This window comes from Polypterus senegalus, chromosome 14, assembly GCF_016835505.1.
Source record: "Polypterus senegalus isolate Bchr_013 chromosome 14, ASM1683550v1, whole genome shotgun sequence".
NCBI classification, from domain to species: domain Eukaryota; kingdom Metazoa; phylum Chordata; class Cladistia; order Polypteriformes; family Polypteridae; genus Polypterus; species Polypterus senegalus.
The window spans coordinates 121,510,722-121,582,810 of record NC_053167.1 but is presented as its reverse complement, the minus strand read 5'-3'; positions in this window follow the sequence as shown (position 1 = coordinate 121,582,810).

Genomic DNA, 72,089 nt, shown 5'->3' with positions numbered 1-72,089 from the left:
ATCTAACCCCTTAGCAGGAATGGCTGGATGGTATTGAAGGTGATGGAGAAATCAGAAAATAAAATCCTCACAGTGCTGCCAGCTTTGTCCAGGTGAGAATAAGCCTTGTGGAGCAGACAGATAATTGCATCCTTCACTCCAGTCTGTGCGTCCTATAGGCCAACTGCAGAGGGTTCAGGTGGTCTACCACAAGAGGACCCATATAGTCCAGGACCAGCCCCTCAACAACAAAATTTATTTATATAGCACATTTTCATACAAATAATGTAGCTCAAAGTGCTTTACATGATGAAGAAAAGAGAAATAAAAAGACAAAGTCAGAATAAGAATAAGACAACACTAATTAACATAGAATAAGAGTAAGGTCTGATGGCCAGGGAGGGCAGAAAAAACAAAAAAAAAACTCCAGACCGCTGGAGAGAAAAAATAAAATCTGCAGGGGTTCCAGGTCACGGGACCACCCAGCCCCCTCTGGGCATTCTACCTAACATAAATGAAACAGTCCTCTTTGTATTTAGGGTTTTAATGGAAGGACTTGATGATTATAGTCTTGTAGACTTCTGGCTTTTAATCCATCAATGTAGGAATATCACAGTGCTTTGATCAGGTGGTGATGGTGCAGGTCGCCACCACAGAAAACCGGGAAAAGAAACAGAAGAGAGAGTAGGGGTCAGTACGGATTTTAGAGCCACCATGAATAGTTATGATAATTATGACAATAGTTATAATAATCAAAGTCTTCATGATGTGAGAAGTATGTGCCACTAGTCTGTCTGCCTCCTTTGGAACAAGAACAATGCAGGATTTTTTCCATGAAAATGCACTGGGATGTTTGAGATGTGAAGTTTTTTTTTTTCTTTTTTTACTCTGTATAAAATATGACTTTTCAACTTTGCAACTGATGCTGCATTCATTTGCTATCAGAAAGATTGTAAATACAAGTTTCCAAGTCAGAAATTCTACAGAGCCCAGAGCTCAAAATCTAACAATTTGGAAAGAATAAAACCGGCTGAATTCTTCACATTGTGACCTTTCAACCTAATCAATTGTATATAATAAAATTCAATTTTTGCTTTTGAATTGCATTCGGAGTGAAGTAATACAAATTATTTTCTCTTTAAGTTTACAAAAAAGAAATACTGCGGGTTATCTTTATTGAAAAGGGAAAGTGAACCATCACAAGTAGGAGCTCCTAAAACTCCTAAAATAGCACGTGAAAGCAGCACTAGTTTGCAAGAACTAACGATTCCCTTCCTGTCTTCTGGTTTCTACTGATAACACAGAAAACAATACCCATTGATTAAAAGCACTGCAAAACCGAGTATAAAGATTCAACATTTTGCCATCTTGTTTTTTTCCTCAGACATATTTTTTAGTCACATGCAGTCACTAGATGTGCCATTCTTCTGTACAAAAAACCTTGTAAATGTTCATTAGTTGTTCACATTGTCTTAACACTTGCAAGATAAAGATATCAATTTGTTCAATAAATATTGTGGCTTACTTTTCTTCCATAAATGCCAAACAACACAGCAAGGATTTGAATTATTTTACCTTTTACCTAGAGCGGGAATGCTAGACATCCTCCAAGCCCCACACATCATAGATAGAAGCTTATAATTTATAATTAGACAAGATGGGAAACAGGTTGTTTCTCTATATGGGAAAGAGAAAATGAACCTGATGGACTGAATGGCAGCTCCTTGTTTGTCAAATTTCTTAAGTTCAAGAAGTCAGGAGACCTCAAGGCTACTAGATGGTGGCATGCAGACCTGATATTGGAAGAGATGACTGTTCTGCTGCTTTTAAAAGGTATGTTGACCACACTCTGTTATGATTAGTCAGGGCTCAGAAGTAATAGTGCACTGGGAGCCACGAGAGGGTACTAGTCTAGTACTGTATATCAATGGCTGTTGATGACTACGGGCCTGGTTTAAACACAATTCTGGTTACAGTGATAAAGTGACTCCAAAGTAAGGTGCGTCAGAAATGAACTGAGCTCCTCTGACCGTTTTTTTTGACTTAACGTTGCCCCAGAATTCTTATGTTTTGACTGGTGGTCAAAATTTGTTCAGCCTCACATGAGATTTCTTGTTTTTTTTAAATATTTATTTTCTATATGTATGTGACATCATTGCACAGCCATTCCTGTTGTTGGATATGACCATATTGTTTGTGGCCATAACATCCTTGCTTGTCATGAGAGTAACCTCCTTCACTCTACATTACGTCATAATATTACTGTTAATCAGATGGTGGCATACTATTGATGGTATCCAAGCTTTAAGTAAAAACTCTTGAAAAATCTAAATTGTGCTTAGCCATATAGATTGAATGGATATTAGAATGGCTTTGGGACTCCATGCTGTACTTTTTGTGTTTGACTTTTCTGGTTATGATGATTGTGTTTTCTAGTTACCTCTTGTTAAATTATTTAATCTTCTTTTCTCTGTTAGAAATTTTACGTTCATAGTCGCAGTTCCATTGCATTCACTACAACTATTGTTCTGCTACCAATGTGGATGTCATGGCCAAGCCAGGGTTCCTCCCCGGCTTATGTTTTTTTTCTGTTGTCTTTATTCATTTTTCAATATTTAAGAATTTTGCAAACCTTTTTGAAACATTATACGTTATTGAGTGTAGATTATTGGGCAAAAATGGAAATTGTATCCATTTAAAATTAAATTTGCAAAACAATAAAGTGTGTAGAATGTGAAGGAGTCTGAATACTTTCTGAATCAAGTGTAGCTCTTAATTATTGCGGTTATCCCTTCCGGAAAGCTTTGTGTCAAGGAATGTAACACATACTAACAGAACCAGATGAAAGAGCTAAAGGCAGGCAAGAAGGAAGGCTGGGGGGGCAGAGCCTAACATGAAGGGAAGAAGCGATGGATGAATGCAAGAGGATGGGTGAAAGCTCAGTGGAGACCACCAGCTTCAAAGAGAAATGGAGAGGAAACAGGAAAGATGAATGCTTTGGAGCAGTGGTGGGCAATGTCGGTCCTGAAGAGCCGCAGTGGCTGCAGGTTTTCATTCCAACCCAATTGCTTAATTAGAAATCAATCCTTTCCAATCTCAGACCTTATTTAATTTTGTGGTTTGTTAGTCTGCAATGTAAGGTTCTTATATCGTAGATTTGTTCCTTTCCAAGGATATCATCAAAATGACTTGAAGCCTAAAACGCATAATTTTCAGTCTGTCACATTTTCAATTAAGTGTTTTAATAAACTAAACAGTAAATGATGAACACACACAGATGTAAATCAAAACAAGCTAGATGGTGAACTGCTGACTGCTTTGTCATTTGCATCTTATTGCTAATAAGGAGCCATTCAAATAGTGAATGCAGCTGTTTAAGATTGAAATAAGCAATTAAGGGTGGGGAACCTTAACAAGCGAGATCACTAAAATGTCACTTGAGTAATAAGTGCTTCATCAGCAGTAATTAACTTCTCATTAAGAAACTTGGTTGGAACAAAAACCTGCAGCCACTGCGACTCTCCAGGATTGACATTGCCCACCCCTGCTTTGGAGGACTGCAGAGGTGGGCTAGCAGAGTAACCTCCACAATTACTAGACATGGACTTAGCCAGTGTAGGAAACCTCATCATGTTTTCATTTATCTTTGCCATTTTTCCATTGATGCTTTGGGTTTTCTTCTGTTTATCACTCCAATTCTTGTTTTGCTGTTTAATTAACGTTCCTTCCTCAAGATGTGTGTGTCCTTGGCATTATTCAATGTGGGGAAAAACTATAGGTGGTGGCAGCCCTTGTTAAAATATAATGTATTTTTAGTCCGCAGTCCGCAGCATCGCAGGGGGATATGCTGTTGTCAATTAGCCCGCTGCCTCGGCTGGTTCCTAATGAACTGGGCAAGCAATATGCTGAAGGAAGCAGCAATTATTTAGTTACAGAATCCAATTATCCGTCCATACGATGTTCTTTTCATATTTAAAAATTACTTCTTATTGGCTGCCATTGAAGGCCTCCATTTATCCCTTATGCTATTTATTTTTTTAAGAAACAGCAGCCTAGTCACAACAATAAGCATTTCTTGAGGTGTATTACAATATAAGCGCACAAAGCAATAAAGTGATTTTGGAGCAAAGGACTAAAGTGAATGCAGATAACAATTCAGTTAAGCAATATGATCCTGAAAATGTGATGATGTTTGTTACCAAAAGGTATTACACATATACAGTTAAGTGACTCTCTTACACCTCAGCTACTGCCCTGCTAAATTCATTTATAGCATAAACATGAAAAACAAAAAAATCATCTTTTTAAGAAATATTCTTTGGAAGTGTTCCCAGAATAACATTAACATACTCATTAACTTCTCCTAGTAGTGTGTGTCAAATATTGAAAAGACAATCTGTATTGGGAGTCTTACTGGACAATTAGACATATTAAAGTGTAAAATATTGCCATTGTAATTGTGACACCTCATAATTACGATGAAGTGAGGCAGAAAACGGGGGGCTGAAAATGTTTACACTTAATCAGTTCTGAACAATCACCAAAAGCCACGGTCATCATTTTGGATAATTTTTAAATCTCTTCTGAGATGTGAGTGCATAGTTTTAAAAAAAACAAACGTGGATGTCTAGTAAACGTGACTCTAAAATTTCAGTTGTGCTGTTTGGAGAATATGTTGATTAAGATTAGATAAGTAGTAACTAACACTGCAGCTTCACAGCTCTATCACCTGTACTAGTTGGATAGGCCTATTCTCATTTGGATTGAGATCTGCTGCCATATTTATCAAGGGGCTCAGAATTGCTGCTAGGGATTGCACTAAAAGTATGACTAGGATAACAATTTGTCCTACCCCAGAGTAGGACATGAGAAGTAGTTATGAAGGGTCCTGCAAGTGTCCTGTGGTGTACGACGCTTTGTACAGGATGAGTCAAAATTATATTAACATTTGAATGGTAGCAACAATTTATTTATTTCATATGAGCAAGATGATTTACAAGAATGTTTCAACCTGTTCACCATCATGTTTAACACATGTACCATATGTGGCACATTAATTGTCCACAAAAATTGTATATAAATACTAGGTGGGCCAAGCCCACCTTTCGCTTTCAATGACAAACCAACCAACTTGCGGCCAGAATCACGAAATTCTATAAATACAGTATGTAAAAGAAAAATTAAGTAAAAATCCAAGTAAAAATCATAAAATCGGAATCAATCAATCAATCAACATTTATTTATATAGCACATATTCATACAAAAAAATGTAGCTCAAAGTGCTTTACAAAATGAATAGAAAAATAGAAGACACAATAAAAAATAAAGTCAACATTAATTAACATAGATTAAGTAAGGTCCGATGGCCAGGGTGGACAGAAAAAACAAAAAAACTCCAAAAGCTGGAGAAAAAAAATAAAATCTGTAGGGGTTCCAGACCACGAGACCGCCCAGTCCCCTCTGGGCAATCTACCTAACATAAGTCAAACAGTCCTCTTTGTATTTAGGATTTTCATGGAAGGACCTGATGATGATGATGGTCACGTAGACTTCTGGCTTTTAGTCCATCAATGTTGGTGCATCATGATGCTTTGAGTAGGTGGAGGTGGCGCAGGCCGCCACCACAAAGAAACCGGAAAAAGAAACAGAAGAGAGAGTAGGGGTCAGTATGGATTTTAGAGCCACTATGAATAGTTATTGTGATGAACTGAACATACAGAGTATCAGTATTAAGTTAAAGTGAAGTTATAAAAAGGCCATGTTAAAGTAGAAGTAGTTAAAGAATAAAATATTTACTCTCTTACCGATTGGAGTATTCTTGTTAAACTGAGGTCCACTATTCTTGATGAGTATTTATAAGAAGCTAAATAAACAATCCATTCATTTTAACTGACATTTTTATAGATAAAAGAACTTTTTAAACAAAATGACTCATTTAAATAACAGGAAAAATCACGTGAGAACTAAAGTGGTATGTGATGGGTTTTTGTAACTCGAGCTTTAGCTAACTAAATCTCCTAAATACAAACATTGGCGTTATGAATAGATAATTTTTTTAAATAGTTTGTTCCTGTGAAAGAAAGTTTACTCGATCAAAAATAATGTAATTTATTGAATTAAATTATTAATAAAATTATTGAAATAATTTATTGAAATTAAAAACCACGACTTTCTTGATTTTAAATACCACGACTTTCTTGATATTTTAGTTTATAATTTAAAAACAGAATAGGAATCTGAAAATCTAACAACATCACATTAAAGTTCTGAAAAGATTGATACCAAACATATATATGTAGGTTTTAAAATAAGGCTGATTTAAAGCATGACAAAAATGTGACATAAAAATGTGATATAAAATTATTGCACAAAATCGTTGCACTTTTAGGCTTAGGATTTTATATATAGAGAATAGATATACATAGCAGTACCATTAGTGTTAACGTAATTTTGAGTCACCCTTTATTTTTGGTAATGAACAACATCACGATTTTATGGTACCCTGAGACTCAAAATATCACTCTTGATGATGTTTTCTACTTTCTGATATTAATGCTAAGGCTTCACTACAAAGATATTAATCAAAGTAGTAGAAAAAGAAGAACAACTACAACAAGACCAAGAAGAACAAGAAGGAGGGGGGAGAGGAGGAGGAGGAGGAAAACGTAATAAAGTAGGATATTGCCCTAAGCTGTCCATAATTATTATCACTTTTCAACAACATCAAGAATAAGTAGGTCTGTAAGCAATGCCTTGTAAAGTAACAGTTCCTGAAACTAGCCATAGCTATTTTTGCTCTGCTTCTAAATTGTCATTCACTCTTTAGGTCTTCCAGAGTCATATCCTATGTCTCTCTTCGTGATCCCCCTTATCTTCTTCATGCTCCTATTTATTCAGTTTCCTGGGAGTCTCTACATGCCTTATTGAATAAGCCAAAGGCTTGTAATGGGAATATTCAAAGGGTTTGTGAAATGAATAGCATGTCTGTGTGACAGTTTGCTGTCAATCGCCCATCCAGCCCCACCTATCTTCAGGGTAATATGCTGTATATACAATGCTGTTTGCATTCATGACCACCTGTGTGTTGATACTGTGATATCTCTTGTATGCATGCCCGTCCACCCTTGGGGCAATGATCTTAATGTGCGTGCAGTCAATCACACCAACAACTCCAAATGATTGCAGCTTGCTTTAACTTTACCCCATGTGGTGTGGTGGGGAAATGTCTGAGTATCACTTCAACATGTGTTAAGGGCATTCGGTGTTTGGTGCAAAATTCAAGAAATGGTTGGTTGAGACATTCCAAAATCACTATTGCAAAGCTGCATTTTTTATGTAACATCACTAACACATTCATTTCCGATGACAGCACATGGCTTCTCCACATAGATAGAGCAGTCAAGTATTATATAAGATTTGTTACAAATGTTTTTCCATCTCTATCAAATTAATATATTTTTTACAGTCGTGGACAAACGTTTTGAGAATGACACAGATATTAATTTTCACAAATTTTGCTGCCTCAGTTTTTATGATGGCAATTTGCATCTACTCCAGAATGTTATGAAGAGTGATCAGATGAATTACAATTAATTGCAAAGTCCGTCTTTGCCATGAAAATGAACTTAATCCCAAAAACCCATTTCCACTGCTGTTGTAAAGAAGGCTTCTGGGCGCCCAAGAAATTCCAGCAAGTGCCAGGACCGTCTCAAAAGGCAAAGGGATTGGACTGCTGAGGACTGCTGGGGTAAAGTCATTTTCTCTGATAAATCCCCTTACGATTGTTTGGGGCATCTGGAAAAAAAGAAAAGGTGAGCACTATCATCAGTCCTGTGTCATGCCAACAGTAAAGCATCCTAAGACCATTCATGTGTGAGGTTGCTTCTCAGTCAAGGGAGTGGACTCACTAACAATTTAGCCTAAGAACACAGCTTTGAATAAAGAATGGGAGCAAAACATCGTCCGAGAGCAACTTCTCCCAACCATCCAAGAACAGTTTGGTGACCAACAATGCCTTTTCCAGCATGATGGAGCACCATTCCATAAGGAAAAAGTGATAACCAAGAGGCTCGGTGAACAAAACATCAAAAGTTTGGATCCATGGCCAGGAAACTCCCCAGACCTTAATCCTCAAGAATTGGGTGGACAAACAAAAACCCACAAATTCTGACAAACTTTAAGCAATGATTATGTAAGAATGGGCTGCCATCAGTCGGGATTTGGCCCAGAAGTTGACTAACAGCCTGCCAGAGTGAATTGCAGAGGTCTTGAAAAAGAAGGGCCAACACACTTTCAGCTTTCTCATTGGTCTCTTGATGGCCTCCCTCACTTGTCTTCTTGTATGGTTACTCAGATTTTGTGGACAACCTACTCTAGGCAGATTAACTCTTTCCATTTGTTAATGACTGATTTTTCTGCACTCCAAGGCATATTCAGTGACTTGGGTATTACCTTGAATTCATTTCCTGACTGGTGCTTTTCAATCCACTTTTCAAGGAGTTGCCTGGATTATTCTTTTGTGTTCATTTTGCAGCTTAGGCCACCATACTGACTCAACACAAGCTGGACCTTCCTCATTTAGGTACATTTATTAGACAATCAATTAAAACCCCAAACAGGTGATATCCATTGAACTACTTCTGGAACTTCTAAATCCCCATTGGCTGCACCAGTGATGATTTAGGAGTGTCTTATTAAAAGGGGTGAATACTTATGTGATCAATTATTTTGTGTTTTATATCTCTCTGTTATATGAAAACATCCTGGGACGAGATGAGACTTTTTCAGAGAGATACTTTCAAGTCCTGCGAGACAAGACTTTGTGCCAAGAGATTTAACTATGCCTGGGGCCGGAAATAAAAGACAAAGAGTAGATGACAATGTAGAACGTCGTAAAGAGGTTCAAAAACATTGCTGTGAAACACATGCAGAGCAGGTTAGAGATAATGAAAGTACTAAAATTCGAAAGTCTCCAAAAACTGATAGTAAAGATCGCATTAGCGCAAAAAAACAGAAATTATTGAAATTAGAAACAGAAATTATTGAAAAGAGATCAAACATATTGTTTGGATTTAAACTTTAAGTCGGAGATTTGTAGATCATCTAATTCATGTTACCATCAGGGAAAAGTAGTGCTTCTTCCCAATGAAGAGGCGTATCCAAGAGAATTAAAAGATTTGTTATTTGGTGAAACTGAAATCCACATACGCGAGCGGCAAAGACGTAAAATATAAAGTACATTGCAGAAATTTGTTTTCACTATGGTACTCAGGAGTCTTCTTCTGTTGCTCAAAAAATCCAAATAAAATCCACTGTGATTCAACATTGTACAACAATAAAATGTGAAAACAACCAAGGGGGTGAATACCTTTTCAGGGAGCTGCATTTCCAGAGATTTGCATAGATAGATAGATACTTTAGGTGATACTTGCAGATTCTCTCCATGTTCAGCTGGGGTTTCTCTCTGTTCCTTATTTTCTCCTTCCTCTCAAACACATGTCTGTTGCATGAATTGGGTGATTGGCCCTCTGATGCTGAGTATATGAATGGGCCATCTGATGCACTGCTGTTCTTTCCAGGATAGATTCCTGCTTTGTGCCTGATGCGTCCAGGATAGGTATTAGCTCTCCATGACCCATGAAATCAGTTGGTTGTGATAATGTCTCGAAAATGTATACATGTTATTATAGTATTCTTCTTTTTTAATCACATTTATTAACCACAGAATATATGTATAAGCTTATCGCAACCCCTTCAAGATAATGACATAACAACTGACTGTGAAGTATTCATGACCCTGCTCTCCCTCTATTTTATTTTTTAATTAAATCCAGCCAAAAGAATATAGCAACTGAAAATCTTGGAGGGATCACTTTTGCTAAAAACATGCTGAGGCAAAGAACTCATTAAAACTATCTCGTGGTGATCAGATACAATAGATGAAGCAACCCCATGCAGTAGGTTTAGTGTGAATTGTAAGAAGGTGTGAGGACTCTGTGCTCCATTTTCATGAAAAAAAATTCAATTGTCATGAAAGTAATGCTTTGTAAAAGCTTATTATGTATTGTGGAAGCATTTCTCATGCTGTTAACACTGATGTGACTAAGGAACTCATTTTGTTTCAGAAAGATTCAGCATCATGGCCAATAGATCTAAGAATATTCAACTCAAGCAACCTTAACTATGTTTCTGGCCAAGAAATAAGCAATGTATTCTTTTTCCCTTATTTACCAAAAATAAAAAATGCTCAGTAGTGTCAAAGAACACTACTCTATCAGAAAGTCGCTTCAAATCAAATCAAACCAAATTGATCAATCAAATGTTATTTCTCACATGCAATTTTACACAGTGCCAAATGATGCAAAATACTTAGTTACAGAAGCTCAAGAAAAAAAAAATTAAAAAAAGAAACACACAATCCCCCTAAACACACGTTAGAACTTCTGGCTTGAATAATAAGAGAGCTGCTGCTGTCAATAACAGATTTGTAGATGTGGTCAGATCTGGCCAATTGTGCTTCAGGTTTACTTATAAAGGCATTAACACTAGAAAAAATCCATAATCCCGGGCCACCTTAAATTCCTTTGCACCTCTCCATCAGCGTCTTTTGTTTTGTAAATGTGTCGATCAGCACAAGCTGCAAGCAGACTGCTGTCCCATCTCCCCTACCAACAGAACTCAACTCGGGCAAACAGTTCTCCCAGCTCAAGCCTTGTTTATCTGGGTGTGAGGTGCCTGGAGTTGTATTGGGTAAATAATATATTGTTATTTGGAATACATGTGTGTTCTGTGTCTACAATCATCATTGTAAATGTAGGATGACAGGAGATGCGAGATAAGAAATGTGGAACACATAACTAAAACAGAAACTTTTTTCATGTTACAGTACTAATGACAAAATTTTGACATGAAGTGTATAATGTGTGAAGTCCATACATCAAATAAATACTTTCACAAAAGGTACACGTATAACAAAACAAGTGTGCTTTTATTCAAAAATATAACTGAAGAAAAAGAAATCAGTTTAGGCTACGACACTGACACGACCGCTTGGGTGGTGCAGCGGTAAGAACTGCTGACTCATAATCAAGAGGTCGTGTGTATGAGTCCAGCCAATTCCCAGAATTACCGTTGTGAGTAGTGAGCTGCTCTTATTGTTACTATTATACAATAAAAACATACATTTGAGTCTGTAACAGCCAGTGTAAATTTATGGTACTTGTAAAGGTTAGCATTTTTTTATTCAGTTTTATTCTCTCTGTCATGTTCATGCTGCCCCTGATCTAACACTGCTGTTTTCAAATAAAGACTTACTATAACTGAGGTGAACTCAAATGAGGATGAGGGTTCTACAGCAGAGAAAGAGAACAGAGGCCCTCTCTGTAAGAAATGTCCACTCACATTTAAGAACAACACAGCTGCACCAGGCGTAAAGGCAAAAGATGGCACTGTTTGGATACAGCAAGAGGTCGGGCATCATCCTGCCATTAGATATTATTGGTCAATCTGCCACACATGTCCTTCAACAAAACAGCAGGGCATGCCAAGCTCACCAAGGTATCATGCAAAATTCTGTTTGTGATTATGTTTTGTGTTGGTCTTTATATGACAAACATTTATATGTCACTTATATAAAAAACACATTAAATGTTTATGTAAATGTAAATGTTATTTACCTATTTACCTATCTCCCTATGGCATAAAGTGACAAGTAGACTGCAGAGCTTCATGTGTTTGATTGACACGGACATGCTGAGAAAGTACATGTGTAATGCCACTTCTTATTTCTTATATGTGAATTTCCTCTTGGGATGAATAAAGTATCTATCTATCTATTCAGGAAAAGATCCCAGTCATCCCATGGGAGAAAGACTTTCCGAGACTAAAGTCACAAAGGTTATGAAACCGTAACAACAGTTGCGTAAAGTGTGTCAGCAGCCTACACCAGCAGCTAAAGTCATTTGTGTACTGAAGTAGCATTGCACATGTAGTTTGTCAGCATGCCTGTGTCGATCAAACACAGGAATCTCTGCAGTCTACTTGTGACTTTACGCTGCAGGAAAATAAGTAAATCAATCAAGGTAAACAACATTCGATGAGGGTTTTATATAAGTAACATATAAATGTTTTTCATATAAAGACTATCACAAAACATAATCACAAACAGAACTGTGCAGCAGACCCTGGTGCTCTTTTTCTTAAACTGTTTTCTACATTGGTTCCATATCTTACGTGAGTGAAGCACAGTCTGATTACTATTAGATTATCAATTATTACTAATGGCTGGAGTGTAGAGCAGAGCATACAGGGAATACATCTTACAAGATTTTCTTTCTAGGTCCAGCCAGGCCCATGATTTCTTTTTGTTGTACTATCTACTAATATATTTAAGGATCAGCATGGTGGTACTGCACATACAGTTTGCCTAGTCTCTTCGTGGCTGTTTGAGGAAGTTTTCCATTGCAGAATCCTTTAATCTTTGTTAGCATGCCACTTCCTGAGACTGTAAGAAGCACTAACAGCTTGAAAATAACAAGAATGATGATTAAATTAAACACTGAATGTCTTTCCATTGTGTTGGTTTGTACTTTTTTGACACCAGGTGTTTTTAAATATTTTATGAAAAAATTCACTGTAAAACTATGCACATGATAAGAATACCTTTACCAGCATGCATAATGAAATATCAGACTTATCAGACTGCCACAGAATACTGTGTGTATGCTACATCTAGCGGCGAAATTCCAAACTAAGTCTAGATTACGTGCCAGGTACAGATTCCAGTTATTTTTGGGTACCCCCTCTTTAATTATTCTACAGAATTAGAAATCTGTATACAGTCAGTAAGATCTTAGAAGATATTTTATTTATGCTGCTGAATATTACACAAACAGCCCCTCGCTTGCATATATTTTGTTTGCTTCGGTATTTTTCCTGGTGTGGTACACTTACTCTTTTCACCATCTTTATGGTTTTTGGTATTGTCATACTGTCTAATATTTCTGCATTCTTTGTGGGAAATAAAAAATATGCCATCACATTCACCAATTAGCCACAATATTAGAGCCACTTGATTAATATTATGTAGGTCCTCCTCGTGTTGCTGAAACAGCTCTGACCCATCGAGACATGGACTCTACAGGACCTCTGAAGGTGTTACCAAGACATTAGATCCTTTAAGACCTGTAAGGTGCAAGGTGGGGCCACCATAGATCTGACTTGTTTTTCCAGCACATCTCACAGATGCTTAATCGGATTGAAATCTGGGGAATTTGGAAGCCAAGTCAACTCCTTGAACTGTCTGTCATGTTCCTCAAACCATTATTAAACAATTTTTGCAATGCGACAGGGCACATTATCCTACTGAAAGAGAACAATGCCATTAGGGAACAAAGTTGTCATGAAAGGATGTATGTGATGTGCAACAATCTTCGGGGAGATGACACATGTCAAAGTAACATCCATATGAATACCAGATCATTGTCCAGAGTATCACACTGCTTCGGACAGCTTGCCTTTTTCCCATATTCCATTCTACTGATATCTCTTCCCCAAGTAAATGGCATACAGTAACCCGGGCATTCAAATAATCTAAAAGAAAATGTGATTTATAAGAACAGCCATGTTCTTCTTTTGCTCCATGGTTCAGTTCGGACTCTCACTTGACCGATGTAAGCATTTTCAGTGTTGGACAGTGTTCAGCATGGGCACTCTGATCAGTCTGTGACTATACAGCCACATATGCAGCAGGCTGCGATGCTCTGTGTGTTCTGACACCTTTCCATCATGGCCAGCATTAAGTTTTTCAGCAATTTGTGCTAGAGCAGCTCTTCAGTGGGATTGAAGTGGGATTGAACCAGACATGCTAGCCTTTGCTCCCCACTCATATCATGAGCCTTGGGCGCCCCATGAACCTGTTGCCAGTTCACTAGTTGTCCTTCCTTGAACAATTTTGGGTAGGTACTAACCACTTCATGCCGAGAACACCGCACAAGACCTGCCATTTAGGAGATGACCAGGTCATCTAGACATCACAATTGATGTAGATAGATATAGATAGATAGATAATTTATTAATCCCTAGGGGAAATTCACATAATCCAGCAGCAGTATACTGATACAAAGAAACAATATTAAATTAAATAGTAATAAAAATGAAAAAAATTTAAATAAAATTAATGTTAGCATTTACTCCCCCGGGTGGAATTGAAGAGTCGCATAGTGTGGGGGAGGAACGATCTCCTCAGTCTGTCAGTGGAGCAGTTGTCTTGTTGCTCAGATCCTTACGCTTGTCCATTTTTCCTGCCTCCAACAAATCACCTTTAAGAACTGACTGTTCACTTGCTGCCTAATATATCCCTGCCCTTGACAGATGCCATTGTAATAACATAATCAATGTGATTCACTTCATCTGTCAATGGTTTTAATACTGTGGCTGAGCGGTGTATTTGGCATATCAATTTGTTGTTCCTTGGAATTAGAAAGATCTTTTTTTAGAAATGTAAATTCTCTCTGAAGTTCATTTTTTTAACCAGCACACACGGTTAATCATACTGAGGCCGAAGCAAGCAGCCTTTTGTTGCACTTGCACAGGTCCCAGGTCGCAAACTTCACTTTTTAATTACAGAATACTGTATCTGATTGGTGTGATATTGTCTGTTTTAAACAGACTGAATTTTTTTAACACTAGCAATGTGCTATTTTTGAAATTGTCATGTGTACTGCCCAGTTGGCCTGAATTACTGAACTGAGAAATCATTTGTGTTTAAAATACAAGACAAATGAGAATTTGTTTAAGAATAAATCAGGACACTAAAATTGGGAAGAAATAAAGGACTGTCCCTATAAACACAGGACGTCAACTTACCCTAATTTCCCATCTTGCACAAAGTACTTCACTGGGTCTTCACATGTCTAGTTTTGCTGAAGTCAGACATATAATATACAGTATACATCTGGAGATGACCGTGAGTGAAATGTGCTTAAAAGTAGGTAGGAACAACTAGATGGCTCACTTAGTGTCACATTTCTAAACCAATGAGATGCCTCGTGAAGGCGGTGCTTAAAGTAGGGGCGGTGATGTTGATACCACAAAGATCACAGGTGCTCCTGTTGGCCTGGTCCAACAGACAGCAAGCTTCTAATTATAAAGAACCCTATAAGGTCGAAAAGTCTTTTGAAAAAAAGAACCCAAAAAACTATTAGACTTATAAATGTAAAGAAATGAATTAGAAAGCAACAGTTTTATCATCAACAGTAACTCAAAAATGTAAAGAAACTGTTCATTTCTTTATTTTCATCAATACCATGAGTAAAAGTCTCCATTTGAATGAGAGTCCTTGAAGGACGGCACCATGCAGAGTGCAGCCTTAGAAGAACACATTTCTTTAAGTTGTCCCCGCTTGTTGCACACAACACATTTGGTTAGTTGGTGATTGCTTGCACTCAGTGGGCAGCAGAATTTCCACGTAGTGCTGTCTTGACAGTCATGAAACGTTGGACACCTGGTGATGAACATATGCTTTCGGGGAAACTGTTTGAATCAGTACCAGAGTTTACAGGTTCCACATCCTCCAGTTGACTGTCACTATCTTGATCACTGTCCTTATCACCAAAATATTCAATTTGCAATAAACTTAGCTGTTTCAAAACATCAGCAGCATTATATCTTTTTCTCCATGACTTTTTATTTGTAACACTATTTTGCATGGGTAGCACGGTGGCGCTGCTGCTTTGCAGTAAGGAGACCCGGGTTCTCTTCCCGGGTTCTCCCTGCGTGGAGTTTGCATGTTCTCCCCATGTCTGCGTGGGTTTCCTCCCACAGTCCAAAGACATACAGATTAGGTGCATTGGCGATCCTAAATTATACCTAGTGTGTGTGTCCTGCGGTGGGTTGGCGCGCTGCCCGGAATTTGCTCCTGCCTTGCGCCCTGTGTTGGCTGGGATTGGCTCCAGCAGACCCCCGTGACCCTGTGTTAGGAAATAGCAGGTTGGAAGATGACTATTTTGCATCTAAAAAGAAAAATTCTACATCTATTCACTAGATGGCAGCACTACAGCATAGTAGATAACTGAGACACGACAGCAAAGCTTGCGAACAAGCTGGCTACATGTATCATGGCTGTATACTTAGATACGACTATATGATATTGTACGTCATGCCTTGACAGGCTCAGTGAGATAAGACTTAACTCGTACATCGCATTAACAAAAGCTTTTTGTTATTGTGCTTCTTGTTTTTTTTTTAAGATCCTTGTATTTGTTTTTAAATCTTTTAATGGTTGTGCCCCACTTTATTTGTTGGAACTGCTGCACCCTTACATACCATCTCGCTCTCTCAGGTCAGCAATCCAGATGCTTTTACGTGTTCCCAAGACACGATGCAAACTCCGAGGTGATCAAGCTTTTTCAGTTGCACCTCCAAAACTCTGGAGCGATTTGCCGTTGCACGTTAGGCAGGCTCCTTCGCTAGCTGTCTTTAAATCCTATTTAAAAACACATTTTTACTCTCTGGCTTTTAACCCAGTATGATATGTTGGCTATCTGTATACTTTTTATTAAGAATCTCTTCAGTTCTTATGTGCTTATGTGTTTCTGTTTCATTTACCCTTTGGTTTTGTGTGTCTGATATGTTGGGTTTTCTTTTTTTATTGTACAGCACTTTGGTCAGCCTTGATGTTGTTTTTAAAGTGCTTTATAAATAAATAAATAAGGTTTTCTTTAGTTTGACCTCTTTGCCTGCTTTTTCAATTTCAATTTTTGTTGATTGTTAGGATTTGGTAGCTAGGCTTATTTTCATTTGTTTTGGTTTCATTTTTTACACGATTTATCCCAGTAAATAAATAGCCTGTCCATGTCTCGGCAGGACACATAGTGCAGTCTTACATACAATGGACCTCTGTTGCCTGAACAATGCTAAAAGGAAGAGAACAGGCATGCAGTTTAACCACAACTAACTGTCCGCACTTCATCCTTTAGCGCTGTCACATTTATGAGCTGGACCAGTGCCACACTACAATACAATGTCGATAAAGTATAAGCCCGGAAAGCAGCAAAACATTTAAAACTTGTCTTTTTAAATCTAGAGTACAGTAACTTGTTAGGAGAAAGGAAACCCAGTTAACATGTTTTGCCATATGATAGTAACATGTAAATTGACATACTGACACAACTTCAAACATGTTTCTTATTCAATGACGGTGCTCCATTTCCATGGTTCAAATTCAGGGTGTATTTTGAACCTTTAAAATATCTCTGCCTGACCTTAGGACCCTCGCACCCTATCAGTCTCCAATTAATAACCCCTGACCTGCAAGGGCACAAGGCTTGCACTAATAGAGTGACCTCTGATGTATTTGGCCAGCTGTTCTCAACAGATCCTTTGTACGGAGTAAGTTTAAAGATAGCCTATTTCACCATTAAATTGTGCCATCATATATGTAATAACTGGCCTTGACCAAGCTTGTGCTGTTCTCTGGAAATACAATCTTAAAGTGACATCTGGATCGAAATGATTTCATTTCTGAGCTCTTGTCAAAATGAAAAGAAAAAAAATAAGATTTGATAAGGCTGCCTTTTCAAGTCTGCACGTTTACACGATAAACAGGCCTGACACGAGTATTAAATCTCTGAGATAGTGGGCACACAATGCCTCAGGGGCAATAAACTGTTCAGGTGATACGAGTTTTAAAAAATCAAACACCTAAAAAATATTTACAAGTAAAGTTTTCCCAACAAAGGATTGTAACTGGTGACAGAATTGACTCAATCAGAACTCATTTTGTGTTAGTCTATTTGTCAGTATTGAGTAAATAAATAATTTTTCTACAACATAAAAGTGTCTGTTTCAATAGTGATTTAATATTTGATTTTTTTAAAACTCCTCTCAAATTATGTCACAAATATTCTTAAAAATTATTGATTATTATATATTGTGAAGGAAACCAGAGTGTCAATGGGCCCAAACCCTCAACCCGAATTCACAAAGAGTCCCGGGTTCAAATAAAGGAAATTTTTTTCTATTCACCAGAATACCTTCACTGTAACACAAGCACAGAATTTCTTTCTCCACAATTCACCTCTCACCACCGCATTACCCTCCTCCATTTGAGTGTTGCTCTCCTTCCTCCCAGCTCTGACTAGCCTGGAGAAGGGAGTGCGGTCCCTTTTATTATGGACCCGGGAGTACATCCAGTGCCAGGGCAATTGCCCGATGGAAGCACTTCCAGGTCATATGAAAGTCCATTATAACATGGAGCTTGTCTCCCTGCTAAGCCCTCTAGTGGCACTGCCAGACTACATCTCCCAGTATGCCCTGCCGGCTTCCAACTAGGCACTGATATCCAGGGCCACTTCCCTCTAGTGTGCTGGGGGAGTAAAAACCCCCCAGCAACATCTTTTTTTAGTGGGCTGTCCGTCCATCCCTTTTGGTCCTTCCTTCAGGATCTGATCCCTTCTTCCTCCCCAGCCAGGATGCCTATACGACTGTTAGGAGCCTCCCGTCCAGGGAAGGAACCATCCCCTCTTCTGGCCGAGATGCTTGTCCAGCCCATGTGCCATCTACAATGTCTGAGTCTACATATATTTACATAACACATTTCAGTTTTTAATTCCATAGCTTATATTTGCATATATCTTTTCTCCTCAAGTATTAACTAATCTACAATAGATAAATAATCATTGATCCATCCATTATTAGGCCTGCTTGTTTAGTAAACCTTCCATTATCATATCTAAATATCTAAAAATTTAAATTTGCCTCAAGACCATATCAACATGCAGTCATATAAAAATGCAAGTACACCCCAGCAAATGTTTTTTTCTTTTTTGACATATGTGGATAGCTCAAGCAGATGTTTCCAGTAATTGTCTAGCAGTCTCTGGTATCAAACTCCATACAGAATTCATACAGCTTGTGCATTGTCTTTCTGTTTCTGACAAGTGGCATGGCATTATCATCAGGCACCCTCTGGTACAATGAACCATTTGTTGTGGATTCTGTGATGGTGTTGCTACCCAGGCCCTGATAAGAGCATAACAACCCCAAACCATAACATTTTCACCTGCATGCTTTATAGTTAGTGTTAGGTTTGTCAGGTTAAATGCTCTCTTTGGTTTTTCTCAATATGTCTTCTGGTAAGTCTGTCTTTTCCTTCTTTGTCCAGGGCTCATTGTTCCAGAAGTCTTGGTCTTTGCCGAGGTGTTCATGGACAAACTTTAGTGTTGTCCTAATGTTCCTTCTGGAATGCAAAGGTTTCCTCCTGGCACATCTCCCATGTACGTCTGATTTGTGTATTTTCTTTCTAATCGTAGACTCATGCACTCTGACATCAACAGTAATGGAATTCTATGGTTCTTTGAGCATTTCACGTTCTGCCTCCTCAAGCAGGCGTTTCCCATAACTGTCAAGCAATCTCTGATGTCCACCAGGAGAATTTTTTCACTTGTCTATGCAGAATTCTTTCAATTGCATGATGTCTGAGGGAGGTCTTGCCTGCACAGCCCGTTTCAAATCCCCCAACTACATCTCGATTCAGTTCCAATCTTTGACTTGGGGATTCTGGAACTCTTCATTTCTTTCTTTTCAGCCACTTCTTGTTGGATTTACTGGTATTTTGAGGATCATCCTTTCAGCTGAGCTTCAGTCTTCTGACTGGTGGTCTGACATTACCATTAAGTATCCTCTGGTACAATTGTGAACACATAGTGGATTCAGTAATGGTGAGCTGTCCAGGCCTTGATGCAGCAATACCACCATAACATTTCACCCCGCCATGCTTTACACTTGTATCAGGTTCTTCTGGTGAATTGCTGCCTTTAATGTTTACCACACATGTCTTCTGGTATCAAAGTCAAATAACTCTACCTTTGTCTTATTTGTCCTAAACACGTTGTTCCAGAACTCCTGGGGCCTCATGTATAAACGGTGCGTACGCACAGAAATGTTGCGTAAGAACTTTTCCACGTTCAAATCGCGATGTATAAAACCTACACTTGGCGTAAAGCCACGCACTTTTCCACGGTACCTCATGCCTTGTCGTGCGCAAGTTCTCCGCTCGGTTTTGCAAACAGGCGGCACCCAGCGTCTAAGCAATGGTACTGTTCTTGTGTGATTACTCATTATTTTCATGACGAGGCTTTATAAATACACAGAAACTAACCGCATATTGTTTATTAGTGTAATGCATCTGATTGTAATTAACTCGTAACAATATATTGGTCCAGGGAACAGCCATAGTATTCCAAATACCATAACTGCTTTAGCGTTGTTACTCTCACTTCTTCTTCTTCTTCTTCTTCTTCTTCTTCTTCTTCTTCTTCTTTTAGCTCCTCCCGTTAGGAGTTGCCACAGTGGATCATCTTTTTCCATATTACTCTCACTGCACGACTCGGAGTATTTATATCACTGTATCTGAGTGTGAATCACAGCAGCAGCTGATCGGAAGAAATTATCGGTATACAGCTTTAAGGACACGCTGTCTCAGCCACTGCAAAACGTTTTAAAGCCTTTCCTGTACAGACCTCGCCGTTAAGAAAAAGTTTAATCCCAAGAACTTTAAATGCACTCAATCAATTGCTCCTTGTAGAACGGTTTGTACTTATAAGTACAATCACCCCACTGTAAACTTGCACTACAGTTATAATATCTCACAACCTGGGCCACTTTATAAAGCGCGTATTTACATATGATGACGATATCATTTTTAAGGTGAAATGCAGCAAAATATGTTTGTTAAATTATACAGATAAAACTTTAACTTCATTTAAATAATCTATATTCTTCACTGGGAGTGTCGTGAAGGATAGAATAATTAAACATGTACTACGAAGATATTTCAATGTTCTTTAAACGTTTTGAAGAATCGGTGCTAAGCTTACAGATGGCTTAACTTCTATTACAGAGCTGATTGTGTGGCGATCGGTTACTTGGGGAAAGAAAAGCAAGGACTCTTGGGGGTACGCCAATATATATTGAATATAAAACAGAAAGAAAATAACAACACAGCTAAAAGCATGCGACAAATTTCGACAAAAGATAAATGCTTGTCATGAGCACGAGGCTCATGAAACACATGTTTAATAACGTGCTTTAACTCCTATCATCATGAAAATGACATCACGTATACATCTCAGTATTTTAGTTATTCAGAGAGCTGTAATATCACAAATGTAATGGACTCTGTGTCCAGTTGGAGGAAGAGAGCCAGTTTAAGAAGCAAGTAGTGATTCACACACATAGATCACATACGAGTAGAAGATCAAATACAAAACAAAGCATTTAACGTGCTACTTTAATTACGATGTAATTTTGAGAAACTGGTTAATTAAACGATTTTAAGATGAAGTTTATAATGTTCTACTAAATGACAAAATAAACTACGTGATTAAAGTGGAAAATTCGAGATTAAAGTTGACATTTCGTGCTTTTTCCCCACCGTGTGCCTTTTTTCTCTGTACCCTAATAAACTTTCATATGACACTCAGACAGTGGGCTTACAACTCTTCTTTTCACGGCAACTTTGATATGTGACTTCTTTTTTATTTCCGGCACTGTGCGATTTTGTGAATGTGAGCTTTCAAGTTTCTCCAACACGCTATGTCACTCGATCAACTTCATTTTGTTGATTATAGCACGGTTTATTTGAACAAATAGTATGTTTTTCCTTTGCCTCCACTTGGTATTCGCTGAAATTCTTATATTTTCCCCGTGCTTTTCCCATTGTCTTTTCACAGAAGGCTACGCTTAAGGGCGATTTATATTGATTTGCATATTCAAATAGGCGTAATTCTGGGAGGATTTGGGGCGTTACAAAATCTTGGCGTGCAGCGTTAGTTTTCACGCTGATCGGGATTTATGTAGCGGAAGAACGTGGAAGTTGGAGTACGCACAGATTCCTGCATCTGGATTTTTCTGTGCGTAAGCACATTTCGGCTTTTGTGCTTACGCCATGTTATAGTGCGAGTTGGTCTTTGCTAGATTTCATGGGCAAGTTTTAGTCTTTCCTTGGTGTTCTTTCTGGACAACAAATGTTTCTTCTTGACACACCAACTATGCAGATCTAATTTGCACAGTAGACTTATACACTTTGACATCAACAGTGGCACAAACTACCTGTTAGGCCTCATGAGGAAATTCTGAGCTTCTCAGAGACTTCTTTTAGCATCTTACATTCTGTTCTTGAGGTTAACTTGATCAGGCAGTTGTTTGAAATTTTCTCCACTTCTGGACAATAGAATTGTTGATTTCAGTTTGATTGGAGATTTTTTAAATCCCCTCCCAGAATCTTAGGGATTCATAACCTTTTTTTAAAGGCCTTAGAGAGCTCTTTCAGTCTAGGCATAGTGATAACACAATTCAACAAACAAAAGCAAGCCAAACTAAATGTCTGAGGTTTAAATAAGTGGATGGGTTTAGAGATGGTCCTCTATAACGATATTCTAAACATATGCACCTGATCCTAATTTTGGGTATTTTAGGTAGTAATAAATGTAGGGGGTTGGCTTTTTTTTCTACATGCAAATTTAGCATTTATTCATCCATCCATTTTCTAACCCGCTGAATCTGAACACAGGGTCACTGGGGTCTGCTGGAGCCAATCCCAGCCAACACAGGGCACAAGGCAGGAATCAATCCAGGGCAGGGTGCCAACCCACCGCAGGACACACACAAACACCAAGCACAATTTTAGAATCGCCAATCCACCTAACCTGCATGTCTTTGGATTATGGGAGGAAACTGGAGTGCCCAGAGGAAACACATGCAGACACAACAACAACAACAACAACAACATTTATTTATATAGCACATTTTCATACAAACAGTAGCTCAAAGTGCTTTACATATTAAAGAATAGAAAAATGAAAGACATAATTATAAAAAAATAAATCAACATTAACATCGAATAAGAGTAAGGTTCAATGGCCAGGGGACAGAAAAACAAAAAAACTCCAGACGGCTGGAGAAAAAATAAAATCTGTAGGGATTCCAGACCATGAGACCGCCCAGTCCCCTCTGGGCATTCTACCTAACATAAATGAAACAGTCCTCTTTGGATTTAGGGTTCTCACGGAAGGGCTTGATGATGATGATGGTCACGTAGACTTCTTCCTTTTAATCCGTCCATCATTGTTGGAGCATCATGAAGCTTTGAGTAGGTGGAGGTGGCGCAGGCCACCACCACAAAGAAACCGGAAAAAGAAACAGAAAAGAGAGTAGGGGTCAGTACCGATTTTAGAGCCACCATGAATAGTTGTTATGATGAATTGAACATACAGAGTATCAGGATTAAGTTAAATTACGATTAAAATGAAGTTATAAAAAGGCCATGTTAAAGTAATGTGTTTTCAGCAGTGTTTTAAAGTGCTCTACTGTATCAGCAGACACGGGGAGAACATACAAACTCCACGCAGGGAGGACCCGGGAAGCGAACCAGGGTCTCCTAACTGCGAGGCAGCAGCGCTACCACTGCGCCACCGTGCCGCCCAATTTAGCATTTATGTTTATTTAAATTAATTACATATTGGTTTCAAACCAAATACATTAACTCTTAAGTATAAGGTTAAAAATAAGTGCCTTTGTGTAATTATCAGTAAGCTATGGTCCCCTAACGGTTCCCTGAAGAGGCTGTTCTGAAGCCTATGAAAAAAGTCCTTGGCCACCTTAAATTCCTTCGCACCTCTCCATTAATGTCTTTTGTTTTGCAAATGTGTCAATCAGCACAAGCAGCAAGCTGTCTGCTATCCCATTCCCCCCACTGACGCAGCTCAAGTCTGTTTATCTGGGTGTGAGGTGCCTTGAGTTGTAGAGGGTAAATAATTTAACCTTATTTGGAATACATACATTTCATGTGTGTTCCATTTTTACAATAATCTGGATAAATTTAGGATGACAGGAAATGCGAGGCAAGAAATGTTGAACACGTAACTAAAATAGAAACTCTTTTCATAATTGATAAAATGCTTACGTAAAATGTATAATGTGTGAAGAATGTGTGAAGTTCAAATATCAAATAAATACTTTCACAAAAGGTATAACAAAACAAGAGAGCCTTTATTCAAGAATATAATCAAAGGAAAAGAAATTATTCAATTTACGTGTTGCTGTCAAAACCGAAGTCCATTTATCTATTGCATGGGTGGGTTAGAGGTAAGAACAGCTGCTTCTACACAAAGAGGTTGCAGGTTCGATCCCGGGCTTTATCTACATTTTCTGTTTTGAGTAGTGAGCTGTTGTTATGATTACTACCAGTAACTGTGCACTACACGATAACGTACAGTGAATACACTTGACTTGAGCATTCATAGTGTTCATCCTCTTTCTCTGTCCATTTAGCATTCATTTGCTCAGAGGTTGATATGCTTGCTGCTTCCTGAGTAGCTCTTCTTTTCTCCACCCTAGCGGCCCGCTTCTTCTCTTCTTCCACCGGCATCTTTTTGCGTTAAAACTGATTGTCAGTGTTTGTATTGCAATTACATAGTACATTTTCCTTAATTTTTCACTTAAGCTAGCACTTAAGTCTTCAATCTGCCTCAAGAATGATTTAAGATATAAAGAGGTAGGGGAAGGAATGGCAAAGGTGGTAGTGATGAGAACGGCACCTGTATGCGTGGAACGCATGGCCGCCCTGCTGGCTGCTGCCGAAAGTTGATTCAAAAATAAAATAAAATAAAAATAAAAATAAAAAGAGGAATAACCTCAGAGGTCAATCATCACCCTGAAAGCAGATAGTAGACATCACATAGTATATGTGTTCCAAATTTCTGGTCAATAGGTCAAACGGTTTGTGAGCTACAGGTAATTTAAAATCTTGGACTGACAAACAATGCGTAGCGTATTATATGCGAAGATTATATAATAAAAACATAGATTTTACTCTTAGTAAACTGGGTGGAAGTAATGATCTGGAAATAAAAACAGTCACAATCAGCAAGCAGCTCTCATTAGTGGTCACTATTTAATATGTGGGGTACAATATGGACAGTAAGACAGGTAAGAGGTTACAGATAACAATTACATAGCTGGTTTTGATGTTCAGTCCTATTCCCCTTTAAGAAAAGACCCTAAGAGCTTAGTGGGTATGTTTCATATTAGATGATCTGATAAAGTATTAAAACACATCGTGATTAATATCAAGGCTGCTGTATTCTGCCAGTCCAGGTCAGCCCCTGCCGAAGTCCGGCTATGTGTGTCTCACTGTATGACCGTGGACCTGTGCTTAACCTTCTTGTGCTCCTAGTATAAAATAATTACTTTAAATAGTTGAGACATATCCTGATCTTGTAAGCTGCTGTGGATAAAAGTGCCAGTTAAACATCCAACCATAAATGAAGGAAGAATAAAAGCAGTGTGACACTCACAAGAGCATTTTAGAGTACCATCGAGAATAAAGATCTTTAAGTTCTCATCCTTTGTTTTCATTCTAAATGTCAGTAAACACTTTCCTTGAAAACTATTAATAAGTGATTCAGCCTGTTAGCTCAGCTTGTTTAAGAAATTTTGGAAGTGAAAACTGAAAAGCAAATAGCACTCTGAAGTGTGTGTGCCAAGGAAAACGGAAGGGGAAGCTTGACTGATTCATTCAGAGTGTGTTTAGCTTATATATATATATAGCACCTTTTAATAGTGAAGACAAAGAGCTTTACAGGGACTTTAATGTACATTTGTATTAATATTCATGTGGGCATAACTTGCATAATGTCACCCAGAAAGTCAGTATTTGAGCCTGAACCTGTGACCTTGTGGTCCGGTGATTCTCAGTTTTGCCAGTAGCCTCACACTGTCTCTGAAAGCTTCAATCCCCATTAAGGCCTGTTTTCTCAAAGGCTGTAGCGATGTGCAAACACCATTTAGCACGGTGACTGTCAGGCTTGATTAATTGCATCCGTAGGCAAATTTGCATATATCTGCATAATCCCCATCTTTATAGTTTGTGGTCCCTTATCAATGCTCCAACAAATGCGTATATATTACAAAAAAATTGCACTGGCTTCAACTCTTACTACATATGCTAAATCTGCAACTCTTCAGTGGACATCGCATTTTGTTTTGCTTCTCACAGACCTTCAGTCAATTAACTCTGTGGCATTTCTAAATGCGCAGACTCAAAGCGATGATAGCTGTTCGTGTTCTGGAATGAGTGTGTTGTAGGATTTCAAGTCTTCCTTTACATTGCTAATTAATTTCACACAAGTGTTTGCAAAGCGGATTAATGCTGATGTTCATGTACAATTATATGTGACAAAAAATGTTGATTGTGCTAATTGTTTAGTTGCTACCATACAGCCTGGAATCCCAAATCTGATTAATATATCTATCAATTAGGCACTTGTTAACACATGTATGTCAGCTAAAAAGTAGGAAACTGAATAAGATGGCATGAACAAGCTTGATCAATACATGATCAAACTTGGTTTGGCTATTTCTATGACCTTCACATGTTGTTACCCATAGTCACACATGTGTGCATAGGAGGCAGCAAAAGGGCTCAAAAGAAGGTAATTCCATGCCAGCCCAAATGTAATCCCTTCTCTTTTGTCTCTGCAGACCAAACACGGGAAATTCCACCTTGATTAAATGATGTCACTTCTGGTTCAGGGGCTGATGATGCCAGTTTCAGTTCTGAGCCTGATGACATCACTTCCCATTCCTGTCCAAATGATATCTGATTTTAAAAACCACCATATTCCTTCTGCCAGTCAGTTCTGTTTTGGACTTGTATCTTACCTTTTTGCCTATTTTTCAGCCAAGCTTCAAGTATACAGGGAGGCTGCCCCAAAACCTTTTGCTGTGTCAAGGCATGTTATTTTCCCACCATTTTAAACCAGACTCTTTGGAGCCTTCACAGAGGACTTACAGAGGATTTATAAAATATTCAGACCACTTCACTTTTTTCACAATTTGTTATGCTGCAGCTTTGTGCTAAAATCATTAGAATTCATTTTTTTATTCAACAAGCAACACTGAATACTCCGGCGTGGTAATATGCCTAATCAGGCATTACCAAAAAAAATGGAGAAATAACCTTTTAAGTACAGTGGAACCTCGGTTCACGAACGTCTCGGTACACGTACAACTTGGTTCACGACCAAAAAGTTCACCAAACTTTTGCCTCGGTTCACGACCAAACACTCAGTATACAAACAAGCCAGTTTCGCTTTCGGTTTGGGCGCGCTGATGATTTCCGCACGTGTTGCATTGTTCTTGGTTAGACGTGCCTGCCATCGCATGCGTGCCCGCTTGCCTGCAAAAGAAACCCAAAAAATCACAACAGAGAAAACACTTGAAGGAAAACATCCCTCCATCGCGGAGCCGGACTCTCCCTCAAAACTGTAACCTCCTCTCCACCCAGTTCCTCCTCACTTCATGCCAGAACTCGACTCATGCAAGGTTAGTTTTCTTGGTGGTTTATAGTTTTTGTATTACTGATTTTTCGAAAGTTAATTTTTCAGTTTGTAACGTGAATTGTTGCAAATATTTTTTGTGGATCATACTACTGTATTTGAAGAACAATGCTTTGTGTAGTATCTTCCTCCCTACATTTCCATTGATGAAAACTGACATTTCTTGTGTATATACATTTATTGTTCTTGATTGCCTTAGCTGCTGGATATTGTGGGGGCGGAGTTTGTCTGGAAAGACATACAAGGAGATGTTGGGCCAGTGCTGTGAGAGGCACATTACTGGAAAGCTGTTGAATGATCTTGGAGTATGTCCTGCAGTGAAAAGTAATGTAAGTGTCATGTTCAGTAAAAATGAGATGACTTGAGCATGTGGAGTAGCTGTAGTAGTGTTGGTAAGGTATGTTCAGATGTTATTAAGCCAGGACGACTTTAGATTAAGAAGAGCTGAAGTAGTGGTGCACATATGACTTGTTCTGGGGCTGCAACACCAGATAACACATAAGGCATCCCCATCGCCCAGTAATGGGGAAGAATATAAATAGTTCAATACAAAATACGTTTCACTCTGTTTGGTTAAATTGAAATAAAACAGCCAAAGAGATCATGTAGTTGAGTTTAATTCTGGTTTAAGTGCAATTCCTTTTTTAAAGTTGTAAGAGCCATTTTCCTAGTTCTATAAAATGTATTTTAATAAATGATAATGCATAAAATATGGGAGGTTCCTATAAGCCCCGTGAATAGAATTGTGTTGGTATTTTCCTGCCATTTCTAACAGTTTGACTAAAAACAATAATCTCCAGTTATTGTCTAGCCTTGCCTTGTGTAAGGTACAGAGGCATACGGTTTTAACCGTGTTCTTGTTTGTGCTTGTGTTCATGCTTGCGCATGTGACCGTGCCTGGGCACATGTCTGAAGTAACTCATAAAATAAAAGATTCAAGTGTTGAGCCGTATGTTTAAGGCATACAGAAGAAGAAATTAAGAACCTTTAAGTATAGAAAGAAATAAAGAACGTTTAAGTATAGAAATAACCAAAGTTTCTCAAGAAAGGCTAAGTTTATAGAAGATACATTTTTTTCCTTTTTTTTGCCTTTATTCTACGTGTGTAACTATTTTTCTTTTTATTCTTGTGTGGATTATTTACTTTTAACTTTCACTAAATATTTTAAAACAAACTTTTGGATTGTGAGATTTCTTTGACACGCGTCTTACCCGTGCCTGACTTCGCCTTATACATCAGCGGCTACAAAAGTCTTAGGTCATTTGTTACAATACCATTAACTCGAGATAGATAGATAGATAGATAGATAGATAGATAGATAGATAGATAGATAGATAGATAGATAGATAATTTGTCCCCAGGAAGACATTTAGCTTTTTACAGAAGCTCAATAATAAATCAATCAATCAATCAATCAATCAATAAATAAAAGGATAAGTATCTGTGTGTCTGTCTGGTTACTTTGTCTACATCATTGCAACAGACTGGGCATCACACACATTAACTTTGCATTGTCTTACTCCAAATGTTTGTGATGCACCATCTGTCAGAATGACAATTGCAATGTAACTTATAACTACATGTGTTATAAAAACATTCCAATAGATTGTGCACTACAAACAATACCACTGAAGTCTTCATGGATTATTTAGATTTCAACCTAACTTTGACAGGTAGCACAGCTAACATTATTATATCATGTCAAATAACACAAGAACAGTTGAGCCTGTCATTAATATGGACCCTCATGTAGCAGTACACCACCTCCATACCCACTCCATGAATAGTGATCAGGTGCAGAGGCCCTTTGGTATGGTGAAAGTCATGAACAGTTTCTTGATTTTTCTTATGTTAAGTTGCAAATAATTCTTTCTGCACCAACAAATAAAATTCTCCCTGTGATTCCTCTCCTCTGTCTCTTCCCCGTTATTAACACACCCTACAAGTGCAGAATCATCTGAGAATTTCTGCAAGCGACATGACCTGCTGTTATACTTCTAGTCTGAGGTGTACAGAGTGAAGAGAAAAGCAGACAGGACTGATCCTTCATGGTGCTCTAGTGTTCCTTACATCCGTATCAGAAACACAGTCCTTGAGTCTCACAAAGTGTGGTTGGCCCGAAAGATAGTTCATTATCCAGGACACCATAGGCTCATCCACCTGCATATCCCTGAGCTTACACTTAGAGATGGCTGGATGGTACTGAAAGCACTGGATAAATCAAAAATCATAATCCTCACAGTGCTGCCAGCTTTATCCAGGTGACAATTAGCATTGCAGAGCAGACAGATAATTGCATCCCCCTCTTCAATGTCCAGTAGACAAACAGAACTTGGTTCAGGTGGTCTACCACAAGAGAACTCATACAGCCCAGGGCCAGTCCCTCAAAGGACTTCATGATCTGAGACGTAAATGCCACTTGTCCCTGGAGGTTGTGCACTGTTCACACTGTTTGGATTGAGATCAGCTTTCATCTCTAGAAAAAAAAAACATCTCCCATTTTTCAGAAGAGATCAGGGAAATGAATTCTGCATGGATACAGTGAAAACCTCAGTAGTAGTGAGCTGCAGATATCTGAGGCCAAAATGAGTTTATGGATATCAGGAGTAATAGGACCTGTTAAGCTGAAGAAAAAGGTCACCTGTTCGTCATCGACCCAATGTTCCCATCTCTGGGATGCAGGAGGAAAAGCTGAATACCAAGAGAAATACTCACAGAGACATGGGGAGAACATATAAACCCCATACTTATGGAATTCACACCCAGGATTTGAAATAGTACACCATTCAAATTCAGAATATCCAGTATTAAAAGAAACCAACACTACTCAATTAATCGTCAATCCACATCAATCAAAATAATATTTCCATAAGAATGCTCCTATTCTATCTTATGAAACAAAATGTTCTGACTAACAGTTCTTCATTTTGCTTTAGTTACAGGGATGATAAAAAGACGAACAATAACACAAACCTCATTAAAGTTTCATTTTGCTACTGGATATGTTAAGCAAAACAAATTCAATTGAGATTTTCTATGAATGATACAGCTGTCAATTGGGTACAAGAAATATATGCATAGCATTGATTAAATTACACCAGCAATAAATCAGTGTGCTGCTTTTCTCCCTTTTTAAAAAAGTGCAACTCATGTTAAATCTTAAATGTTTATCATCCTTGCAAGATTGCAGGAGGCTGTTGGTTTGGGGAGCCAAGCCGACCATTGATTAAAAATTTTCAGCAGTAAATTAGTGTACAAAAAATATACAATCTGGGTTACCAAGAGCCGGGGTATTGATCGCCGTGCCTGCATTTTTTGAAAGTAGACTTTCTTTCTTGGTCACTGTCTGTCTTCTGGACTGCTTAATTGACAGTACATCATACTCTGTGTCTGGCCATGGCTGCTGGTATTACAACATGTGAAAACTGATATATTAGTAGTAACAGTATTGTCAGGTGAACAGAACACAGTGAAGTTCTTACTTGCTTGTCCACAATGTGCCCTTAGAAGAGCAAATATGGCCATTGTAGGTATCTCTTTGAAATCTTTCACAAATGTTTAATGAACATGAAATCAGGAGGGATGGAAATGGAAAGTGAACTCCAACAAAAATATATGGCTTCCCTTACCCATTTATAGACTGAATTAGCCGACTGCTCCTCAGGTTCGGTTTTCTCAATGGAGGTGCATCCTTTTCGGAGGCGGGTTGGTAAAGTGGATGGTTTTGTTGTCCTTTAAATGAGTGCTGGGGTGCAGGAGGTGACATCAGAAGTCATCCCTGGCTTCATCGTCTGGTTTGTGGATGCAAAAAAAGGAGATGTTAATGGCTGCAACCCCCTAAGGTGTTTTGAGCAGAGGTATCAACTTACCAGAGCCTTGTAGATGCTCTCCATCCAAATAGATTACAAAGGTAACAGTTTATTTTTTTTTAATGTTTGGCAGTATGTTTTTATATTCTGTGTTAATGCTAGAGCAAGTGAACTTGGTGTAAATATTGGAGGCAGCCAACAAGACCTAAAGTTTACAAAGCCTTAAATAATCTTGTTCCATCCTATATCTCAGAATGACTTTAAACCTTACACTCCAAATCGTAACCTTAGACCTTCAAACGAGTGTCTGCTTAGAATTCCAAAAGCTAAACTTAAAAGAAGTGGTGAGGCGACCTTCTACTGTTATGCACCTAAAATCTGGAATTGCTTTCCAACAGAAATTCGCCAAGCTAATATGGTGGAGCACTTTAAAACATTGCTGAAAACACATTACTTTAACATGGCTTTCTCATAGCTTCATCTTAGTTTAATCCTGATGCTCTGTATATTCAATTAATTATCATTATTATTCATGGTGGCCCCAATATCCGTACTAACCCCTACTTTCTCTTCTGTTCTTTTTCTGGTTTCCTGTCGTGGAGATCTGTGCCACTACCACCTTATCAAAGCACCGTGCTGTACCTACATTGATGGATTAAAGGCCAGAAGTCCACATGACCATCATCATAAAGTTCTTCCATGTGAACCCTGAATACCATGAGGACTGATTAATGTCATTTATGTTGGGTAGAATGCCTAGAGGGGTCTGGGTGATCTTGTGACCTGCAACCCCTGCAGATTGTGGAGGACTTTGTCTTGTGGTTCAGGGGCAACTAAGAGCTGGTGGTGGATTTCCTGCATGCCAAGGAGCCTCTGAGACCAGTCACCAACCAGGGGGAGGACATTAAGGTAGTGCAGAGCTCCAAGTACCTAGGGGTTCACATAAACAACAAATTTGACTGCTCTGACAACACAGTGGCTTAGTACAAGAAGGGCCAGAGAAGACTAGACTTGCTAAGAAGACTGAGGTCCTTTGGTGTATGCAGCAAACTACTGGAAATGCTCTATCAGTACATAGTAGCCAGTATGGTTTTCTATGTCACAGTCTTTTTAGGAAGCACAATGCCTGAACAAACTTAACAGGATAGCCTGGGCAGACCCTGGACACTCTGCAAACTGTTGTAGAAAAGAGGATGGTATCAAAAGTGGATGCCATCATGAAAAAAACCCTCCATCCCCACCAGGAGGTGCTCCGTTGGAGCACTTTTAGCCACAGGCTCAATCCATCACATTGCTGGAGGTCTTTACTGCCCAATGCTGTCAGACAATGCTTCCTCTAGATGTAATCGATAAATGTTCACGATTTACATTTATTTATTTTTTAAAATATATTTATCAACTGCTTGATTGGTTGCATTATTTGTGTTGTTAGTCTGTATCCTTGTTTTTTTATGTTTATGCTGTTGTATGCATCTGAATGACCCCTTGGGATTAATAAACTTTATAATCTAATCTAATCTAATCACTGTGTGAATACAGCATAGTATGAATATAGAGTACTGCAAAGAAAACTGTACATTTTACCTTTCTATTCTCTTGGCAGATTCTAATTTCTCCTTATTCATTTTTGTTAGTAATGACATACTTTATCTAGTTTTGTAATATCCATACTCATTTCTGTCAATAAATGCATGAATAAGTAAGGTTATATGGTGAAAAGGACTTTGACGCTTGTGTTTTACATGTTTGCATATGATTTAATTTTAGCTTACAGTTATGACTTCTTAGGTAAGCCAAGTAATTTTGCAATTAGGCTATGCTCATGTGTACAAACCACACTGCCAACACAAGTAAAATTGCCATCTGCCATTAGGCCACACTTCATGAAATTTAATGCACTGCATTTAGATGAATTTCTTTTGGGACTCTTTGGCATCAGCAATATGTCTGATGGTATGCAGGAATGAGATGGTCACAAAGCGCTCACTCATAATTGATTTCCCCGGTTTTGCAGGCTGCTTTCTAATTATTATATTTTTTTCAGTTCTTTCCTGGAAAGCCTTACATTTAAATATGAATGCACTTGTGTGACAGACACGGGCGTTACAAGCCTGTCCATCAATGCCAGAGAAGCACTTGTGAATTTTGACACAGTTCAGAATAACAGCTACTGTATACTAAAAACAAAATGTCAACTGCCAAGTCAAAATTACTTTAATTGGGCAGAATGTGCTAAAGGTTTGGAGCCAATCAGTTGGTCTGTACTTCTGCATGTTAAGTAAGTTGATCCTGATAATAATAAGTGGGCTTCAAAGTGGATGGATGGATGGATGGATGGATGGACATTCTAAGGATGAAGGTATAGTTGTGGTTATCAGTTTTTTGAATTCATAAAAATAAAAAATGTGTGGAGGAGTGGGAGACTATGTCATGTTATATTATATGTATTTGGAATTGGGAAACGTTTTATTTCAAACAGAAAGCTGTTTAGAACATTTAAGATGTGTTGGACCCACACACCCTTTCGTCACTGCTCTTCTGTCAAATAAAAGGTTTAGGTCAGACATTACCATGAACATCTGCTGTTAAAACATGACTTATCCACAAACTGTAAGATGCATAAACTTAACATCTTTACTGTAACAGTCTTCCACAATAATCTGCAAAGATATGTGTGTTCTTATTTAACTGATTATTTTGTAGGATGTTCAAAGTGACAATTACTGTTGTCCTTATGCAGTATGTTTTTACTTCTGCTTCATTTTTATGGGCATCACCAAATCAAGTTACATGTAACTGACATTATTATAGCATTAAAGTACAGTAGTATCTTGTCTTGTGCAAGGGTTATGTTTTAGGAAACATGTATAGGACATTAGAATGTTAGAACATTTTAGACGAGAACAGGCCATTCAGCCCAATAAAGCTCACCAGTGTTATCCACTTAATTCTTCCAAAATAACATCAAATCTAGTTATGAAGGTCCATAAAGTCCTACTGGGTACCACACTATTTGGTTCATGTGTCTAAGGTTCTCCAGATGAGGCCTAACTAGTGCATTATAAAGCTTCAGCATAACCTCCTTAGACTTGTACTTCACACATCAGGTGCTATATAACCGCACATTCTGTTAGCCTTCTTAATGGCTTCTGAACACTGTCTGGCAGTTGATAGTGTCGAGTTTGTGCTACTATTTATAACAATTGAGAAAAGTACCTGTATTAAATGAGGCAGGGCAGGACTGGTGCTCCATTGCGAGACAGCTCTGTAGTAGATAGATAGATAGATAGATAGATAGATAGATAGATAGATAGATAGATAGATAGATAGATAGATAGATAGATAGATACTTTATTAATCCCAAGGGGAAATTCACATAATCCAGCAGCAGTATACTGATACAAAAAATAATGTTAAATTAAAGAGTAATAAAATTGCATGTAAAAGCAGACAATAACTTTGAACAATGTTAGCATTTACTCCCCCGGGTGGAATTGAGGAGTCGCATAGTGTTGTGGAGGAACGATCTCCTCAGTCTGTCAGTGGAGCACATGGACACACTTTGGTGGAAGTTTAACTGGAGCATGCAAGAGAGACTTGGTAGCTACACAAATTTCCATATGTGTCTTGGGGAAGAGGGTACTTCAATGTATCTTTTGTTTGCCTCTGTGGATGAAGAAGTAGTGCAGAAGGACGGATGCCAGCAAAGAAAAAATGGCCAGAGTTAACTTAAGAAAGCCATCAAATAGGAGAGGCAAGACTTGCATACACAAATGTGTGCACGCACAAGTCTGACTAATATATATGTTTATCCTGCCTGCAACAACTACAAATCTCTGCAGTCAGGAGCTAAATGTTGAGTAGGAAGGGCAATGTCAAGTAGGAGGGTCAAAGTTGACTGGGAGAGGAAATACTTGACAGGTAGGATGAAATTTTCAAAATAAAAGTTTGTCATGAATACTCTGAAGGTTCTGCAGCTTATGCTACATATAATAAGGGAAATATACAATTTAAATTTGTAATTTTAACAAAATTGACAGGATACACTGCAAGAAGAGTTAAGCCATGCTCCCAAAACACAGACCTAAACCAGAAACAGCCAGCCTAAGATCCACACCAAGATCTTTAATTCCACCTGCAAGAATGAATTTTTCAAAGGCCATCTTAGATATTTCCAATTACATTAGACAGATTGAGAGGAGCAAGTTATTGCAAACCTTATCTTGTGAAAGCAGGTTTATATAAATCCCTTCTCTCTGGTTTGGGGACTACAGTGTCTCTGACCACAAGGAACTACGATGGATACTGCATACAGCAGAAGAGATCATTGTGACCTCTCTGCCCTTAATTGAATAAATTTTTATCAGGCGTTGTACTCGTAAAGCCTATGGCATTGTGAAGAATCACTCCCACCCTTCTTTGTCTGACTTCCATCATTCTAAACACTTCTGCCAGGTTCTGCAACAGCTTTTACCCTTTGGTCGTCCGGACTCCCACTCGACATTGCATCTCCTGGCTGCAGCGATGCCCTTCTAGCCTGCGAGGAACGCGAGCGTCGCATCATCGAGCATAATTGGATGATTCACAAAGGCACTGAAGTGCCGCTAGCGTATCTGAAGCTGATTTCCCCAATTTGCACATGATGTTAACACATTGCTCAAACTGCGACATTGCACGGAATGACAATGCACATATCTAACTCAAATGGTAATTAAAACAATACTACACGCAGAAACCAATCCATACCTGTTGTAACTGTTCTACAGATGTGCTATGCTCCCCTCCACAACAATGTGTGCATAATTTGATCTCTCACTCTCCCGTTATATAAAAATTCTGGGTTTTTGTCTGTCTCTCAAATATATATATATATATATATATATATATATATATATATATATATATATATATATATATATATATATATATATAGGTGGATGCTGAAAAAAATCTGCACTCCATTTAAACTCAGGGCTCTTTCATTACCAAGAGATAAAGTGTGTGCTTTGTGACATATAGGGTGCGCTATCGCTCCCTTGAACACCTGTCCAAGACTCCAGACGCCAGGAAAAAGTCCAAATGTTGACTTTATTCAAATGCCACAGTGCACAAAGCACCCTCTCCTCCACTATACTCATATAAATTCACAATTACTAACAATACAATAATTCACCACTCCCAGACGCGTTGACACCCTTCCGCCCAGTTCAGCTCACCGTCTGGGAGCTCCCACAGTCCTTTTATTCTCCCTGACCTGGAAGTGTTACCAATCCCCAGTCCATGTGATTCCTTATCACTTCCGGGTCAGTTACAAGTCCTTTTCTTCACCCCGGAAGTACGCCACTTCTGTAGTCGCTCCTCCTATGACGCACTTCCGGGTTATAGGGCACATATGACTCTTCGGTCCTCCCTGCAGCTCCCTCTTGCGACCCCTGTGGTATCCAGCAGGGCTGTGTATAAAAACTACATTGTCCATGACTCCTTGCTGGTGTTCGGGGCACCTCCAGGGAGGGCTCCATCTGGCAGCCTGGGGGTATTGGCCGGGATGACAAGCCGGCCAAAGACCACAGCTTGTATATTGCTGGCCTGGTTACACTCACATGGTCAAACAAGTAACTGTTGCACCTTTGACAGTACAACCTTCACACTTAAAAACAATGGCTCTTAAATGGCACTTCAAGGTTCTTTACTCAGAACTATTGCTTGACAAAGCACCAAATTATTCTGGGAAGGGTTTTTTGCATACAAACTTGGCATTTTGTGCTTTGATAAACCTAATATGTTTCAATAAACTGAACTCTTTAATATATGGTAGGCTACCTAGCAGGAAACTAACAGATTAAGAAAACCTGGACAAAGTCTGTGTTTAGTATGGCTGCAAAATAGGCAAAACTATAAATGCGAGGTTGTTTACAGATACAGTCCAAACCAGAACTAATTGGAAGAAGGAATGTGGCAGTATTTAAAGTCAGGAAGGGGGAATGATGACATCTGGACAGAAACCGGAAATGGCGTCATCAGGCCTGGAACAGGAAGTGACATCATTGAGTCCAGGCAGAATTTCCCATGCTTGGTCTGCAGGGACAAAGAGAAAGAATTAGTGCACTCTGCTATCCTTAGATTTGGCATGGAACTACCTTCTTTTGAGCCCTTTAAATGCCTCACATGCACACGTGTGTGACAATAGAAAGTCAGTTACTTGAGTATTTCACTGTAATTGTCAATGAATAATAAAACATATAAAAAGTAAAAGTAAAAAAAGTAAAACATAATAAAAAGAAAATAAAAAAAATTAATTTCATTAATACTTTGCCAAAAGCAATATTATTAATTAGTTTAATTTCTATTTACATTCTATTAATGTTGATTTTTTGCATTTTTGTTTGCATATTGTTCGGGATATTTTTCTCTTTCTCATTTTTTGGAGAATTCTCTTTATTCTTGATTTTTATTATATGCAGATCTTTTTGTTCGTTTTCTTTTTTCTTGAATAAATAATTTGCTTTTCTGCCTTGCCATTATAACCAACTGCGTTGAAGGGCATTAGCAGCACTGAGAGCGTCACGAGGTGGTAAGGAGAGAGGATGTATGCAGTAGGGGTAATGATTGGACGAGCGATGTAGAGGGGAGTGGTCAATGCTGAATAACTCTGACAAGATGGAAAACCTCTTTTTAATAAAATAGAGAGATAATGCATGTACAAGGTTAAATCAGTCCAGTTCAATGATAATCACTCACAATTGATTACCTTCCATGTCCTTCCACCATTCCTCCACAAGTGTTGCCTATCTCCTCCCAAATCTGACTGCTTTGTGCAGATCAGGTGGCATTTTTTATGCCATTGTATGATGGAAGCATTTCTCGGTTAGGTGGAAGTCCCCCTAAGTAGATAGACCATTTCCCTGCAGTTCCCCCTGGCAGCACCCAAGTACCTCAAGAGAGCTGCCTCTCAATACTACAGTTCCCAATATGCCCTATGGGGTTACAAACAGGAGTTCCACTAGAATGATGCTGTCACCCTGGGTACAGGGGTAATACATGGCCCCAGGGAGTGGCATCCCTCTGTCCTTCCATTAGAGCTTCTCAAATCCTTCTCTTATGGCTTCTTGGTTAAGGAATTAACCTCGACTCCTATCGAAATGCCAATCCATCCACTGTGACACAACATCAAGCAGAAACGATCCCTAAACGGGACCCCACTCCTTCACTGGACTCACTCACTCACCAATTAATCTAAGACACATTTCAGAAAAATGAAATAAAGTTAAAGTACCCAGAGAAGAGCCCATTCAGCCACAGTAGAAACACACAAATTCTACTCAAACAGCAACCATGCAAGCAATCCTGCATTTGAGCTCAGGAATACGGAGCTATGAGAATGCCTCACTAACAGCCTCCTCATCATATTATACTTCAGCCATTTAAAAATTAAAATACCTCTATCTTAATTTAAATTGAACCCAGAAAAAAAAACTTTAAAGATATCATAAAGATAGTAGAAGTAGCAAATTCATAAAAATTTCAAGAACCCTCATGTTATCATAAAGCATTCTTATGACACCAAGAAAAAGCCCTGAAAACAAAAACTGCATTTTACTTAATCTGAATCCCTAAAGTATGCTTTAATTTAAAAAAAAAGGTTTTTAACTTACTGAAAAATCTTAAAAATGTGCTTTCGGAAAGCACAGCACAATACTAACAGGATTTTCAGTACCCTTCGTCCACTAGCTCTTTGACAAATGACAGCCTGAGCTGCAGCAAGCAGTCATTTTAAAGTGCAGATCAGACTGCACACATTAACAGCGCTCCGGGTCACAGAAAATTAAGATTGTTTACTCGGATTCAGACCATTACATTTTCCCCGAGGTCCCACATTCTTAGCAATCACATCCAGACTCATAACCTCAATGGTCATTAATTCTGTGAGTACAAACAATATGATTCTGTCTCTTTGCTGCCTCATCAAGTGCTAGATTGACATTAAAACACTAATTGATTTGATATTAATGCTTTATAATAATATGGCAATTTGTAAAAAATAGATACGTTCTCTTTCTTGTTTTTTGTGTATACTGAATGGCTAATTTACCACATCCACCTGCCCTTCTCACATAATGGACTTCTCAATCAATGACAGCATAAAATGCACAGACTATGCAGTTTAAAGTAGCAAGCCAGATAGCTACACACCGAATTGAAGTGAAATTCAGAGGAGGAAAGACCAAAAATTAATGGAGATCTCAAATAGCATATTAGGTGCTAGACATGTAACAATAATGTATTTTCAGACTTGAAACTGTGATGGATGTTGCTTAACAAAAGGTGGCACTCTTGAGCCATTTCCGAACCCAAATAATGCAAAAGAGATGTCAAAGCAATGCAAAAATATATCTGCATGTATATAAAATTAATGAAAGGAGTAAAACCAAGTACAAAACTAAAGAAAAATTAAAAAGAAGAAATCTCTAAAATGGTAACTTTGGAGTTTCCACTCAGCAGTGGCCGAGAAAAATCAATAATAATAATACTAATAATAATAATACATTTTATTCTGCCTTTGGAACACCACTCAAAAAATCATCCACTCAGTAGCAGTCTTGTGGTTGCGAATTAACCAATGTAACACTAGGGACCAAGACCATGGAAGAATTGGCACAGCTCTGTGATGATCCATGTTTAATGAAGAAAAAAAATTCAAAGTAGTAATGTAAACTCAAAGTTCATCCGTCACTGCTAGTTTACAGATTGGGTGAAGACTGTAGGTGTCTCAAGGTAGGAGCTCCATCTCTTATGCTCTCTGATTAATTAACCTCCTTGGCATTAACCCTGAGCCTCTCTCAGGTTTTGAATTCTATGCAAAAATGGTTAATGGTCTACTGGATTAAGCTCTTATGATCCAATTTACAGCATCAAGGCCAACCATTTTCTACTGCTATCCTTAATATCTCTAAGCGTTTTGCCACTCTATGCTAACTCATTAATATTCATGAGTGGGGCAGTGTCTTCAATCAATTCATAATGGCATGTAACCAAAAACCTGTCAAGCCAGTTTTAGAACAAACTGAAACTGGAAGATTGGTGGAATTAAGCAATAGTGATGACAGTGTGGAAAAATAATAAATAGTTTGATCAGTTTGATCAATCTGGTATACATGATAGAGCCACGCAGAACCTGTCTCTATAGTGCAAGTGCTTCTCCTAACGAAAAAAAAACCACAAGTGACCAACTGATGAACTTAAAGGATGTGGTAAATGCTGATCCAAGCAAAATGTTGTAAGATGTAACGGTTTGAAATTTTTGTGCAACCAAAGTCATAAGACAAAGGCCCTATAAAAAATTTGGGATACCGACCCCTCGAGGCAGACGAAGGGCAGATGTCCTAGGACTGTGCTTCTCTGTCATTTTACCTTTGCCTGGTGTGTATTAATAAAAGATTTTTTACTAACTTTAATTAATATCTCTCTGTCTTCAGTCACAAGAAACAAGACTACAAAAAAAGTGTCCACAACAGTGTGAATTGGTCACCTGGTGTTGACACAGATAGCGAAACTGATACATGTGGCACTCTGAAACCCAAACCCCAGTGATATGCCTGGTGAACTCGGCTGTGTGAAACCTCATGTAAAATGTGATCAAGTGAAAGGACAAGAAAGACATTAGCCTCCCAAGCACTGTTCACAATGCAGCAACTATCAATGTTTGTTTTAGAGGAAATGTGGAAGTCACTTAGCCTTGCTCTGTGGTAGCCTACAATAACAAAATAGCCAGCATCAATCGTGTGAGCTGGGCAAAGATATTCTACCCTGTCATGTGCAAGCAACAGGAAAAATATAAGGAAAGTGAGCAAAGAAACTTGTTTCTACTGTCCCAGTTCCAAAATGGGGCTGTATATTGGTGACTGTTTCAAAACACATCACATGAAGGACGTGTACTAAATATGCATCTGTGCAACAGTGGATACTAGACATGTCTCTCCTACTATATTTATACTGATGTTTTGGTATTGACGTGTTTCTGTTACACATAATAACATTTTGTCTTGCTGAAAAAAATAAGCAATTTGGCTCATTTTTCTGGAGGTAAACTAAACACTAAGGAGGTTAATAAATGCCTTATTCTGTTGGATGGCAGGTTTATATACTGTGGGATTAGGAAGCAATAGGACATCTAGTGCAATGAGTGAAGAGACTTCAGCCATTTTCTGAGGGTTCTTCAGGACTGCGGAGGAAAAAGGAGAAAGTATTCAAGACTGAACCCCCTTCTGGCGTGGAGTGGTACTGCTTGTCTATTCCACACATGTCTGACACCATTTATAAGAAATGCCAGCAAAAACTCAATTTGGACACTATAGCAGATTATTATTATTATTACAATTAGTCAGCAAACAAGAATAATGGTTTTAAAAAAGCTTTCCAGAGCACATAAGTGGGTTACAGCATTTGACACCACAAGCCAGATTTCAATCTGTTTTCTTTTTAGCACTTGCTATGATCACCTAAAAGAATACAGATTTTTAAACTTGTTAGAGAGCAATGAAAATAATGATGAGAAGATGAAAGAACCTATAAGGAAAGTTAACTGAATTGTGGCCAGGGAACAAGCCATAGGCAAAGAATCTCAAAGAAACCAAAGGACCAAATGAATTGGACAAACAATATCAAAAAGGAAGATTCATCACTACACAAGTTAATGTATTTGGACCTCATTGAGTTTACCAGAAATGTGCCCGAGTCTTTTAACCTTATACTTTAGCCTCCATTCCACTCTGTATCTGGACTATGACTGCATATACACAAACCTGATATAAATGTACAGTATATATACACCGCCTATAAAAGTACTCACCCCCATGAAAGTTTTCACAATCAAAGTGGATTCAAGTTGGCTTTTTTGACTTTGATCAACAGAAAAAAAACTTCCGTGTCAAAATGAAAACAGATCACTGCAAAGTGGTCTAAATTAATTACAAATATGAAATAAATAATTGATCACGAGTATTTTGCATCTTTAAGTCAAATTTTAGTAAATGCATCTTTGGCAGCCTTTGGGTCAGTGGGCACAGATCTCTCTTATTATTAAATCTGCACATCTTCACATCTTTGCCATTAAACAGTCTTTTTCTGTGGACCAGTGTCAAAGAAGGCCAAATTAAATCAACTGTGTTTCACAATTGTATAACAATAAAATGTGAAAACTTCCAAAAGGATGAATATTTTTTATAGGCCATATAAGCAGCAAATTATATATATATATATATATATATATATATATATATATATATATATATATATATATATATATATGAGATGGAGAGGACACAGAAGTGGAGTTGTTTTCTGGTATCGGGATGTCGTTTTTGGAAAAGGAATTCATGTTGAGTCTGGCTTTGGATCTTCGGATTTTCTGGTGAGGAAGAGAGATAGGCATTAATACGCTATTTCATACCTCCATCTTGCATTCTTTCACGCTCCGTTGGGTCCATTGGCTGCCCCCTAATCACTTGTGTGTGACACTATATATATAATATATACATATAAGGTGAGTGATATTACATGAGATAAAAGGTTGATTGTGTGTACTAATGCCTCTCTCTCTCTTTCAACGGAATCAAAGAAGAAAAATAATCATAATATCCACTTACCTATAATACTTCCCATCTCCGAATGCCATCGATGACATTACTTCCAGCTCCTAATAAGGATGTCACTTCCGGCTCCGCCATGACGACGTCACTTCCAACCCCTAAAGATGACTTTACTTCCGGCTACTATGAATGATCTCAATCCGGTTCCGTCCTGATGGCATCACTTCCGTCTGTCTGCCAGAAAGTGGGAATTGTACAAGGCAATAACATCTCTCTCTCTCGTTTAACAGAAAAGGAGATGAATAAAATGTGCAATAAGACTGGCAGACGATTCCATTCACCCGTTAAACCCTCCACTTCCGACCTTACCTGGCGACTGCACTTACAGCTTTTCCACTCCACAATATCTCCGATCGACCTTCTTCCCAGCATTCCTTTGTTTTTCAATTTCCCATCAGTCTTCCTATATAAACGTCACTTATGCACTGCAATTTTCTCCGTTGTATGATTCAATGCTATATGGAATGCATAAACCAGGAAAGGCTATTCTGGACTATTCAGTATACGGGGCTCAAACCCCAAACCTTTATGAGTGCGTTGTCCACTTATTTTCACACTAGATAGATAGATAGATAGATAGATAGATAGATAGATAGATAGATAGATAGATAGATAGATCACATTTCACATTAATTTACAAGTTTGACTTTATATAGTGTTATGCATGTGCATCCCAAGGTCTTCTTCCAGGTTTGTCAGAGGTAAGTGCTATCACTCTAGGACACAACAGGACATTATCACCCACAAATGCTTCTGTCTCTTTTTCCACCATCAGCACCAAGAAGACGCCCACTGACGACAACTGACTCTGCCCATTATGGTCCAGGAGCTATAAAAAGCACGGAGCTCCCGGAAGGAGGTGTATCATTTGGGAGATGAACCACCGGCTGAGCATTGCTTTTTGATCTTTATTTTGCCATTGTGCTGTTGTTACTTTGGTTCAACTTATTATTTAAAGCAAATAGGGGACCCGGCTGGCATTTCACTTGGACTCTTGCATCTATCACGATCAACAGCAATATTCAGATTTGACTTTATTTATTTGGGATGGAGTTCATTTATACTGAGTGTAACTTTACACATTCAGATATATACTGTACATTCAGATTTCACTTTGCACTGTATGTTCAGATTTGATTTTATATATTTAGGGCTGATACTGTATGTACTGACTTTAACAGACAAAATCTGACCTTAAAAAGTCTCCAACCATTTCCCCATGTTCTTGTTGAAGAATTTATTTTAAGTTAACAGCTGGGATTCCTTATTCATTATACTAATTCATTAATAATTATAAACACTTCAATCATGTCAACTCTTAATTTCTGTTTGCTTAACCTTAAAAGGTTCAGCTCCTTCAATCACTCTTCATAGCTTATATCTCTCAGCTCCAGAATCAGTCTAGTCTGTCACCTTTCGACTTTCTCTAGTACTGCTATGTCTCTTTTGTAATAAGGAGACCTAAACCAAACACAATACTCCAGGTGAGGCCAAACTTGTGCATAAGTTTAGTTCTTTCATGGCAGTTGGATAAAATCTGTTCCTTAGTCTGGAAGCGAGACCTATAGATATCTTCCAAGGTAGGCAGAGGGAGTCCAATACTCTTCTTAGCCGTGTTAATTACTCTCTGAAAAGCTGCTCTGTCTGCAGCTGCACAGTCTCCATACCAGGCCGTTATATAGCATGTCAATATGCTTTCTACCTAGCAGTGATAGAATGAAGCAATGAAGTTAATGAAGTGATGAGTATTAATAAGTAATGAGTATTAATGAAGTGATGAAGCTCTTTATGGTTTTAAAAAGTCTTTGCCAAAAGCTATGTACATGCCATGTGAATGCGTTTTCTGGTTCAAATAAGGCCTGTCTTGATGTGCATGTCACACCTCTTTCAAAAGGTTCCCATATACTCCACAGGTAAATGTCTATTTATAATACACAAAAATTTAAGCCACATGTTTAACCTTAAGACATCACATTCTCACCTGAAATTACACATGGCAAAAGTAGAACTTTCCAAAAATATCTTGTCCTGCAGAATTACTTCTGTCATTTTTTCCCATTCAGACAATGACAGTTTAATCTACCCATTCAACAATGATGTCTTTATCTATATATAAATCTACATGTCCCTGACTGACCAACAAGAAATTCTTGGCTATTTACAGAGAAAATAAAAGAAAAAAAGGCTTTCAGTAATGGATCAATCTCATATCTGACTGCACGTCAGCACCATAGTGTGGTCCGAGCCCCATGTGTAACATTTTTTTCCTCCATATCCTGTTTTGTTCATTATCACTTCATATGTCTGACTTGCCCAACTCTGAACAGCCATTCAAAATATTTGTCTGTTTGGCACCCCATCATATGTATAAGATATTCTTCTTAAAACTGCTTAATCCAATTCTCAGGGACAGGTGCATATTTAATTTTGAAATTTCCATCATTAACAATATCCCAAGGGGGTTATGAAATATTCCAACAGTGTAGCCCCCTTCCAAGTGTGATTATCTTGGTCAAATGAGGGCAGAGTTTATTAAAATAAGTCCTTCAAGTAAAAAGTGACTTGAAATAAAATTTCTATATTTAGTCATTTCTGAGTAAGGGAAATGTGGAAAAATAATGATCTGGAATTAAAGCTCCCTTGGGTTAAATGAAAATGTGTGGTACCTTCTGTGAGTTTAAAAAGTCAGCAATCCACACTAGTAGTTAAATGCTGAGTTGTAGTATATAAACAACACTCTGGCGTTGCAGTTTTTATTATCCACGTATACCTGGATGGTATAAAGTGTAAGGGGCACACTTCCAGTCCTTTCAGCTATGAACAGAAAAATGAGGCTACATGAATGATAATGTTTTGTTTCCCCAGCCACTTAGTTGTCACTTTTGCCTTATGGTCTGAGTCTCCATCATGCTGGAAAAGGCATTGTTGGTCACATAACTGTCCTTGGATAGTTGGGAGAAGTTGCTCTCGGAGGATGTTTTGGTCCTATTCCTTATTCATGGGTTGGGATCGGGGGCAACACCAGTGCAGAGCTTGCACAGGAATGGCAGTGGGCAGGTGTGGATGATCTGGTGTGAAGAAGGGCAGCAAAGAAGCCAAGAAAAACATCAGAGACAGACTGATATTCTGCAAAAGGTACAGGGATTGAGCTACTGAGGACTGCTGGGGTAAAGTCATTTTCTCTGATGAATCCCCTTACAGTTGTTTGGGGCAACCGGAAAAAAGAAAAGCTGAGCGGCGCTACCGTCAGTCCTGTGTCATGCCAACAGTAAAGCATCCTGAGATCATTCATGTGTGGGGTTGCTTCTCAGCCAAGGGAGTGAGCTCATTCACAATTTTGCCTAAGAACACAGCCAAGAATAAAGAATAGTACTAAAACATCCTCTGAGAGCAACTTCTCCCAACCATCCCAGAACAGTTTGGTGACCAACAATGCCTTTTTCAGCATGATGGATCATCAGGCCATAAGCCAAAAGTGATAACTAGGTGGCTCAGGGAACAAACCATCAAAATCTTGGGTTCCATGGCCAGGAAACTCCCCAGACCTTAATCCCATTGAGAATTTGTGGTCAATCCTGAAGAGGCAGGTGGACAAAGAAAAACCCATAAATTCTGATTGATGATGCAAGAATGGGCTGCCATCAGTCAGGATTGGGCCCAGAGGTTGACTGACAGCATGCCAGGGAGAATTGCAGAGGTCTTGAAAAAGAAGGACCAACACTGCAAATATTGACTCTTTGCATAAACTTAATGTGATTGTCAATAAAAGCCTTTTGACACTTATGAAATGCATCTAATTATGCTTCAGTATGCAATTGAAACATCTGACAAAAAGATCTAAAAACAGTGAAGCAGCAAACTTTGTGAAAACTAATATTTGTGTAATTTTCAAAACTTTTCACCACAACTGTGGGATCAGTGGTAGCTTGAGATGGAAAACTAGATGGAAAGGTAACTCACAGAGTACAATGTGGATGGACTGGAAGAAACTGAAGAAGGTATCAGGAGTATTGTGTGATCGAAATATCCTGAACTTCTCATAACTTGCCATTCTCTCCTCTCTCTTTTTAGAGATGAGGTGCATGTGGTTTTATAGGATGGTTGAACCTTCTCCTGATTAGATTAAAGTCACTTCAGGTTACAAAATGAATGACTTTTAATAGATGAGGTCCTCTGTTCATCTTAGTTGTCATCCCTTGAATTGTAGGTCTTTGATTTGCTTGAGTCAATTTTGTACTTTCTGGTTCAAAAGATCTGCAGAGGGGCCTCTGGAGAAGTGTCAGTGCACACTTGTTATCAGATGAGTCCGAGTAGATCCTGGTAGAAGCTGGAATTCAGTCACTTACTTTGGAACATAAATGTGGGATGCCTGCATCCCTGTTAACTCTGCTTCCTTAACAGGCCTGGTGTGCCAATAAAGCCTAGCAGAATTGGCAAAGCCCACTTCTTCCAATGGTGTCAAACCCAAGAAGACTCCAGGCTGGAATGACTTGCAAACGTGCTTCAGTGAAGTACTGAGTAAAGGGTCCGAATACTTGCGTCAATGTGATATTTCAGTTTTTTATTATTGTTAATACATTTGCAAAAAATTATAAGATGCCATTTTTGATTTGTCATTCAGGGGTATTAGATGTTGCTTGATGTGGGGAAAAATGATTTTAAATGATTTTAGCATAAGGATGCAGTATAACAAAATGTGTAAAGAGGACAGGGGCCTGAATATTTCTGAATGTACTGTATGTATTGCTGCTGACCATGTGCATCTCCTTAAGACCATTTCAAATAGATGATTCTAGAAGGATAATGCTCCATGTCAAAAAGTACATCTCATCTCAACCAGGTTCCTTGACATCAGTTTACTCCAATGGTATGTACAGTGAATCAAGGAAAGCACCTTAGGAGAGATATATGAACAGGAGGATCCCCGCTTGAATGTATGGCTGAAAAACTGGCAAATGTTATCAAGTCAGCAAGTATCAAGTATTAAGGTTATCAAGAACACCCATAAGGAATGTTTCCAGCATCTCTAGTTGAGTCCATACCTAAAGGAATTCAAACAATTCTGGAGAAAAATGTGGCACCTATTTAGTCCTAGATATGACGACCAAATAAACTGGAGAGTGGGTTAACAGGAAAGACATTGCGAATGGTGAGTACTCATCAGTTAATAGATAAGAATAACAGTTATAACAAGGATAGGTCATCCAACCCAAATGAGGATGTAAATACTGTGATAGCCAAACTTTTGCAAATTTGTTAAGATTTTTCGGGTTCCCAGTTACTGTGGTCAGTATTCACTGTCCCTGTGAGAAGACACAGTAATGAGCTAGTTAATGTTGTTCGTTTCTGTATCGGCCATTACCTTTTTTTCCCTAATGTTTATCTCTTTTGACATAATTTGGCTACCATTATTGATTTATTCCTCTATTCAGTAGATTTCCTAAACTGATATTTTACAGGAACATAAATGTGTCAATTTGGGATCTGTGAAGAGTAATGCCGAGTAAAAACAGAAGCTAGCATGAATGCATTGCTCTTTTCATTTTCCCTCAGGGTCTCTCACAACACTCAACTCATTCCAGTCTCAAGGACAGAGACAATCAAGAGAACAGAAACACGCGGCTGCTCTTTTTGCAGTTACAACCATTACCAGGCTACTCACAAAATTCTACTAAAAAAGTGATGACACCGGGAATCAAATTTTATGGAAATCAGTACATGACTGAACTATTTGTACATACTACAAAATATTAAAGTAAATTTGCAGATTGGCTCATCCTGATAGGCAAAATTAAAATGATGCATGAAACAAGTCAATCCACATATTTAGTGCCATATTTATTTCAATAAATTCCTGGGTGATTGCTAGAAAATCATTTCTTCAGTGTAATTACTTGGCAGATTAAAAGCGGCACATCCTTAATGAATCTGTTTATAGTTTGGTGGGCTGTGACACACATTTTGGTGGGATGCCATAAAATCTGTAGATATGCACAATTTTGAAAAAATATGTCAGATATTTTAAAGAGCACACAAGGATTTGTCTCGATATTATTCATTCACAACATATATTTTCTTTAATTTTATACAAAGTAATATATTTACCTTTTTCTATTTTGCTTTTTGAGTGAAATATTACAAATGATACAGGATGCTGCCTTAGCAGAATAAAGCCAAGGAGGCCAAAATACCATTTAATAACAATTTCTTGGCAGTGTGCTGCCTGTTAGTAGACATCATGACATTTTCAATAACTTGTAGAACCACAAGTGGAGCAGACAGATAGATAGATTATCAGTGATTACAGCCTGGAATTTTCATGAGTGTTGGGTTCACACACCTGGATTTGAGGATTTTCTGTGATTCTTCTCAGCAAATTATGTCGAGTCCTGTTAAGTTGGATGGAGACCTTCGGTGGAAAGCATTCTTCAAGTCTCTCCAGAGAAGTTTGATTAAGGTCATCTGGACTTTGACTGTGACCTTCAAGGACATTCACAGAGTTTTCCCTAAGCCACCTTTGCATTGTCTTTACTTTGTTAATGGTGTGACCGGAACCCTTGTCCGGCCGGGACGCCCCTGTAGTGGAAGGACCGCAGGAGAGACTGTGTTCTGTGCATTACCTTCCCTGGACACTAGAGGGCAGCCACCCTGGCTTGCTGTATGGCCACGGGTTTGGAAGCTTCACCCTGTTGTGGCACATGGCCACCACCAGAGGGCACTTGGACATGGTCGGAGCCCTTTGTTGCAGCACTTCCGCCACACCCGGAAGTGCTGCTGGAAGCCAGTCAAAGAGCACCTACAGCACTTCCAGATGCACTAGAACATTAGAACACTCTAGACGAGAACAGGCCATTCAGCCCAACGAAGCTCACCAGTCCTATCCACTTATTTCTTCCAAGAAAACATCAAGTCGAGTTTTGAAAGTCCCTAACGTCTTACTGTCTACGACACTACTTGGTAGCTTATTCCAAGTGTCTATCGTTCTTTGTGTAAAGAAAAACTTCCTAATGTTTGTGTGAAATTTACCCTTAACAAGTTTCCAACTGTGTCCCCGTGTACTTGATGAACTCATTTTAAAATAACAGTCTCGATCCACTGTACTAATTCCCTTTATAATATTAAACACTTCAATCAGGTCACCTCTTAATCTTCTTTTCCTTAAACTGTAAAGGCTCAGCTCTTTTAATCTATTCTCATAATTCAACCCCTGTAACCCTGGAATCAGCCCATTCGCTCTTCTCTGGACCTTTTCTAGCGCTGCTATGTCCTTTCTGTAGCCGGAAGACCAAAACTGCACACAGTACTCAAGATGAGTCCTTACCAGTGCATTATAAAGGTTGAGCTGAGCCTCCTGTGACTTGTACTCCACACATCGTGCTATATAACCTAACATTCTGTTAGCCTTTTAAATGGCTTCTGAACACTGTCGGGAAGTTGATAGCTTAGAGTCCACTATGACTCCTAAATCTTTCTCATAAGGTGTACTCTCGATTTTCCCACCGTCCATTGTGTATTCAAACCTGACATTTTTACTTCCTATGTGTAATTCTTTACATTTACTGACATTAAATTTCATCTACCACAAATCTGCCCAACCCTGTCTGCTATCCAAGTCCTTCTGTAATGATATAACGGATTCCAAATTATCTGCTAATCCACTTATCTTGGTATCATCTGCAAACTTAACCAGCTTGTTACTTATATTCCTATCTAAATCATTTATATATATTAAAAAAAGCATCGGCCCTAGCACTGACCCCTGTGGAGCACCACTCTTAACATCAGCCAGTTCTGATGAGGTTCCTCGCTCCATCACCCTCTGCTTCCTGTGTCTGAGCCAATTCTGCACCCATCTAAAAACATCACCCTGAACCTCCCTTATAAAAGAGGTCAGCAGCCACTATTTGAGTGGCCTGAGTCAGTTGAAAGAGGAGGAGGAGTGGTGGAGTGGAAAGGATGAAGGAAGAAAAGAACCTGGGGTTCTGTAGTGAAGAGTTGTGCTGTAAGTGTGGAAAGCAGGAGGAAGCTGTTCCCACATTAAAAAGAAAATAAAGGTGTTGTTGCACCTGCACTTGTGTCTGTGCCTGTCTGTGTCAGGTAGGGTCATTGTTCTTTGAGAAGATTAATCTTCAGCCTAGCCTGTGGTCAAGAGAGCTGTGGAGTGGGCTTTAATTAAGGATATCACTATACTTTACTTTGTTTGGCTTATCCCCAATTCAGACTAGTCTCTGCTACTCAAAAAAACAAAAAAATAAATCCCACAGCAGAATGCTGCCACCACCATACTTCACTCTTGGAAATGGTATTGGACAAGTGATGAACGATGCCCAATTTCCTCCAGACGTGATGCTTAAAATCAAGGCCAAACATTTTATTCTTGGGTTAAACAGACCAGAGAATCGTGTTTCTCATAGCCTGAGAGTTCTTTGCAAACTTCAAGAGGGCTTTTTCATTCGTCACCTGGCCACTCTGCTGTAAAGCTCAAATTAGTGAAGTCTTGCAGTGGTGTTTGTCTTTCTGGAAGTTTCTTAATTGTAAGACTTGGCTCATTCAAGTGAGATTTATGCAGTTTGGCCTCAATTTCAGGAGTGTGGTCCATGGAAAACCCACTGTTCTTTACCTGATAGATTGATTCTGGAACAAACACATCTGAAAGGAAGTCAAAAGGAGGACGAAATAAAGACATTATGAACTGTAGGGAATTCGAAACTGGTACATTTTTGTACATAAACACCTTAGTTATATTTATCGACTGTTAACATTAATACAAGTGGATATTTCCATTCCATTTTATGTTTTTATTTGGGAGATGTAATGAAAAATAGCATTTAACACTAAAATGTAAAACACTGAATTTCAAGTGAGCTCCATGTGTAATGCAGCAAACAGGAAAACAAAAAGAAAGTAAAGGACAGAAATTAAGAACAGTTAAAAACAAGAAAATGAATTCTATAAAATGGCATAAGTGACATGAAAAAGCTCCAAAAACTTACAAAATGCTCCACAAATGCACGGAATTCTGCCACATGTGTTATATCATGTACTGAGAAATGAATTCCTATCCTGTTTTGACTTGACACAACATGTTGATTTTCTCACCCACTCTGGTGGTCATATACTGGATCTGATCTGCACTTCTGGACTATCTGTTGCCAACATCTACAGCACTGATTTGGGACTCTCTGAATGATGCAGTATTTTTTACTGTCTCAATGCCTTTCCCTTCTCTTACCTGTAAACGACAAATTTCTTACAGAAACCTTAAAAATATCTGTCCCACTGTTCTTTCTGGATCCATTTCTGATCTTTTACTGTCTTCACCTATTCCATCAGCATTAAATTGTCTTGTTGACCACTATAACTCAGCCCTTCATTCAGCATTAGATAAAACAGCTCCTTTAAAACATAAGGAGGTTTCCTTTAAACGTTCAGCTCCTTGGTATAACTCAGAATTGCGACCTATGAAAGCAGCTGGCCAACGCCTTGAGAGAATGTCATGTAAGTCTGGCCTCACCATGCACATCTAGGCTTTCTCTGACCACCAAAGAGCTTACAGAGAAGCACTAACTGCTGCCAAGAACACCCATTATGGCGGGATAATAAAACGTGGTCATGACAACCCAAGGGTTTTGTTTTCTGTAGTTAAAAAACCACTTGAACCCGCATCTGGCCCAATTACCTCTTCTACTGAAGTCTGTGAGGAATTCCTCCACTTTTTCTGTAACAACATTAAAGATCTAAATAATTCAACTAACATAAATACATCATCTATACTAATAAAAGGCAAAGCCCTCACTGACTCACTCACTCACTCATCACTAATTCTCCAACTTCCGGTGTAGGTAGAAGGCTGAAATTTGGCAGGCTCATTCCTTACAGCTTAATTGCAAAAGTTGGGCAGGTTTCATTTTGAAATTCTACGTGTAATGGTCATAACTGGAACCTATTTTTTTTCATATACTGTAATGGACGTTAGCTCGATGGCCGTGGGGGGGCGGAGCTGCGTGTGACATCATCACGCCTCCCAATCTCGTGAACTGACAGTGACCGCAGTATGTAAAAAGAAGGAAGAGCTCCCATAGAGCGCTGAAGAAAAACGCCAAATACTTTATTTGCGAGATACAAGTTTAATGAGAAGACACGAGGTATAAACGAGACTTTGGATCACTTTGTAACGGAGTTAAAATTGCTGTAGCGAGAAACTTTTAAGTCTTAGCTAACATTAAATAAAGCCGTGGACATTGCAACATCACACAAGAGAGCAACTCACGTGAACTGACTGAACGCAGTACGAGTGATCACTTCCATGCATCAAACCTGTTCAAAAAACGCATTACATAATTTCGAAGGTAGGAAAAGAATATGCGCCGAGCTGAGCTCCACAGCTAACCCGGTCTTGCAGAAGCAACTTCGTCACGCTGCCACCAAATACTCACAGAAAAATTCACAAGTTAATACACACGCTGTCTCTAGAGTTTCTCCACACTCAATGTATTCCTTGCATCCCGTTACACCCTCTGATCTCCCATTTCAATTCAGATGCCTCCAATTTCCAGTAAGACTCTGCTTCGCGATGAGAAGTAAGAAGTCTCAGGGACAGACCCAGCAAAATGTTGGCATTGATTTCAGGCAAGATTGCTTTTCTCCTGGACAACTATATGTTGCGTTCTCAAGAGTGAGCTCGCGTAGCTTCGCCATATTACAACCAGAGTGCTGAACTATCAACGTGATATATAAAGAGAACTATAATAATCGTAATAAATAACACAATAAAAGAGTACAGAACCGCGAAGCAAGGAGAAACGACGGCCTTATATGCCGTTCGTTTATAAAGCAGCGGAGAAGTTGTGTGAAGGCAGCTACACAAAAAAACAGCAGTGTGTATATATGTATATTTATCTGTATGTATGTATATGTATGTGTATATATATGTTGATATATGTATATATATGTATACGTATATATGTAGATGTGTATATGTATATATATAGATATGTGTATGTGTAGATATGTTTATATGTATATGTATTTATGTTTATATCTGTATGTGTGTGTGTGTGTGTGTGTGTGTATATATATATATATATACTGTATATATATATATATATGACAGCAACACTCATAACAGTGACAAAACAATTACATTGACAATCATGTTACGTTATTTTTAAAATGTTTCCTTTTCTTTTTCATAACTTCTTTAACACACTACTATTCCGCTGCGAAGCGCGGGTATTTTGCTAGTCTGTTTATATATCTCTCTGTTTTCCCACTCCACCCAGCTCCTTCTCTAAGTTCTCACCAGTCACATCTGCGTTTGTTAATAACCTGCTTTGTAAGATGAGGCCGACTATTTGTGTACTGGACCCCATCCCCAGCACACTACTTAAATCCTGCCTTCATGCCATAATTCCGACTATTACAACAATAATAAACTCATCCCTTGACGCTGGCTCTGTGCCGCTCACTTTTAAAATACAATACAATACAGCTTATTTTTGTATAGCCCAAAATCACACAGAAAGTGCCGCAATGGGCTTTAACAGGCCCTGCCTCTTGACAGCCCCCCAGCCTTGACTCTCTAAGAAGACAAGGAAAAACTCCCAAAAAACCTTGTAGGGAAAATGGAAGAAACCTTGCGAAAGGCAGTTCAAAGAGAGACCCCTTTCCAGGTAGGCTGGGCGTGCAGTGGGTGTCAAAAGAAGGGGGTCAATACAATACACATAACAGAACAAATCCTCAATACAGTATAAAAATAAAAATTTTAGAAGTACGGAGCAGAATTTAACAGTAGATGGTATCATATAATAAGATTTGGATATTTTTAGAGTCCTGGAGACCTCATCCATCAAGCTGCCTCCCCCATTTGGCAATTCCACGGATAAAAACAGTGCTGGGCCAGCCAATCCGATGAAAGGACCCCTCTTTCCCATGATTTCTGCGATCCTCCTTAGGCAGGCAAAACAATCTGGCAGGTGAGCCGTGGCACCGTTCCACATTTGAGTACCGAGAAGAGAAACAGATTAGGTGAGGGTTATTATTTAAATTATAACTATCATGTTACTTATGTTTTAGTGCTAATGACTAACACCAGAGATGCAGTCTGTACAGTTAATCAGCAGCTCTAGTCAGGGTGTGCTAAACTGAAGTAGTGAGTCTTCAGACGGGATTTAAAGGCTGAGACCGAAGGGGCATCTCTTATAGAAGCAGGCAGACTATTCCACAATTTAGGGGCCCTGTAACTGAAAGCTCGACCTCCCACTGTTATATTATAAATCCTTGGAATCATAATCAGACCGGAAAATCACTTCTTTAACCCCGATGTTAAAAAAGTCTGGTCTTGATGCCGACAATCTTAACAATTTCCGGCCTATTTCCCACTTACCTTTCCTGTCAAAAGCTCTTTAATGTGTTGTAGCTTCTCAACTCACCAACTACTTAACTTCTAATAACTTGATGGAACTCTTTCAGTCTGGTTTCAGGGTGCGGCACAGCTGTGAAACTGCTCTACTATGGGTAACCAATGATTTGCTTATGGCAGCAAAAAAAGTGGAACTTCATCAGAGCTTTCTCAGCTCACAACCTGCCTTAGTGAAATTAAAACATGGATGGAGCAGAACTCTTTAGAATTAAATTGCAACAAAACTGAACTCCTGTAAATTGGGACTTAAATGCAACTTGATAAAATGAGCTCTTTTCCATTCCATCTTGGCGGTGATCTCATCAGACCTGCCTCTACTGCAAAGAATCTTGGTGTGATTTTTGATTCCTCCCTCTCTTATTCTGCCCACATAAATAACATTAAGAAATTTCTTACTTTCACCTCCGTAGCATATCCCGTGTTCGCTCTTTCCTCTCCTTTTCTAATGCTGAGAAACTTGTCCATGTTTGTATCACATCCCGCATCGATTATTGTAATTCCCTACTGGCAGGTTTCCCTTCTAATCACATATTACAGCTCCAGCTTATTCAAAACTCGGCTGCAAGAGTCCTTACTCGAACCAGCAGCACATCACACCCATCCTGCTCCGTCTTCACTGGCTCCCTGTTTCTTACAGAATCGAATATAAAATCCTACTAATAACCTACAAAGCCATAACCTCACGGCAAACTACATCAGTGACCTTCTCCATCACTATGTGCCTGTCTGCCCACTAATGTCCTCTGATTCTGGTAATCTTGTTGTGCCCCACACTAATCTACCCTTCTTGGGTGACAAGGCCTTCAGCTGTATAGCACCCAGACTCTGGAATTAATTAGATCAGCTGACTCCATGAATTCTTTTAAAAAACAACTCAAAACTCATCTGTTCAGGAAGGCTTTTAGCTCTGCTTGACTACATTACCCTTCTCTCAGTTTATCTCTCTGTCAAGATGCTCATGTAACCTGTATGTGTGTGCTAGACCATCAATTATGTTCTCTGTTAGGCTTTTCTCTGAATTTACTGTCTTAATCTTCTTTATTTATTTATTTGGTTTGTACAATACTATATAGTGTATACCCTGCCGTTCTTTCTTATATTCTATAAGTGCTTTAAGCATGGGAAAGGTGCTATATAAATAAAATGTATTATTATTATTCTTATTATCTATACTAATAAAAGGCAAAGCCCTCACTGACTCACTCACTCACTCACTGACTCATCACTAATTCTCCAACTTCCTGTGTAGGTAGAAAGCTGAAATTTGGCAGGTTTATTACTTACAGCTTACTTACAAAAGTTAAGCAGGTTTTATTTTGAAATTCTACACGTAACGGTCATAACGGTCAATAACAGTCGACAACATCCGCCATGTTGAACTTTGTTATTCATGGCACCATCTTCACGAAATTTGGTAGGCGGCTTCCCTGCGCTAACCGAAACCAATGTACATACTTATTTCGGTGGTATGACGCCACTGTCAGCCACCATATTCAACTTTCCAATGTCACTAATTCTCCAACTTCCCGTGTAGGTAGAAGGCTGAAATTTGGTACTTATTTCGGTGGTATGATGCCATTGTCGGCCGCCTTATTGAACTTTTCAACAGTCTTTGTTACTTATGGGCCCATCTTCAAGAAATTTGGTACACGGGTTCCCAACGCTAACTGAATCCTACTTACGTACATATATACGTCCATAGTCTGCAGCTCAGTCACCGTGTGAGGCGGCATTGGGTCCCCCATCCCAACGCCTACCACGTTGATGGCTGCCTGTCTATATAAGGCCGTCCGTCGCTCCAGTCTCTACATTCCCTTCCTTGCTTCGCCACAGGATTCACGTCTCCAGGCTGATAACTACAGCCTTTTTATTTAATCCACGGTTTCTCCTCTGTTTTATTGTTTATTTATTATGATTATAGTTATTGTGTAGGTATTTTAGACTTACTTTACATTGTTCAGGTACCCATTTCCTTATCATTCCAACCGTACCCGCATTAACATGTCTATCGAGGTGATCACCATCAATCAAAGAACTGTCACTTGCCGATTGGTTTCCATGCCCGGAGATGGCACCTGCCTTTTCCATTCTCTTTGTTACATATTGCATGGCCATGTCAGGCTCACTCTTGATATCTGGAGAAACATTGTGTCTTATGTATTGAATGACTGGGACAGGTTCAAGGTGTGGACTGATGACGGTACAGGAGATAATTATACTACACAGGAGCACTAGAAGAGTGAAATGCTTAAGCCCTTCACCTATGCATCTGGATGTGAGTTGATGGCTGCCGCTGAATTGTTCGGTTGTCGCTTTCAAGTTTACCAAAATGGCCAAATATTTTACACCTTTGGACAACCGCCAATGCCTCTTAAACATCTTAGATTGACAGGTGACGATTTCAGTAGTGGACACTTTGATATTTATGAATGTTTAAACTCTCAAAAGCCGGATGTGAAGTTATCGATGAAACTGGTTGTATACTTACAACGCTTGACAGATGCCGAATGTCACTTCAACACAAGTCCTACAAATACTGTCATACTACTATTACTACTCCAATTGAAACAAACCATGAAACTCAAAACGATTATGACAGCAGCAATCCAAGCTGTGAGATTTGAAACAAGATTACTGTTCACATGGCCAACTGCACTTTGCATGCTTAAGAGTAATCTCAGCGCACAGCTTGGTCATATTACAACCGGAGGGCCGAACCAAATGGGTGATGGTTTCAGCCAATGGAGAAGGCAGACTCATTGGCAGGAAACAGGTTAAAATCAGAATACCAAAAGAAGAAGTTTTAACTGATCACCAAAGCCAAAATGCAAAACCAAATCATCGGTCTGTACTGTAATAAAAAATGTCAAGTCAAGTCAAGTTGGGGAGAATGCACTGGTACAGTGCGTTGCCACACCCACTACATGATGAAACAACTCGGGATCCAGGTTGGCAACCCCCCAGGCAGACACGCGGTCCAGTCCCACCCTCTGGAAATGACCCTCTATCAGCCGCAGCCAGGTGTTACGTTGGCCACTAGGGTCCCCAACAATGAGGATCTTACAAGCTGGATCACCCTCAGAGAATCGCGCCACATGGCCGCACTTCCGTAACTGATGCTCCTTCACAATGCAGGTAATGTGCCTCATTCGGGACTCCATGAATAACCACTCCTTTGACACAAAGTCAAACCAGCGATACCCAAGGATTTTCCTCTGTCTCAGGTCATTGGATAGCGTCCTTGTCTCGCAACCATACGGCAAGACAGGAATCACCAGAACTCTAAAGACTTGGACCTTGGTCCTTTTGCAGCGGCCACATGACCCCCCATGCTCCTCCAATCCGTCTACTGACTTCATAGGAAAAGTCACCAGGGACATGAATGTACCTGCCAAGGTAAGTAAACCTCTTGACGAGGTTGACACTCTCTCTGCAAACAGACACACTGCTGATGGCTGTGCCCAAGAGGTCATTTAAGGCCTGGATCTTGGTTTTTATCAGGACACTCGCAAGCCCAAACACTCAGGCTCCTTGCTCAGTCTCTCGAGCACTCTGATCAGAGACTCCATTGACACCGCGAAGATCACAGCATCGTCAACAAAGTCCAGATCTGTGAATGTTTCTTCACCAACAGATGCCCCACAGCTGCTGGACCCCACGACCTTGCCCAACACCCAGTCCATGCAAGCATTGAATAGAGTAGGAGCAGAACACACCCTTGTGTTGTTGCTCCTACTCTATTCAATAAAAAATGGTTAAAGAATTAATCAAAGAAAAACTGATCTGTGGATGCTCAAAGCTATGTACCACCATCTTAAATAGGTGGTTGGAGATGAAACGTTACATGACTTTTGTGTCACATGACTGGCAACAGTCATAGTAATTGTAAACAATACAGGGTGAGTCAAAATTATGTTAACACTAATCATACTGCTATGTATATACTTAAATACAATTTTTGTGGACAAATTTATGTGCCACATATGGTACATGTGATGAACAAGATGGCAAAGTTCATTTTGCGAATAAATTGTTTTCCGCCATTCAAATGTTAACATAATTCTGATAATAGCTAAGCAGCAATTATAGGAAAAAGAAACATATATGGTATTTCCAGAATAATGCTAAAAATAATGAACAAAAATGCAAAAATTACATTTATCTATCAGGCTAAGACACGGATTCATCTTATTCCTGAACCAAACATTGATGGGTCTTTATAATAAAGCACGTCAGTTGTGTAGCAAGGAGTGAGAGAAGAACATGCTGTATATTTATTTTGTGTCATAAGCCTTCACGGTAAAGTTTTTATTATTTTCTTTCTACATTTTATGAAGGAATGCTTTTAAAATGTGTCTGTGGATTTTGCCTTAAGCCTTGTGTTGAGACATTCTGTCAGAACAGTCCAAAATTCTACCTGAGGAAAGGTCGGCCACCAGTGGCTACAGCTGTCAAGCAGCAAAATGAGAAAAATTAAAAACAGGCAAATAATTATGCAAAATTAATGCAAATTAAATTATATTTTAGAGGGAAATACAATATTCTAATCAGAAATGTAACCATTAGATTGAGAAAATTATCATTATTATCCCAAAAAGAGCCAGCAAGGGCATGAGAACTACTGGTAAACACTTAATTGGATCTTCAGGAAAAGTTATCGTAAAGTTAAGAAAAGATCACCAACCTTTTAAAAAGTTCTTTTCTTGCATGGAGATTTCATTTCAATAAATATGCAGACATGTAGAGGATACAGTTCTTGCCATAGAGCGTTTTATGTTTTTGTAATTAATATTATACTGTATATGTGTTTATTTTTAGATATTGAGCACAGGATATTGCAATCATTTTCATTGACACTTCACTACAAAACAAAGTGTTTTTACATTTACAGTGCAATGAGGTTTTTTTGCCCTTTGAATAACACCTTTTTTAATTTGAACAAACAATAGTTGTATTTATTTTAAGATAATTACATAGCCACTTATTTAATCATTTAATTGGTGTAATGCAGATAAATATATTTATATAGTTTTGAACTTACAAATTCTTTATTTTTTTTTAATTGCTGTGTTTTCCATTATTATTCAGTAATGGTGTTGCTTTTACACAAAAATATGATTTTACTAACATAATTTACTTTCAATTGTGCTTTTTGTTCTGTTGTAAGTATAGAGGTGTCATTTAATATATAAATTTGTAATGAGCTGTACATTTAAGGTACAGTGTCTTATAATAAATGTTTCATTTAACACTAGAATTACCAGAGCCTACGAAAAAACTCGTAATTCTGTCCCACCTTAAATCGCTTCTTAAATCCCTTCACACCTCTCCGCCAGCGTCCTTTGTCCTCTAAATGTGCTGATAAAAAGAAGCTTGGAGCAGCCGGCTATTCCATCCCCCCACCAATTTAGAACGTGCACGAACTTCTGAGTATCTGGGAGTGAAGTGGAGTTTTAGAGTGGAAATAATAGATCGTTATTTGGAACACACGCATTTCATGTCTGTTCCGTTTCTACAGTAATCTGTGTCAACACATTGTTCAAACAGAAAAGTTTTTTATATTCTAGTAGTAGATGACAAAATGTAGGCATAAACTATATAATGTATGAAGCCTGAAGTCCAAATATCAAAGAAAAAAGTACAAAATGCAGAAACAAAAAGCCACCTTAACATGCGACATTGAGAGCTGTTTATTGTAATTGCCTCCGTGGTTGAATAGAATCAGTTCCCGTTTGGGAATCAAAAGGGTCGCGAGTTTGATCCTGCACCACACCGTTTTGAGAAGTAAACTGCTCTTAGTCTTACTATTTTAGAATAAAAGCATACATTTGATTTCAGTCTGTAACAGCCGGTGCAATTTATGATCCTTGTAAAGGTTAGCTTTTTTTTATTCACTTTTCATTCTCTCAGTCACGTTCAGAATCAATCCATACAACCCCATCTGACACGGCTGTTTTCACATAAAGACGCGTTATAGCTCTGCAGTGTACCACGATGCATACTAAAGCACCCCCCAAGTTGCTGACACACAAAAGCTGGCGAAGCTGCCTTCTTCATATCCCACCGTCACTTGATTTTCTTTTTATTCAGTTTTATTCAGTGTTCCTGACAGTCCCCGCTTGTTGCTGTATGCTGTTTTTCATTTGTACTCCAGGACATGCAGAGGAGAGAATGGTAAAGAGCAGTAACTTCGGCGCTATATGCAATCATCAGACACTCCCCATCTGCCCGTTGTTTTGTTATACTTTTACACCAACTTATGTTCCTGTGTTTGAGCATGCTCAAAAAATACACGTGTAATGCCACGAAAAGTACACGCAGACACTTCATTTCGCAAACAAAACAAGTGCACTTTTATTCAAGACTACCTGTATAAACAAAGAAAAAAGAAAGCAAGTTACAGTAGGCAATTGATACGACAGCTTGCATGGTGCAATGCTAAGAAGTGCTGATTTTCATTCCGTGCTATATAAAATCATCACATTCAAATATTAACAATTCCCACACACCCAAGGACCGTCCTTCCTACATTTATGACACGTGTACTTGTTGCAGTGCACACAACTCTCTGTGCTATGGTTCCTATTACACTGAATGAGCACCTGACACTGTACTTTCTTCCCTGGGGGAAGGTCCCACATCAGAGAATTTCCAGTTCCTGCATAAATTCACACTCGATCTGACGCTGTTCGTTTTCAAACAATATTGCATTAGTGCAATGATATTTTCACATATATTTTCTCTTTCTTTCAGGTGTGTAATAGAAACCACAGCATAGAGAAAAGTGTGTACATTGCTTCTTACAGGAAAAGGCGATGGAAAAAGTGCACTTGAATAAAAGTGCACTTTTGTTATACTTTTACACCAACATATGTTCCTGTGTTTGAGCGACACGGGCAGATGGGGAGGGTCTAATGATTGCATATAGCACGGAAGTTACTGCTCTTTACCATTCTCTCCTCTGCATGTCCTGGAGTACAAAAGAAACAGCATACAGCAACATGCTGGGACTGGCAGGAACACTCAATAAAACTGAATAAAAAGAAAATCAAGTGACAGTGAGATACGAAGAATGCAGCTTCGCCAGCGTTTGTGTGTCAGAACCCTTTGGGGGCAGGGGGTTAATGGGGGGGGGAGTTAGTATGCATCGTGGTACACTGCAGAGCTATAGCGCGTCTTTATGTGAAAACAGCCGTGTCAGATGGGGTTGTATGGATTGATTCTGAACGCGACTGAGAGAATGAAAAGTGAATTAAAAAAAAAAAGCACAAATTGCACCGGCTGTTAGAGACTGAAATCAAATGTATGCTTTTATTCTAAAATAGTAAGACTAAGAGCAGTTTACTTCTCAAAACGGAGTGGTGCAGGATTGAACTTGCGACGTTTTGATTCCCAAACAGGAACTGATTCTATTGAACCACGGAGGAAATTACGATAAACAGCTGTCAATGTCGCTTGTTAAGGCGGCTTTTTGTTTCTGCAGTTATATTTTTGAATAAAAGTGCAATTGTTGTGTTTTATTTGTACCTTTTTCTTTGATATTTGGATTTCAGGCTTCATACATTATATAATTTATGCCTACATTTTGCCATCTACTACTAGAATATAAAAAACATTTCTGTTTTAACAATGTGTTTACACAGATTACTGTAGAAACGGAACAGACATGAAATGCGTGTGTTAAAAATAACGATCTATTATTTCCACTCTAAAACTCCACTTCACTCCCAGATACTCAATCAAGGCATGAGCTGAGAGAAGTTCGTGCACGTTCTAAATTGGTGGGGGGAAAGAATAGCCGGCTGCTCCAAGCTTCTTTTTATCAGCACATTTAGAGGACAAAGGACGCTGGCAGAGAGGTGTGAAGGGATTTAAGAAGTTAAGAATTACGAGTTTTTTCGTAGGCTCTGGTAATTCTAGTGTTAAATAAAGGTGGTTTATGTTACTGGATAAGATGTTATTATCGTAAAGATGGAGGCCATCATCAGCCATCCAGTTTCTTCTTGTGGGATTAAACATCTATTCATGAAACCACACTAAGCTAAGAGACACAAATACATGTAACCAGCAATAATGCCCATAGCAGCACTATGGCATCGATTCATTCATTTTATATTTACTTACTGTTTCTGCGATGATAATTGGGCTGACATCAAAATCAGGATGATGTCTGGTTCCTTACCAGGAAAACAGGCCATATTGGAAGGACATGGATGGAGTAGTGTACAGTCTGGGTTGGTTGTAAGTACTTTTTCCGGAGGGGAGACCTGGTCAGAAGGACAGAGTGTATCTGCTTCCTGGGATTGTATGTTCCCTCGGTACACACAGTGATGGCATCCCATGGATGGCAGGTTGTGAGATATAATCCTGATGGATGGCCCTGTTGAGGTACTTGGGTGATGCCAGGGGAGATGCAGTAGGAACTTTGGGGGACTACTGCCTGACTTGGAAGTGCTTCCATCATGTATTGCTGTGGCACCTGAAGTACTCCTGGCCCCATCTTAAAAGAAGCCTTCCATCTCAGCTCAGTGAGTCAGAGTCGGGAGGAAGAGGAGAGCACTGGGGCTTCATTTGGTAATACATTATCTGAAGGGATGAGAAACATATCAAGTTATTGTTATTTAATAAAACAACTTTATTTTAACCTTTGGAATGGTGTCTTATGGTGCTGTGTCTGGCGTTCGGGTCTCGGTTTTGCCCTCTAGTGCCCACAATACATAGAAAGATTCATTTTCAAACCTGTCAATTTTAAATGTATTAATCTGATTTTCATGTTTAGCAATGGCACTCAGAGACTGCCATGCAAAATAGGAGTTTAAACAAGCGGTTCATCAGGCACAGTAGGTGTTCTGGACAAAAAAAAAAAACATTAAAAGATGTGTTTCATCTCTAATTTGTTAAAATTAATTAATGTGTTTAAACCACATTTAATTTGATGCTTCGGTTTTTGAAGCAGATATCGCCTTCTTAGGAAAAGCTCTATTCTTAGTAAATGGCAGTCCATTTAGAAGCCTGGTGTTTCTCTTCACAAACTGCAGATATGGAGTGCGTGCTTTAATTCACTACTTAAAGCCGAGATCAGACCGACTTAAAACACACAGGTTGTTTCAGAATGTGTTTTTTCAGATATTCACTTACCTCATTCTACTTCTCTCTAATCAGCACGAAACATGTGTTTCCTTTTAAAGAAAATATGAGTGTGGTGAGTGGTGGGCTCTGCTGTATAATAAAAATGTCCCAAAAGACTCTTTACACATAATAAGTATTACATATAATATTTTAATTATACTAAACTAATTAATTTGAAATGTAAAACTTTTATTTCAAGAAAAATAAAAAAGAAATCATTTTAATTTATATAATATAAAAAACTGCTTTTTAAATTATTTTATCCTGCATTTTAAAATGTATATTATAGAAATATTATATCAGCACAATGAAATTCTGTAAAGATTGCCATAAACGGAATAGAAACGTTACTTGTAAGCAGTTTTTCCAATTATACTTGGCCATAAATAGTGATTCACATTAAATATCAACAAAGCAGGTTGGATCTCCATAAATGTGCCACGTTTGTCCATATTGAAACAGTCCCAAAGAAAGGCTATTGTGCTGAACTTAGCAGTTGCTGTTTTCTAAAGCCTCAGGTGCATTGCAGAAATACATCACAATGTTAAGCACCATCTGGGCAGGTCCATTTAAGACAGGCTGGTTCCAACAGATTTCAAACACAGCAAGCTCAATTATGCTCTTAATGGACAACATTATGAGATTTTGCCAGGTTTAAAAAAAAATAACACACCTGCCTGCAGTTCTCGATTGCTTACTTTGTAGAGACACCCATAAATATCTTTTCTTATTGTAATTTTTGGTATACTTTTCTTATGGAAGGGGTTTGGGTATTACATTTTTTGTGATAAATTCTTAGTGCAAATGTAAAAAATACCATAGTCATAGCCATATATTTTGTGGTCGAGAAAGGAAGTATATGTCACCACTGAAAAGCTTGGGGCGCCAACCCAGATTGCCAATGTTTAAATTCCAAGCAAAAATATTAGTGAAAAATCAATGAAAAAATCTCTTCAAATAAGATTGCCATCAGGATAAGTAAGGGAAAGACTTCTGGGAAGAAACTTTGTTCTGTTCAGTGGAAGACTGAACACTTCCTTCCGGTAGCATTGGGATTTATAGCTCAGGGACCAGATGGGGTAGTCAGTTACCCTCACTGGGCATCTTCTCTATGCTGAGGAGAAACCAAGAGAGACGAATGTTAACGTCAATAGCCGGAGCGGTATTACATACCTCGGATGAGCCTGGAGAGTGGTCCACAGACATACATGTGTGATAATATCTTCTTGATACTGTTGACGAAACAGAAGAAGACATAGTTAGTGCCAGTGCATACCTCAGATGAGCCTAGAGAGTGATCCACTGACACGCATATTGCGACACGTGAGTTGATGTCTTGCACCTGAGAGAAAACTCTAAGTCCAAAGGCTACAGCAAAACCAACTTTATTCAAATAAAAACAGCAACAGTCAGGGTATTTATTCAAACGGGAGCTACCACATCAATACACTCAGACAAAGCAAACGAGCAGAGACGGGGCCAGGTCAGAGGCCGGGTTAAAATGTTCCCTGCATTACCCATCGGGCAACAGGTTTGTTACATGAACTTGTAGTTGCCTCTGTGGTGCTGTGAACCTATTGTTTCCTTGCCGACGGACAAGCAATTGTCCAAATATGCATCAATCGTGTTTTGGCATGCAGCACCATTTGGGGAGGGCCTCAAAAGAACTAAAAAATCTCACATCCCCTAACTTAACTTTGTTCACACCGGAGTGGACATTGAGATATGCTCTAACCTACGCAGAATATCGTTGCATAATCTGACCCATCATCAACAGCGCACCATGAATATCAAAAATGAAGCTTGGTGAATTCCAACAACCCATTCAGAGTGACAAATTAATATTCTCATAACTGGACTAGGGGCATCTGCCAGTGCTTCAAAAATACATTGACAGATTTGACTGAATTTTGGGTATGTTGATTAAAATTAGCTAACATGTTTCTTTTATTTGTTTATATTTTAAAAATCTCTGGCAAGTGGAACATTCTAGTGCACCATGCCCTCTGTTTCACCACAACACTGACGGTGATCTCACAGTAAGGTATTGTGGGCCAGTTTATATAAATGAAGGCCATCTACAGGAGTGAAGTGAAAAGTTAATATTCATTAATACTAGAATCCCTGAAGCCTACGAAAAAACTCGTAAACTCGGGCCACCTTAGAATCCTTCGCATCTCTCCATCAGTGTCTTTTGTTTTGCAAATATGTCAATCAGCTCAAGAAGCAAGCAGTCTGCTATCCCCCCACCCAACAGAGCTGAAGTCACTTACAAAATTCTTGGATCCCAAGTCTCACTATCGGGCAGTGAGATGCCTGAAGTTGTATTGGGTAAATAATATATAATTATTTGGAATACATACATTTCATGTGTGTTCCGTATCTACAAAGATCAATGAAGGATGACAGGAAATGCAAGGCAAAAGGCCCCAGGACTTCACATATCTGTCTCAGAAATAAGCCTCACCCTGGCAGCCTTGCCCCAAACTGTAAAGGCATCCCTTCATGCTGGCAAAGGTGTTCTCTGTTGTTTTAAAAGTTTAAATGCTCAAAATACACAAAAATGCCCTTCAAAGGAGAAGATAACCACAAACCTCTGGCTTGAGAATACAAAGGTAAACAAGGAACATTTAAAAATAATGAATATATTTATATGGAATATAATATTTTGAGCATTTTACATGCATATTTGTATTTGATTAATAGTTCATAGAATCAAGGATTGTGATTTAATAGTTTGTACTTTAATTTATTTTTGCAAAGTTCAATTTTATTTACGTCTTGTTTTATTTATGTACGTGACATTCAGTGTAGTGTCACATTACAGCTGTATAGGGCAGGCCTGTCCCATTAAGTGAGAATTGAGTTTAAGTTTGTGGGAGCTCCTGCAGTAGAAAATTACTAAGGATAATGCTTAAAGCTGCCTTGAACCTAAATATTAGCTGAGCTTAGAGTCAAAGGTTGACTTGACAGATGGGAGAATCCAGGATTCGGAATGAAGGAGATGAAAGTGGTATTTGAGATTGGTTGGAGTGGTACTGATTTAAATAAGTGGGTTCTATTGAGCAAGGTCTAGAAGGGCAACCAGTATTTTCTGTTTTAATTCTCCGTAGTCTGAATTGCGTTTACTCTCTGTTTTCATCACTCCCTCTTCTTTAATATTTTGTCATCTTTGGCATTATACAGTATTTGGTTTTACAATGAATCAAAAGCACTTCCCACCTTAAATATAATATTCTGTTAAAATGAAAATGAGAATGATTCAATAATCATCCGACCCTACGCCTTTAAGAGTTCACATTTTAAATAATGCAAAATGTCCTGACAAAATGTAAATTAATTATTAATTCAAATGTATAGAAGAACATTTATGCTTAGCTTTCCTCACTTAAATATTCCATTTTCAATATCAATAGTAGAAAGAAAATGGAAAGCAGTTTCAAGAAATGCTCCAAACAATAATCAATTAAAGTACATAAAAAGAGATCTGATACGCTTCTGATAAAGTAATAAAAAGGCAAAAATATGTAAAATACAGAAATTACAAACAGAAAGCAGCAGTCAACATATCAAATGTTGAAACTGAGAAATGCTATTGTTTTATGAAAAATGTATGCTCATTATGAATTTGATGCCAGCAACACTTTTTTAAAAACTGGGACAGGGAGATGTTGCAGTTTTGTTGAGGTTTTATTCACAAACTAGCCAAAGTAAACAGCCTCGCTTCGGTATAAATAAAAAGGCAAAACTGCCTTTTGGAAATTCAACAACGCTAAACAAAATCAGACAAAAATAGTGCAACGGTTTTCACAAAGTTTTGTTTGTAAGTTGCTATTGGTAGAACTTTAACAGGATTCAGGAAGGACTCTTGACCAATGAATGAGTGTAGAGGTGGATCTTCAATTCAAAAGCACAATATAATGGTAATACCTTTCCTGTTTACACTGTACTCTGGTTTTACCAAAAATAACTGTTAATAATATTTTAGCAAAAATTGCATGCACTTTGCACATTTTGAGCATACAATTGGTTAGTTGACCTATGTATTATACAATATTAGTAACATGAGACTTTTTTTTTCAATTTTCTATAGATGTTTTTCCATATCATTTACACAGCATCAGTTGTACAGCATGGTTTACCATTAGCCTCCATTGTGTCTTAAACTTTTTTCTTTCATTCTGCATGAAAACGTGATTTTAAATTGTTCTCTGACATCATTACAAACTACATGGAATAAGTAACATGAAAAAAGGGAGGAATATTCCTTTAAAATATAGGCTATTGTAAATGGCATTTCATATATTTCAGATGGTTATGATGGGGGGAGCAACCCAAAAAAATGTGTAATACTCTGAAATAGCTGAGTCAATCTTAATGACATTTTGAATGCTTTATAAACTTGAGCCATCTTAAAGTTAAGGCTACATAATATCTCAGTAATATGATGAGTTGGTAGTAATTGGTGTTTTGGGGGGGGTTTGGGGGAATGTACCATTCCAAAACAGCTGACACAAATTGTGTGTAAATTTGTACAAATATTAGATTTTATTAGATCAGATTAGAGAAATGTTATTAATCCCATTGGGAAATTCAGATGCATACAATAACAGAAACATAAAAAACAAGGACACAGGCTCACAGCATAATACAGCCAATCAATCGATAAATGCTGTAAGTAAATAAAAATAAATTTAACAAGTACATCAGGCGGAAGCACTGAATTGGCTGATGGCAGTGGGCAGAAAAGAACCCCAGAGGCACTTCTTAGCATACTGTGGTCGAATGAGTCTATGGCTTAAATGTACTCAGAGAGCATCTTCTAGAGGGGATGGAGGGGATCTTTCATGATGGCATCCAATTTTGTCACCATTCTCTTTTCCATAACAACTTCCCGCGTGACCAAGGTTCGCCCTGTAATGGAGCTGGCCTTCCTGATAAGTTTGTTCAGGCATTGTGCTTATTTTGAGCTCAGGTTGCTTCCCCAGGAGGCTGTGGCATAGAACACTACACTTTCAGCTTGCTGCACACTTCAAAAGACACCATTGTTCTGAGGAAGTCCAGTCTGCTCTGGCCCTTCTTGTACAGTGCCACTGTGTGGTCAGTGTGTTCTACATGTGAACCCCCAGGGACTTGTAACTCTGTAGCAATCTCATGTGTCCCCCCTCAGCCCCCCAGTGGTGACTGGTTTTTAGAGCATATCAGAAGTCCACCACCAGTTCTTTTGTCTTGCTAATGTTGAGTTGCAGGTTACTCTGCCTGCACAACAAGATGAAATCCTCCATGACTTTCCTATGCTTTAACTCACCTCCATTATTAATGCAGCCTATGATGGACGAGTCATCTGAACATTTCTGTAGATGGCAGTACAGGCCAGCTACTATATGTCCAGAATTGGCATGGCTAGGTCCAGACTCCTTCCTGATCACTCCGGTTTGACTGTGTTTTTCTTTAATATATTTTTTTTTTTACTGTTTTTCATGCCTGTACAACAGTGGGTTTAATCATTTATGACTTTGGGATATTGAGAATCAAGTTGCCCACTAAATGTTTGAACTTTTTAAACCTGATCCGTCATGGCCAGCCAAGATACTTCGGAGTGTGGGCAAGGTCAAACAATGAAATGGTGGGGCACGTGCACCAGAGTTTGGAACAGTCTGAGGAAATTAGCACATCACCCTCCACTGAGCAGCATTCTACTTGGACAACAAGCTGGACAATCTCAGAACAAGAGTGACTTTCCAACAGGACATGAGGGGCAGCAACATTCTCTGTTTTATTGAGACATGGCTGACCCTGCTAGTGCCGGATCAAGCGGTGACTTCATTCGACTCCTTTTCCATGTTCTGCATGGAAAGAACAGGGGAGGTTAACAAATCTAAAGGTGGGAGTCTGTTTCATGGTGAACACCAAGTGGTGTGAGTTAAAAAGCCTTTCTGTTCTCTCTCTTTCCTGCCCATCTCATCTGTAATATCTAACCACCAAGTGCAGTCCATTTTACCTGTCTCGTGGTGTCAGCCAATCAGAAGTGCTACGTTACTGTAGTCCTGCAGGTCATTATTTTCTTATCACAGTCACTAAGAAGAAGAAAAAGATTATTATAAAAAGTGATATATACAGTAAGCATTGTAGATCATTGGCAAAGTAGTTAAGGTTAAAAATATCTAACTGCAGTTTCCAAATTTTACTCTGGCTCTGACCCCATTTTTAGTCTTTTATTTTGTGAAGACAACTTTTAACTGCTCTGATGTTTACAGAGCAGCAAACTGCTTTGCACTGATGCGTTATGGATCCCACATTTAGGAATTCAATTCTGTTTCTGGTTACTTTCACATTTGCCCTGCGACATGTGTATGCTTTTCTTTATTTACTCCGGTTTTCTTTCACATCCATTGATCTATCTGTCCGGTTAATTGGAGACTCTCAATTTTCCCCATGTGGTAGTTTGCCTGAGAGGACTGCTACCCTATTCAGACTTCACCCTATCCTTAAACCCTAAGCTCCTAGAATAGACTCCAACACCCTACGACCATGAATTGTATTAGGTGGTTTAGAGAATGGTACATTTGTTGTCACCTAAGTTCTATTAATATAATATTTGCTAAAATTTCCAAAGTCAGGCGTATACAGATGGTGGGTAGGAGTAAGGTCCCAAGGGAGTCAGTTTAAATATTTTCATTGTTTTGACTTTATTTATTCATTGGCAAACAGTTTTGAGTGCCTTTTGTAAAATGATTTAAATTTTCAGTATCTCTTATAAAACTGGCTACCAACAGCTTTGTTTCAAAGTTTGTGATGCATGTTCTAACTATACTTTATAATGCAAAATACAAATATTAAGTGTGATTTAAAAAAAAATCCTTTATTTACCTTGTTATACCACCATTAAATTTTCATTATTTCATTAAAAGCAAACCAATAATACTCTGATTTAGTTATCTGTTGTGTGAATGTAAAATTTGTATACTTACAGTTTATTGTCATCACGGGATAAAAATATTGATTAATACATTTTTCAAATATTAATCATTATTATATTCATTTTTTTAACTGGCCAAGAACAAAACTTTGATGAGTTGTACTTGTTCATTAAGTCCTCAAAGGTCAGCTTGAACGCTCCAGGGTTGCACCAGTCCCATCAAGCATCAAGTGCAAGGAAGGAACAATCCCTTCAAAGGGTGCCATCTCATCACTACCGCTACATCACCACTTCTTCCATCCATCCATCCATTTTCCAACCCGCTCTATCCTAATTACAGGGTCACAGGGTCTGCTGGAGCCAATCTCAGCCAAAACAGGGCGCCACACAGGAAACAAACCCAGGGTAGGGTGCCAGCCTACCGCAGGGATCACGCACGCACACAAACACAAAGCACACACTAGGGACAATTTAGAATCACCAGTGCACCTAACATGCATGTCTTTAGACTGTGGGACTGTGGGAGGAAACTGGAGTACCCAGAGGAAACCCACGCAGACACGGAGAGAACATGCAAACTCCATGCAGCTACCCACTGCGCCACCATGCTGCCACCACATCCTCACATTATTAATTACTATTATTAGCAGTATACATTATTTAAATTAAGTTAATGATTTATATGTAAAATGTAATATGCATACTTTAATGGATGTCATTATAAAAATAATATCAAGTGGATAGCTCTTGGAAATATAAAACGACTTAGAAGCCAGTCAACATCATCTG